The sequence below is a fragment of the Mixophyes fleayi genome, chromosome 1 (genome assembly GCF_038048845.1).
Source record: "Mixophyes fleayi isolate aMixFle1 chromosome 1, aMixFle1.hap1, whole genome shotgun sequence".
Classification (NCBI taxonomy): Eukaryota; Metazoa; Chordata; class Amphibia; order Anura; family Limnodynastidae; genus Mixophyes; species Mixophyes fleayi.
In genome coordinates this window covers 457500035-457572123 of record NC_134402.1, presented here as the reverse complement: position 1 = coordinate 457572123, position 72089 = coordinate 457500035, and positions in this window count along the sequence as shown.

Below are 72089 nucleotides of genomic sequence, written 5' to 3'. Positions count from 1 at the left end.
CAGGGTATAACAGTACAGAACCATAAACAAATATATAGAGAACAATTTGTCATAGAGAACAATATGTCCTCTGTTCTAGATATGAGCCACAATTTGCACATTTCACCGGCAAAATGTCTGCCTTGCTCCCAATCCTACGCCAACCACGCCGCGCAGCAGAATGAATTCACCATAGTCATCCCAGATCTATTGTGAGACTATAAATTCAAGGAAATGTGAATCTGCAAATAGAATGTGGAGAATTCCATTCCTCAAAGCAAAAGATTGAGATGTCCATTATCTCATCCCAACGGTGTCCTAGTGTAAGTGACCTACAGCTCCCTCTACTGGCACACTGTGGTATAACGCTTTTCCTATATGCAGCATCTGTGCTTTTTCTTGTACAAGTGCATCTTAGTTGCCGGGGATCTGGCAGTTCTATTATTTTCCTGCTTTATGAGACATGTTGGTCATTAACACTACACACTTCGCTAAAGTCTATCCTATTGATATGGAGTTAATGATGTGAAGATGTATAATTACAATGCTCCTTCAAACTACAATATGTACCGGAGCATATTCATAAATCACCCTCCTCTGATGAACGTCCCCCACATTTAATTTCTGACAAGGGTCTTATTCAGTCTCTAGAAGAGCGATTACCACCATAATTCTGCTCCGTAATACAGCACATTAACTGCACTACAGAGAGGCAGAGAAAATCAAAATACTTTATTTCCAAAGTCGCCAACATTCTAAAAACGTTCGCAGTTACAGCGCGGCCGAGCTGGGACAACTGAGCGCACCATACGTGATTCTGTATGTACAGCACTACTATCCCCATCATGTCATGTTTAAGAAATGTAATTAAAATTGTATTAAATGTATTTATTACATTTTGTTTAAATGCTCATTCACAATAAATAAAGAGCCCAGAGAAGAAGAACAGATGGTAAATATTGCATCTAAATGACAGAGGTTCTATTGTGCAATCGGACAGGGATGAACAATAAGTTTATAATACTTGGGACATTCTCTGGTAAATAGGGACAATGTCCATTATTGATTTATTATTAGGGAATGGAAGTCTGTGCTATAAAACAGACCCCATAATGGATATTAAACTCAGAAAGTGACACGTGACAGTCCCCTAAGCTAGCCATCCTATGTCTCTCGAGTTTTTGTGGAAGCAGGGCCGGATTAAGGGAATGGAGGCCCCTGGGCTAAGGGGGACTCCATTCCCCCGTGAGGCCCCCCCCCTCGGAGAGGCCCCCCCGTGATAAGGGGTGTATCTGTGATCTCTTTGTGTGTGTAACACCCCCTTACTCCAGCTAAGGGGTGTATCTGTGACCTCTTTGTGTGTGTAACACCCCCTTACTCCAGCTAAGGGGTGTATCTGTGATCTCTTTGTGTGTGTAACACCCCCTTACTCCAGCTAAGCGGCGTATCTGTGATCTCTTTGTGTGTGTAACACCCCCTTACTCCAGCTAAGGGGTGTATCTGTGATCTCTTCATCTGTGCAACACCCCCTTACTCCAGCTAAGGGGTGTATCTGTAATCTCTTCATCTGTGCAACACCCCCTTACTCCAGCTAAGGGGTGTATCTGTGAGATCTTTGTGTGTGTAACACCCCCTTACTCCAGCTAAGGGGTGTATCTGTGAGATCTTTGTGTGTGCAACACCCCCTTACTCCAGCTAAGGGGTGTATCTGTGAGATCTTTGTGTGTGTAACACCCCCTTACTCCAGCTAAGGGGTGTATCTGTGAGATCTTTGTGTCTGCAACACCCCCTTACTCCAGCTAAGGGGTGTATCTGTGAGATCTTTGTGTGTGTAACACCCCCTTACTCCAGCTAAGGGGTGTATCTGTGAGATCTTTGTGTGTGTAACACCCCCTTTGCTTTGCTCAGTTCCTTCACCAGCCTTCTTAGTTTGGGTATATATGGATGTGGATGTAATGACCACCTTGGGGACCCTCTGGAACCACACACACACTTCCCACAACTCTGACACACAATAAGATTATTATTTTATAGAAAAATATTTAGTTTGAAAATATATATATGTTAAATCAGTGGTTCCCAAACTTTTGCAGTTCGCTGCACCCTTAGAGTCTCCAAATTTTTTCAAGGCACCCCTCCAAAATAATTACTGAACAGTCCTGTTTTAGAGGTAGTTGGGTCAAAAAGTTTTAATAAGTATTTAGGTCACGACAGAAATACTTATTTAGTTGTATGCAAAAATGCCCCTCTGCATCCAGGCACACTGCCCCCTCTGCATCCAGGCACACTGCCCTCTCTCACGTTGCCCCCTCTGTCACGCTGGCCCCCTCCTCTGCCCTCTGTCACGCTGGCCCCCTCCTCTGCCCTTTGTCACGCTGTCCCCCTCCTCTGCCCTCTCTCCCCCTCCTGCCCCCCTCCTCTGCCCTCTGTCCCCCTCCTCTGCTCTCTGCCCCCTCCTGCCCCCCTCCTCTGCCCTCTGTCCCCCTCCTCTGTCCTCCTGGTCTGCCCTCTGTCCCCCTCCTCTGCCCTCCTGGTCTGCCCTCTGTCCCCCTCCTCTGCCCTCCTCCTCCTCTGCCCTCTGCCTCCCTCCCCCTCTGCCCCCCTCCCCCTTTGCCCTCTGTCCCCCTTCTCCTCTGCCCTCTGTCCCCCTCCTCCTCTGCCCTCTGTCCTCCTGGTCTGCCCTCTGTCCTCCTCCTCTGCCCTCTGTCCCCCTCCTCCTCTACCCTCTGTCCCCCTCCTCCTCTGCCATCTGTCCTCCTCCTTTGCCATCTGTCCTTCTCCTCCTCTGCCCTCGGTCTGCTCTCTGTCCCCCTCCTCCTCTGCCCTCTGTCCTCCTCCTTTGCCATCTGTCCTCCTTCTCCTCTGCCCTCGGTCTGCTCTCTGTCCCCCTCCTCCTCTGCCATCTGTGCTCCTGGTCTGCCCTCTGTCCCCCTCCTCCTATGCCCTCTGTCCTCCTCCTCCTCTGCCATCTGTGCTCCTCCTCCTCTGCCCTCGGTCTGCTCTCTGTCCCCCTCCTCCTCTGCCATCTGTGCTCCTGGTCTGCCCTCTGTCCCCCTCCTCCTATGCCTTCTGTCCTCCTCCTTTGCCATCTGTCCTCCTCCTCCTCTGCCCTCGGTCTGCTCTCTGTCCCCCTCCTCCTCTGCCATCTGTGCTCCTGGTTTGCCCTCTGTCCCCCTCCTCCTATGCCCTCTGTCCTCCTCCTTTGCCATCTGTCCTCCTCCTCCTCTGCCCTCGGTCTGCTCTCTGTCCCTCTCCTCCTCTGCCCTCTGTGCTCCTGGTCTGCCCTCTGTCCCCCTCCTTCTCTGCCCTCTGTCCTCCTCCTTTGCCATCTGTCCTCCTCCTCCTCTGCCCTTGGTCTGCCCTCTATCCCCCTCCTGCTCTGCCATCTGTACTCCTGGTCTGCCCTCTGTCCCCCTCCTCCTATGCCCTCTGTCCTCCTCCTCCTCTGCCATCTGTGCTCCTGGTCTGCCCTCTGTCCCCCTCCCTCTGCCCCGCGCCAGGCAAAAAAAAAAGAAAGAAAACAGAAACTTACCAATCCGTCGGGCGCCGGGACCCAGCAGCCTCCTCTCCTGCAGCTGTCACTGAATATCGACGTCAGTAACAAGCTGCTGCGGGAGAGAGGAGGCTGCTGGGTCCCGGCACCGCGCGGATTGGTAAGTTTCTGTTTCTTTCTTTTTTTTTTGCCTGGCCCACGGCACCCCAGTGACAGCGCCGCGGCACCCCTGGGAGCCGCGGCGCACACTTTGGGAACCGCCGTGTTAAATAGATGTACAATTTTGAATAAATAATAATTAAAATCCAAACACTTTTATGAAGTAGAGTATTAGATTCAGTATAGAGATACTAGTACATTTAGATATTATACTATTTCTAATAGACTACAAAATTCTCTTTATAAACTAATCCTAACTCACTCTAAAGTAATACTATTACTAACAACTGTCACGGTTTCACACAAGAGGCAGGTCTTTACGATGCGAATCCTACGGTTCATTATTATTATTATTATTAATTTTTATTTATAGGGCGCCACAAAGTATCCGTAGCGCCGTACAAGGACAAACAATGGCACAGTACAAGGTGAAACAGCACAGTACAAGTAACAGTAAGCACTATAACTCTGGGGGCTCAGTCACAGCAAGAAAGAGAGGGAGGGAGGGGAAAAGTGAGTACAGGCAGCTAACTATGGCCCAAGAGGGTGGGCACGGATGACAGGTTGAGAGTCACTGAGGGGAGCGGAGAGAAGCGAGAGGAGACAGAGGGCAGAGGGACTGAGAGGAGGTGAACTGAGTAGCTGGAGAGCGCAGTGAAAAGTGATGGAAACAGGAGGTAGGAGGGCCCTGCTCAAAGGAGCGAACAATCTAAAGGGAGGTTCATACAGTTTAGCACTACTCCAGCAGGGTGCAGAATCTAACGAGTAGACGGTGTTCACCAGGAACCGCCACAAAGCAGTATGGTCTTAGCTGCGTCTGCTCGCAGGTCGCGGCCCCTGCTAGAGTACTGAGCGAGACCCTTTTGGGAAGTCAGGAGACAAGGGACAGTCACTAGCGATGAAGGGTAGATGAAATACCAGAACAGCTGATGGAACGTCAGCCCAGTAGACAAAGTGGATAGGACTGCAGGTATCTGGATGGAGCGTCAGCTCTGTAGACAAGTGAATGGATCTGCAGGTACTTGGTCGGAGCGTCAGCTCTGTAGACAAGTGAATAGATCTGCAGTTACTTGGTTGGAGCATCAGCTCTGTAGACAAGTGAATAGATCTGCAGGTACTTGGTTGGAGCGTCAGCTCTGTAGACAAGTGAATAGATCTGCAGGTACTTGGTTGGAACGTCAGCTCTGTAGACAAGTAGACAGGATAGCGTGTACTTGGTTGGAGCGTCAGCTCTGTAGGCAAGTAGACAGGATAGGATGTAGCAACGTCTAGCACCAAAGGTAACTAAAGGAACAGGCACTGAGTGTATAGAGGAGGTGCCTTTTGTATTTGGTGCCAAAATTGCCTGGCCAATGCAAATACGGCCAGAGATTTAATAAATCGCGGATCTGCGCATGCGCAGACCCGAATCCAAGATGGCGGCACCTTGGACGGAGCGGACTGCCGGAGGAAGGTAAGTTTGATGGGGGTTGGATGAGCTGCCCGATACCCCGGCGAGTGACAACAACTGTATATAAAACATATCACACCAAATAACTGAATGCTATTCTAAAAGCACTATTAAATTACACTCCTCACTTAGAATAAATATTAACTATTATTATAACACATTTGAAACTTCCCAGTATTGATTCTGATGCACTTATCATACAGTTGGTAGTTACTTGTCACTTAGTTATATGTATATTTTATTTTCTGATTTTCTTTATCTGAATTCCATATCACTAAAGATGCAGATAATATAATTAATTGATATAACTCAGTCTCTGAAATAAGTATTTCTAATGATGCAAGTATTACATTTATATCTCCCTTTCACTTCAGGTTTATATAATATAAGGTTACGATCGTTTGTCAGGTTTACTCACAGTAACCAGGGCTTAATTATATAAATACAGATTTTTTCACTGTTTCTTTTACCAGATGTTTTTTTCTTCAAATTGATGTTTCTCCTCACAGACACTTTGGCTTATAATTGTTCTCTTTACGTATATTTCTATTATCAGATGATTTTTCTCATAAATGCTGAACTCCACAAATACAGACATGTACATATACATCTCGTAATAAATCAGTCTTATTAATATATATCTGTCTTCTCACAGATCTGTCTCAATCAGTTTTCTCCTGTCTGTCTCCTCACCCTGGTGTCCAGTAAAACTGTTCTTCCTCCTCTCACCTCTGTAACATACACCCTCCTCAGTTTGTTCTGGTGCGATTGCGCAATATTTTTCCGGCCACCAAGGACTCTGGGAAATGTAGTCTTATCCTGCGTCTGCTTCTATAATTGTTTTTATTCTTCACTCAGTGGCGGATGTTACATATACAAAGCAGAGTCCACTGTGTGGAGTTTGTATGTTCTCCCCGTGTTTGTGTGGGTTTCCTCCGGGTGCTCCGGTTTCCTCCCACACTCCAAAAACATACTGGTAGGTTAAGTGGCTGCTATTAAATTGCCCTTAGTCTCTCTTGGTCTGTGTGTGTGTGTAAGTTGGGGGATTTAGATTGTAAACTCTAATGGGGCAGGGACTGATGTGAATGAGTTCTCTGTACAGCGCTGTGGAATTAGTATCATTATATAAATAGATGATGATGGTGACTAATATACAAAGCAGAGGACATTCTGATGTCAAATATACAAAGAAGAGCTCTATATGGTTGCAGAAGAACAATGTATGTTGATAACAGACCTCAATCTAGTATCTGGTTTATAGAGCCCTATAATCTAGAGGATTATATAAAACAGACTTCCTCTGGAGGTTTAAAACAGTACTATAATCAATGATCATGTTTTGCAGCAGGTAAATGACCCCAGTTACCCCGGGCACAGTGACCTGACCATTGTCATCCCAGCTCAGCCCATAGACTAGAAATCCAGCAAAATGCGGAATTTATAAATTCAGCGTAAAACAAAGAAGCAAAACCGTAACTCCCAGATTGTGTCTCCGGAGCTTCGCAAGACTCATTTATCTGAAACCTGGGGCAATGCCCGGTAGGACCGCATGGTCATCGGCTGTTAGACGATGAATGGTGGTAAGTATCGTTGTGGCATAAATGCTAGAATACTATCTAAGAAATCACTGAATAGGTGTGAGGAGAGTTTGAGCGTGGTCTGTGTGTAGCCGACATACATATGTGATTATCGGTATAACAAGGAATCGTGTGGGTTCTTATAACCCTGGATGGAATAAAGCCCATGATCTAACGCTGTGAGTCAGCAATACTAACCACTGTGCGACTGTGCTGCCCATTTTGGTTGTTAGTGTATGGATGGAAAACATGTTGCGTACAACAGTCCTTAGGTAAACTAACATGGAGACTAAGGGGCACATTTATCAAACTCCGGTTTTGTCAAATCACTGATTTTGGGTGATTTTGTCAGCAGTCTTTAAAACTCCAGTTTTATTAAAGACAAATGCTGCCAGGTCTGCCTTTATTTTCATTGCCAAAAAGCCAGCAAAAAGTCAAAATGTCAGCAAAAGTATCTTTCACCGCTGTGAAGATAAATATTTCCCAAATCACTCAGACACGGTATTAGGGGAAAAATAGAAGGATGATTTATTCTGCAGAACAGGATTAAACACCGCACGACCCCGTAATGATACCAGGTCTAACAAATGAGGAAATCAGTTCAAATAAATCCAGAGATATGTTCCACAGCGCATCTCTGGCAGAGCCTCACCTCTTGGCCAAAAGTTAGTCACACACATGCAGCTCCCAGGGTAGCCTCTTTTATCACCTTCTAATCCCACCTTGAGATCTGCCTGTCCAGGGGAGTCTCAAAAGGTCTTGATTGGTGGGCTGCTTACGCTATCCAGCCCCCTCCCCTACCTCCCCAGGTGTCTTCCCTCAGGTGACCCCTGCTGGGTCCGGCTCCTGACTGTCTGTAGACAATAGGGAGCAAACAGAAATAACAATGATAGCGTAATTCACTTAACTCCTGAGTGTTCCTTGTGGAGGTGGAATTTAACCCCTGAAGTACTTTTCCAAGGAGATGTTATATCTGATACTTCCTGATAGCAACAGGGCTATAAAGTGCAGTTCGGCTATGGATTAGATTAAGGGGTTGTAACACAATACACCGTGCCCGTTGCTTTACCACTGCTTTTTCAACAAAGGATTAACACCAGAAAAATCAGAGATTTCTTTGCACCTAATTACCAGTACTTACTGCATCCCCATAGACCTTTGTGGGGATTATAGTGTTGGGCAATTTAGTAAGCTGCAAAATGCAAAGCTTCTCGCAGCAAAGTAACAACTTGATTTGTCCAATGGGATCCAGCTGATGCATCTCCGGCCTCATGGGTCAAAGAGCTGTGCTCCGGCGTTAGCTGTGCTCTGGCGTTAGCTGTGCTCCGGCGTTAGCTGTGCTCTGGCGTTAGCTGTGCTCTGGCGTTAGCTGTGCTCCGGCGTTAGCTGTGCTCGGCGTTAGCTGTGCTCGGCGTTAGCTGTGCTCCGGCGTTAGCTGTGCTCCGGCATTAGCTGGGCATGCCCATAGCACTGCCTGAGGCAGCCGGTGAAGAGGAGGGTGGTCTTCATGGGGTTACCAGAGCAGCCCGAGCGATTTACATGTTAACAATCATAAATAGATCCATAAATCAATCATCACTCTATTTATAAAATGGAGAAAAGCCAGAAGGTAGCGTACAATCCTTCTGTCATCTCCATCTCAGGATGCCGATAGCAGAAGATAATCAATGACAAAATGCTTTACTATTGGAATGAAGCATGTTTTGATTCAGCAATAGTTTTAAAATATTTGCTTATTTTTTAAAAAAAAACATTTTTATCTATTTGCTGACTATTTTATTATTATCATTATTTTTATTTGCGGAACGGGCTGGGCTGTCAGCTCCTCTGCACAGGTGCGGGCCAGACAGGCAGCTTGCGCCAGCTCACTTCCCCAGAGACTGGGCCGGCAAAGAGATACGTCTTACAATTCCCTGGCAGTATCGCCAAAATAGCTCAGTCTCGCTCAGCGGCCTTGACGAGATTTTAATGATAACGCTGTAGTAAGGGGTGATAGAAAACCAGCTTCATCGCCATGTTTTAATAAGTCAGACCGTGTGGCCCAACCAGTCAGCCCTGACGCAGGGGCGAGAGTGATGTTACTCTCTGTAGCCTTAAGCAGTCCCTGATGTAATGTAATTTCTATAGAGATCCTAAGACATGTGGGAGTCAGGTATATCACTGATTATATTGTTGTACAACACTCCACTATCTGAAGGTGCCACTTCCTGCGCTCACGTTCAGCTCCTGAGACAATCCTGATACTTCTGCTTTGTTGTTACAAATTGTTACAGTGTGTAAGTCTTAAATATGACATAAATAGGTTTAATGATGATTCCAGACAGCTACATGTGACTGTCCCTTAAACAGCGTGTGTCTGCTTTTACTAGCGGCTGTTTCTGTCCCAATTAGTTACCCTGTGGTTGCATGCTCTGAATAGCACATGAAAGCTCAGTCCTCGACGACTCTCTCTGCAAAGCATTACATCTACCCCAATAATCAACCGCAGGGAAGGAGAAAAGAGGAATCATTTCATCCAGAAATATTGTCAAGTTGAATCCTGAGAGCAGCTGGTTGGAATTAAAGTCACCAGGGATTAGAAAAGGCATTTTATGTGATTACATCCAATTCTGCAGCCCTCATTTTCCTATTAGTGAAGCTGACTCACTAGCTCGACTTATACATATAGAGAAAACACTTTCTCCCATTATTATATATTGAGATGACGCAATGAATTCACAGACCGCGCGGCCTTTTGAGAAATTAAAGATCATTTCCTGCCAAGGTTAGAAGGAAAATGGAAAGAAAGCCATTACTTTGTTCATTACATTGTGAAATAAAGGAAATTGGTTCACATGAAGTTGTTTAATATTCTGGTATGAGAAGTATTCTACGCTGCACTGATAATGATGTGTGGGGTCTATGGCTGGTAAGGTGATGAAAGTTTGAACATAACTGTTCCCTCTAGAAACTCTAATTGGTAACGAGCTGAGAGACATTTGGCTGTGATACTAATACAAAGTAAAGGGTTATATTTTATATATAACCATTGCTATTTAGAAAGACCCCCTTCCTAGTCGCCCTTTGGAGGGATTAAAACCATTACCTGTAGGTTAGATCCATACTGGTGACATTCAGCTCTGCTACACTAAACCCAATCTAACTGTTCAAGCAGTGGCCTGGGAGTGAGCACTGTATGGGGCATCATCATCATCATCATCTATTTATATAGCGCCACTAATTCCGTAGCGCTGTACAGAGAACTCATTCACATCAGTCCCTGCCCCATTAGCTTACAATCTAAATCCCCTAGCACACACACAGAGACCGAGAGAGACTAAGGGCAATTTAAAAGCAGCCAATTAACCTACTAGTATGTTTTTGGAGTGTGGGAGGAAACCGGAGCACCAGGAGGAAACCCACGCAAACACGAGGAGAACATACAAACTCCACACAGATAAGGCCATGGTCAAGAATTGAACTCATGACCCCAGTGCTGTGAGGCAGAAGTGCTAACCACTATGCCACCGTGCTGCCCTGAGTGGATTGGATGCTGCTCCTCTCTGTCTAACTTCTGCATAAAGTACATATCCTGAGAGCTGGGAGACTTAACAGCTGTAGAGGCGAAGTCTAAAGTACAATAGTCTAAAAGTAGACAACACCTTTGATAGAAGCGACTCTCTATACGATTCTCCTTTGTAGAGATGATGCAGTGCATTGTACACATGTATGAGGTTGACCTGTGTGCTACAGGAAAAGTGTCTACTGAAGATGGACTTTAAGTCATCTCTCCAGGCCCGGCGCTCCCATTAGGCAACCTTAGGCAGTTGCCTAGGGCGCCGGGACCTGCAGGGCGCCGCTGACTAGATTTTGTAATCTAGTCAGCGGTGTTTGGGACATAGTACAGTGGCGGAATGGCGCCTGCTGTTTCCGTTTTTTTTATTAATGGATGCCTCCGTCCGCGCAGCACTCACACATGACCACTGACATCAGTCAGTGATCATGTGATATCAGTCTTCTTCGGCGGCGTCTTCAAGGTCCAGAGAAATCCAGAGAGTGCCCTCCCCTCCCAGCATGCACCGCTCCCCTCCACCCCCCTCCTCTGTGTTTTTGGCAGCCAGTAGAGAGAACAGAAGAAGTGTGAAGAGCCCCCTGCATCTGCTGACAAGAGAAAAAAAGTAAGTAAATTGAATATTATTATTTTTTTAAAATTTATTTATTTTTATTTAATTGTCAAAGTGTTCCTGCGGCGCGGGGGTGGGGGGGGGTGGGGTTCGCCAACTTTGAGAAAGTGTCTAGGGCGCCATGGACCCTAGCACCGGCCCTGCATCTCTCTACTCCATTGGCACACTTCTTGAGGGACTTGCGTACACTCGCCTCACACTCTTTCCTCACACAATCTATTGGACCCTCTCAGTCAAGTTTTCCTTCCCAACACTCCACAGAGAGTGTCGTGTCTAAGGTAGTCGGTCATTTTATAAATGGTGAATCCAAAGGTCATTATGCGCGTCTAATTGTCACAGATCTCTCTGCTGCATTTGACACTTTTGACCACTTTCTTCTCATACAAAATTACATTAATTTGGTCTTCAGGACACTGTACTATCCTGGGCCTCATCCTACCTATCTAATCACTCTTTCAGAGTTCATTTTTCTGTGTCCGCTTCCTTTATCAGTTGGAGACCACAAGGCTCAGTCCTTGGTCCTCTGCTGTTCTCTATCTAAACCACGTCTCTGGGAAAACTAATAAGCCCCTGTGGATTTCATTATCACCTTTTCGGATCATACCCAAAAATCCTCTCTGAACTTCTCACCATCTGTGTTGGCACTTAACCTCATGTGTCTAATTATAGGTGTTCATCATACACACTCCTTAAATGAAATCCTTAATATAGCTTGTTATATTTGTACATTACATTACAATGCTGTTTAGATACTTTATAAACACTTTCATCCCTCTCAGGATGTTGAACCGATTTGAGCAAGATAAACTTTATTGCATAATATTGTGTGCAATGAATTGAATAGGACTTTGCTCACCTACCCTTCAATAGGGAATATAGGCAATAAAGCGCCTTCTTTCAGTTGTGACAGTGTGATCAGGTGAGGAACTGAAAGGTGTGAAGCTAAACATTTAGTGCGTTTTCGAGCTCAAGGGGTAAATTTACTAAACTGTCATTTTTTGGGGGCGGTTGCAAATCATCACAAATCGTCGGAAATTTTCATCTCTAAAACAGCAGGATTTATAACCTAGGGACTTGGAGGGTGAAATATCAAACAGTCAGCGATGTGTGGTGGGTTCAAAACCCCCCAAACCACTGGCGGTTTAGGCAAAACTGCCAGAGAAACCACTGCAAGACAACAGCCAAAGTGTTTAGTGATTAAAGAGACAAAAATAATCAATAACTATCAAATTAGGACAAAAGTATTTTCTGAATTTATGAAGCTGGGTAAATTAATGTATGGTTGTATTAAGAGGTCAGTATTATTTTATCATTATATTAAGGGGCAACGCTATTTTATAATATCATGGGGGTAATATATGATTGCTAACTGGGGGCCTTCTCTTATTATGTACCCAAGAAATCAATAAAAACCAACAAGGAAAAAGCAAAAGTAAATGTTCCTGATACTGGTCCAACTGTTCTCCCAGCCCATGTAGATTGCAGAAGGCCGTAGTTCCCGGGACTATGTTATCATGCAGAGATGAATACATGGCGCACAGTATATGTTACCCCAATACTTCATCCCCCGATTTATGTCTGTAGCTCACTGGTCCTTCCGATGTAGAACAAAGCTAATGAATCCTCTGGCTCCATTACAATGTTAGACCTTGCATAAATAAGAATATATCATTGATATCCCTGTAATGAGGAGAACTAGCTCATTACAGTAAAGTAAGGATAGGAAATTATATTTTATTCCTGCATTAGCCTTGGTAATAATTAAACAAAACAAAATAAACACTTGTCACAGCTTACAAATGTTCCTTACCTAACCCTCTCCCCCAAAAATAATATAAATCCCATTTGGGTGGAAGAATAAAGAAGTTATTACAATATTAAAATAAAGCCTCCCAAAAAGTGAAATTGGTCTGGTCATGAAGTGGTTAAACTACCCAGTGTTTGTTTTTGGGGTACCGCACCTCATTGTCAGAATTCACGTTTCAGTAGGAGAATCTCTACCTGCATGTATTTTACCAAAATCTCCTGTCACTCTTCCCAAATGGTTTCTCTTTAGAGCCCGGTATATAGATGTACAGTACAGGTATGTGCCTGGCTGTATGTTACTATATCTCTTGTTAAGTAATGTTTAGGAGTGTGTATAGTTGTGTGATGATTTGTGTGTGACAGTCCGCTGAGGTGTACTGTGTCTTGGTGCACAGAGTTTTAGAGAGTGGATGACAGAGGCTGGCAATTCATAACCAGGGGCGGCAAGACTCGGCTCGGTAGCCTATTATGCACATTTTAAAGGAAAATAAATGCATTTGGCCCAGTGATCCAGCCCATGGTAGCCCACTATTAGACTGGCCTGTGGGGCAAATGCCCCCCCGCCCCCCAGCGACCGAAGAACGGAAGGTTGGATACCAAATGTGTGTGGGATTAACTAGGAAATGACTGGATCTGAGCCTGCCCGAGGAGATCATTCGTGTGTTTGTAACTTTCTCTGAGTCCCTCACAACACCCATCTTCAGAAACAATAACGCTGCCATGCGGGGCTGGGTTTTCCGTAAGTCGTGTTTATCCTGCACACCAAGAAGACCATCTGGAACCAGTTTGCCGCTCACAGCTGCTATTTGATGTGGAAATATCCCTATGTGTCAGATCCTGTGGTCTGGGATCAGGACAGCTTCACCTAATTGAACTTTTGAGGGTCTCCGCATCTTCTTCTCCTGGAACTCTCGAAAGAAAAACATCTCACTTGGTCCTACCTGCTTCTGGTGAGGTGTGGATTCCCTGAATGTCTCCTGACGTTACAAACTAATACACATCTCACATCCAGCTTTCTCCTCTGTCAGCATACGGAGATGGACTGATGCTGTGTAACTTGGACAATTCCCACCGGTTCCCGGTAATGTATAACCACCCACTGTGCCTCATGAAATACCAGAACACTCCACCCACTCACTATGCAGCCAGCACATTCTAAGAGTCCAAGGGGCCTATATATACGATACGGAAACAGCTTTATCCACAAGGCTTAGATATTTTTAAGTAAAATGTTAATTTAAGAAAAGTTAATTATTATCTGTAATTTCAACAATGGCAGATGACATCTCGGAGCAATTTAATAAACAAGTCAAGTCGTCCGATAGGAGGCTGTCCCAGCGATGACTTTCTTCTACAGATGACTCTGGGTTCTGCCCGACCTAGAATAAGCATTTGCGGAAAACAGCGCAGGGGATCCGAAGATCCCACTCCTGCCATGCTCTCCTCATAGAATTGAATAGCTAACTCCATCAGGGTTAAGCTCAGAAAAGATTAGCTTGAAAAAATTGCCCAGACCGCAGTCTCCATTGATTATTATGGGGACTGTGGTTTAATGCGGTTTTTGCCTAATATCGGAGATATCTCCTGCTTTAATTAACTGGGCAAAAACACAATAATTATTAAATAGGCCCCCAAGAATGAACAATAAACCATACCCTACTCACCAATGTACATTGTAGACATCTTTAGTTATATTTAGAATTAAAGTCAGCCCAACACATTTTCCTTTTTTTAAACAAGGCATTTGTACCTCATTCCTAGACTATTTGTCCCTACTTCTTAGGCTTCTAGCTGATCATCTAATCCTCTCATGAACACTGGTCCTTAGGAGACCGTGTAACGTCACAGGAGGTGAGAGAGAGCTCCGCGTGGACGGCCTTCTCCACCGTGCACTTCGATAATATATTATACAAGGACATTGTTTGTTTTAGTATGATAATATGTTTAATATGAAATAAAATTTAATATGACAAAGACATTTACGTGTTGCTTGCTCTGTCTTATCTAATGAGCCTTCTGAGATACAATCTGCATATGGATAGTCAGCAATTGTCCCAATTTTTCTTAACCTCTAATGAAAGATACTGGTGATTGGACCCATCTTACTGAGTGTGCAGTGAGAGTGTAATATACAGCATGTTATATTGTTATTTTGTCGTTGGTGGCGGGGCCAAAATGACATGATTCACCACGAATTGGGCTGGATTTAGGAGAAGTCCCTGCTCTTTGGGGTCTGGAAGAACTACACAAAATTCGTGAATCTCTTGGACATTCCAAGTATGCACAGAGGAGACCTCAGATCTCTCCATATATCTGTGATACAGACTGAACGTAACCAACCCCCCCGCCTCATATTTGTAGTGGGTTTCGGTGCTTCATGATTTTTTTGCAGGTTATGGAAACCTCAGGAGACATCACAATATTTGCAGTGGTCGGCTGGGGATGTAGCTTTTCGGAGAGTACCCAGGATAGGCTGACAATGTCACGTGATCAGCTGCTTTGGCAAGGTGCGCACTCCTGCGCTGAGTCCCCCAGCCAAACACTATAAATATTACACTGGGGACAAGGGTTTCCGTCCCTTCAAATAATTTTCAGATATGTATATAGTCATTTTCAGTGTAAGACACAACTATACACCAAATTTTCTACTTAATGCACAGAAAATCCAGATTTTTAGTAAACATATTAATAGAGATTAATAGATCCTCAGCTACATTGAATGTGAGGCAATCCCCAATATGTGACTGTGAGCCAGGGCCACAGGTGTTAATATAACAGGTTTTTCTGTACAGATTAAATATCGTGCCTAGAGATGAGCTAAATTCTCTACAAATTGAGTTTCACTGTGGAAAAAGCCGAGTCTCAGAAGCACAAGTTCCAGTGATACAATTCTCAAGTTTCGCTTTGGCTTCATTTTTCCGCGCTGTATTTGCAGTTTGCAGGATTTATAGTCGATGAAAAGAGCTGGAACGACGATGGTCAGTTCATTCTGCTGTGTGGTGGGATGGGGGGAAAGGACGATGAACACATAAGGAAACAACATGTGGAATCCATTCACTCTCTGAGCTTTATAACTACATATTTATTGATTGACAGCTTTGATAATGTAAATAAATGACATTATTACCTAGTGCAGCCACCATACTCTAATAAGGACTGTGGTCATCATACTTAGTCCGTATCGTACATGATGTGCTGAGATTCACCTGCACCAAAGCGTCCTTGAAAATTAAACATTTTGCTAACTATGCCTTGTGAATATATAAATCATAACTGTAGTAATTATAATAGCACCAGTATTATTCTGTTGCTGGTTTATAATGAAAGCCAGCTCCCACTGTACTCTGACGGTTATACCCTGTCAGTGAAAGGGTTAATCTCGGGCAGGCAGCTTTACCAACACATGAGTACAGACGTTTTGGAGGGATTTATGGAATCTTTGCACGACCAACAAGAAACGCAGCCAAAATTGTCAATGTTTTTGCTGAAGTACTCTTTTTAATCCAGAGAAATTTACAGCTGATCTGAGGCTTAACCACAGGAAGCTACAAAGTCCTTTCTCCCAAAACTAAAGCCGTGTTAAGGGATAAACACTGTGGGGGGGCTTCTGAGCGTGTGTCTACCAGCTTGAAGCATGTATGACACAGAACAGGAATTCAATCCATCGTGATAAGAGGAATTTTTATCTCACATGAAAATAAAGCACCTTTTAGAGATCAACATTCCACTTGTCGCACCTGAGGTTTCACCCAATACAATGACCTTCTGCATTTGGTGAACAGGAACGTTGGACTAAAAGTTTTGCATCCAACTTTGAGCAATGCTGATTCCCCGGCTGTTTTTTCCCTAAACTATTGGGAAACTTCTGACAGCTGTTGTGGAACTACATATCCCAGCATGCTCTGTAGGCCATTACTGGAAAGGCACGCTGTCGCTTGTTGAACCACAGAAACCAGCATGCCGTCCAGTTGATGGCTGCCAGTGCAATGCTCTTCACTATTTTAATAATAGAATAAAATCTTCTCTTTTCGCTCTACATCTAATGGAATTTTCCTGTCGTTGTTATCAGATGTTAGAAATACCCTTATGTAAGAGCTGACGCGGCTGCTCGTTACAACGCCGAATGTCTGTGACTTTGATTAACCAGGGTTTCTTTTATCTGGTAGCCAGTCACAGGCGTCCAGCAGAAAACACGTGTGATTGGCTGAGCGGCTAATGGGTCTCTCACTCATTGCAGCCAGTCTCCAGCATGCCTTCATACTGAGCATTACATCGGCTTTCATGTCCTCGTAGCGAGCGTTACATCGGCTTTCATGCCCTTGTAGGGAGCGTTACATCGGCTTTCATGTCCTCGTAGTGAGCGTTACATCGGCTTTCATGCCCTCGTAGTGAGCGTTACATCGGCTTTCATGCACTCGTAGAGAGCGTTACATCGGCTTTCATGTCCTCGTAGCGAGCGTTACATCAGCTTTCATGACCTCGTAGCGAGCCTTACATCGGCTTTCATGTCCTCGTAGCGAGCCTTACATCGGCTTTCATGTCCTCGTAGCGAGCGTTACATCGGCTTTCATGCACTCGTAGCGAGCGTTACATCGGCTTTCATGCACTCGTAGCGAGCGTTACATCGGCTTTCATGCCCTCGTAGCGAGCGTTACATCGGCTTTCATGCCCTCGTAGCGAGCGTTACATCGGCTTTCATGCCCTCGTAGCGAGCGTTACATCGGCTTTCATGCACTCATAGTGAGCGCTACATCGGCTTTCATGCCCTCGTAGCAAGCGTTACATCGGCTTTCATGCACTCGTAGTGAGCGTTACATCGGCTTTCTTGTCCTCGTAGCGAGCGTTACATCGGCTTTCATGCCCTCGTAACGAGCCTTACATCGGCTTTCATGCACTCGTAGTGAGCGTTACATCGGCTTTCATGCACTCGTAGTGAGCGTTACATCGGCTTTCATGTCCTCGTAGCGAGCGTTACATCGGCTTTCATGCCCTCGTAGCGAGCGTTACATCGGCTTTCATCTCCTCGTAGCGAGCGTTACATCGGCTTTCATCTCGTCGTAGCGAGTGTTACATCGGCTTTCATCTCCTCGTAGCGAGCGTTACATCGGCTTTCATGTCCTCGTAGCGAGCGTTACATCGGCTTTCATGCCCTCGTAGCGAGCGTTACATCGGCTTTCATGCCCTCGTAGCGAGCGTTACATCGGCTTTCATGCCCTCGTAGCGAGCGTTACATCGGCTTTCATGTCCTCGTAGCGAGCGTTACATCGGCTTTCATGCCCTCGTAGCGAGCGTTACATTGGCTTTCATGCCCTCGTAGAGAGCGTTACATCGGCTTTCATGCCTATCTCCTATTGGATTAGAAAGACAGAAGAATTTCCCTTTGGATTACGATGGATCAAGAACAAAGAATGATGATTTTATAATAAAGTGGAGTCTGGGGGGTGTTTTATTAAAATAAACATATTTTGAAAGCTAGTATTATTATTTTTTTAAATTTTCACTTTGTGATCTCGGTTTATTACCCTGGCCCTACAGTTCAGGAGGGCTGGGAAGAGCCCCAACCAGCGTCGGACTGGCCCACCGGGGTACCGGAAAAACCACCGGTGGGCCCCACTGCCTGAGAGTCCCTCATCTACCCTAGGAGGGCAGGACGCAGACAATGCACCGCTCCCTGCACATGAATGAATGAATAATAACCGCGACGGCGCGGCAGTGTGAATCAGTAGGTCACATGTGTGTCAGCTGACAGGAGCAGGGGAAGAGAGAAGAGAAGACGCTGACAGGTAAGTAAACTTATTCAGAGGTTAGAGAGTCACTGTTGGTAGTATAGGGGCAGTGAGACAGGTGGGTGCCATTACATATGTGCTTTACTAGATGGAAAAAAAACTAGGATTGTTTTGTAGTGCAATATACCCTATTGTGTTCTAATACTGATGAATTAAGCTGACACAAATGAATGATAAATGCTACATACAGGCAATCAGAGGCTGTGCTGATGGGCTCTGTAGGCATAGTACTATTCAAATTTATAGTTCAATAGAAGCAGGTTAGAGATTACAGCTGACTTACTGAACTGCATTAACTCTCTTTGGATATAGTATGATGTTACCTATATAAAGCTACATTTTGTGAAGTACAGCAGAAAAAATTATATTTTAGCTGCCCTCAAAAAGGCTGTAATTGCAAAAATTTTGGGATTGACAATCGCCAGGGCCTACATTCTGCCGTGCACTGTCAAATGTGTGTCCATTTTTTGAGGGATTTATCTATTTTTAAGGACACTACTTCTATACAATGTTTGTATTAAGATAGACACATGTGAATTAGTGCATGTCTAAAAGTGTTATATATACTATAGTGTTGTTTTTAATTCATAACATATTTTGTGCTTATAATAATGCAAATCAAAGTACATTTGAGGGTTTGACTTTTAGTCATTCACTCTGTAGTATTTGAGCCACTAACATAGTAACTTAAAGAAACAGGCAATTTTTTTTAAATCTCACTGAAAATTCTGTACCCCACCCACTCTTTTGGGGATTCGTGTCCCCGTCTCTTTCTTTTGCTTTCTGAAAAACCTTTAATAAAGACTATTGTTGTGAAAAATAAATCTCCCTGAAAGATTGTGACGCTGGGTGATATTACTATTTTTAATATCAGCCGAGCTCGGTACCATATTTCTTCTTCAGTGTGTTAGATGTAGTTGTTGTGTGCATGTGATGTACATATGGAGTGCTAAGTATCATTTGCCTTATTCTGAATCCTTGCTATAAATCTCAGTAGATGAACTGTATTATACTCCCAGGCTGTGTATAGGTTGAGAGAACCAACGTGGGGGTGGGTAGTGAAGAAGGTAAGTGTGGTGGGAAGGAGGACTCTTTATGTGCTATGGCAGGGGCTGCTTTGCCTATTAATATAGTGTGAGGGCCAGTCCTTAGACAGTATGGGATATTCATTTATTGGTGGGAGCTATTTAATTTAAATGGGGGTAATGATAGTACCTACTAATTTAATGCTGCGATAGTTTGGGGGCTAATAATTGAATGTTGACCTGATTTTAAGGAAAAAGAGGGCTATTTATTAAATGTGTACTAAATTATTTAAATTCAAGGCTACTTGGGGGGGTGGCTTTATTTATTAGATGTGAATACTTCTTATTTAATATCAGGCAGGTTGGAGAGAAATAGGTATATTTATTAAATGTGAATGCTATTAATTTAATGTTGGGGCTGAGGCCTATTTATTAAACTTGGCTGCTTTTCATTTAATGTTTAGGCTAGTTGGGGGAGGGAGGCCTAGTGGGTTCACTCATTGCTCGGCTTTCCATATTTCATGTACCTATCCCTTTTTCCAAACAGGGCCCCAACATTCCAGGATCCAGACAAGCAGCAACTGAGCTTAAGACACCAGCACCAGGAAGTGAAAGCTGCAAGAACAGGTAGGAGAGAGCAGGATAGTCTGCCATATGTCCTGATTCTGATGGGGCAGTCCAAATTTTGGATGATTCTACTGGTCAGTAAGGACTTTGTCCCCACCGCAAGGACTGTTTGGAGATATGTCCTGCTTCACACTACTTTGCTTGTGAAAGATGAGCTGCGTGCACCTAGCAGTAGTGCATGCAGCATTGCCGGTGTATTTGAATTGTATAGGAAGGGATTGGACAGGCAATGATGGTAGGTCATGTCAGCTCTGGTAGCATGGAATGGAAACCCCCTGTAGAAATCTTGCGTTTGCCACCGCCTACCTCCAACTCGCAATGCTTTGTAAGTAAATAAGAATCACTGCCCCAGTCACCTGAGTGATGATCCTTGCCTCCTGACACTGTGCCAGAAAGATAAATTAAACAGTTAGGCAAGGTGACTGGGGCAGTTATTTTACTTTCCTTCCACTCCTCTGGTGGCTGACCACACCGCTTCTGGTTTTGTGTCGGTGCACACACTATTTCATGGGCCCCTATCATTGCATTCCCCCGGTGGGCCCTTCACGCCCCAGTCCGACACTGGCCCCAACACTTTTTTGGCACAGGGATTGTAGTCTGTGAGAGCGGGGAGCATGCTGCACCTCTCCTCCCCATCATAGGGACTCAAGGCTAGTTCTGGTCCCCACTAGTTTGTCTAACATGGGACTGTTTCTTTAAAAAAAATAGATTATTAGGGGATCTTCTCTAACATATTTCATTGGGATTTCTACGTGCAGACCTCTTTGTATGCGTTTACACAAGTGCTTTGTACTTGTGTTTTCTGATGTAATCACATAGCTATTGATTGAGTGACCTAAGACGCCTGTACTGAATGTTTTTTTTAATTTATTGTGAGACGTGTAAAAGCTGCACCGTGATCGGACACTAAATTTACTGACCGACTGATAGGACCCATGATGAAAGCGGTTTCTGTATGTTTGAAACAATTATCATCATCAACATTTATTATATAGCGCCAGCAGATTCTGTAGCGCTTTACAATAGAGAACAAACACTGGGTAATACATACAGAGAGGTAAGAGGTCCCTGCTCACAAGCTTACAATCTATGGGATAATGCTTTGATACACAAGGGCATGTGCTACATCATGTTGAATATTTGTCCAGCTAGGATGCAAAGGTTACAAAGTATTGGGCTGTGTGATCAGTCACACATGTTGGTCAGAAAGTTGTCGTCTTGTGTTAGCTTTGTAGAGAATGGTAATAGGGTAACCTAGGGAGATTAAGATGGTGGTTGAGGAATATTATAAGCTTGTCTGAAGAGGTGGGTTTTCAGTGAACGCTTGAAGGTTTGGAGACTAGAGGAAAGTCTTATTGTGCAAGGGAGGGAATTCCACAAAGTGGGTGCAGCCCGAAAAAAGTCCTGTAACCGAGAATGGGAGGATGTGATGAGAGTGGAAGAGAGACGCAGATCTTGTGCAGAACGGAGGTGTCGAGTTGGGAGATATTTTGAGACAAGTGAGGAGATGTATGTCGGTGCAATTTTGTTGATGGCCTTGTATGTTAAATGAAGAATTCTATACTGGATTCGTTGAAAAACAGGCAGCCAATGTAGAAACTGACAGAGTGACTCAGCAGAGGAAGAACGGTTTGCAGGGAAAATCAATCTATCCGCTGTGTGCAAAATAGATTGTGTTGGTTACACCTTCTGATGTTAATAGAGGTCTTCAGCGGTGTTAATGTGGATATTAAGCCACAACGCTTTTGTTTCTTAAACAGGTTTCTGTTTATTAAAGATGATAACAAAAGATGCAGCTACTCACAGTCGGTAACTTGGTACAGAAGACAATAACAGTTGAATGGAGCACAGGTCCCTGTATGCAGCAATATACATATATATATATATATATATATATATATATATATATATATATATATATATATGGAGGTGCACACTGTCTCATATAGTATAGATGCAGACAGGGCCATCTTTTCCATTGGGCACGATGGGCAGGTGTCCGGGGGCCCAACGGGCAAGGGGGCCCCATAGGCAGGGCTCTTAATTAGAATAAATAATCCTGAAAAAGAAAAAACCTGCAAAAAAAACCTTCAAGGGTCACTGAGCAAGTACATCTATCTATCTCTATCTCTATATATCTATATCTGTATCTCTCTACATCTATATCTATATCTATATCTATATATATATGTAGGGGCCCCAGTGCAGTGCTTTGTCCGGGGGCCCATAATGTTGTTAAGATGGCCCTGGATGCAGATGCTTTAATATACTGCACGTCTATGCAGGAACTTATTTGTGGGTACAGACTCTCCTATAAGATGTTAGGGAGCCTCCAGTCACCTTCTATTATCCATTTTGGCACCTTTGTATACTGTGGTACACAACTACTAATGTTGTCACTGTCTCCATCTATGACTGGCCGGAAGAAGCGTCGCCTAAAGCCGAACTACCGTTTTGTAGGGTCTGCTCATGTGTCAGTAGCGCAAAACGGACATAGACGTCCTGCCCCACTTCCTCCTGGACCACCGGGGATTCCGGTCACTATTGAAACAAGGAGACGGAGCAAAGCGCTCCTATACTAACACATTGTAGGGGCTCGAGTCTGATTTTGGGAAGACCAGTAAGGAGGGAATTACAATAGTCAATATAAGAACTTTATCACCCTTTTATGATATATGATACGTATGATACATAACATACATTATATTTTAGACCACAGTAAGTCTTATAAACTGCTGTTTCCAGCACACCTCAGTCCAACACCTGTGAATATAGTTATATGAAGTTCTATTTATTCACATTTAAGTGGCCCATAAAATCACAAGTCTGATTTACTAGCGGAAAACCCGTCTTCTTCCAACCAAAATCCAACAGAATCTGGACGGCGGAGGCTGCATTCTGTGATGGTTTTGGCTCAGTTACTGTTAGTGGCTCCTTCAGGTCTTGAGTCCACAAACCTGACACAGCGTTTCTCTGTCCCCGATTATACGATGGTAGATACACTCAGAAGCCTCCCAAATGTTGTCTTGTTGATGACTGAATGTCCACTACGTGCCGTGTTCTTTACTCTGTGTGTTCTTGATTCTGTTATTATTGCACCACTGTAGTCTTACATGTTATAGCAATTATGAAAATCAATAAAAAACATGTTTAAGAAGCCGTAGGGACCAGTTCAGGCGCCCACAAGTGTCATCCAGATTAATGTTAGTTACGTTTGTAAAGCAGTAGTGTCCGCAATTCATATTAAGAAAATAAATGTTAAAATTCTTTTTTATTATTTAAAACAGAGTTTAAAAATATTTAAAAACCAAAAACCCTAATGTTACTGTGGACGGTAACCCTTAAAGCAAACAGCGAATCTTCAACATGACCAATCGGGGGTTTGTGGAAACTATTATCAAACTGGGGAAATTCAATTGCATTTCGAACAGGTTCAATATTTTCCTGTATCTCTAGTTAGGAACCTATTGCATCCCTGATATACCCCTAAATTTTACAGAAGGGTTAAAGACACTTGAGCTTCCTAATAAAATTGCACTATATTTATTGTACATATAGACATGTGCTCATAGCTTAGCAGACAATAGGAATAATATACTACCTTCTTTTAGAAGATATACTGTACATATAAATTATATATATATATATATATATATATATATATATATATATATTTGCCATCAACATTGAAGACCAGATTGGGGGGGGGGGGCAAGTAACAAATCTGGGGTGGGGGTGGGGGTTATACAATCCCTCCACCATGGCCCCGTCCCTTGCTGTCGAATGCTACGATTTGCGAATTGCATCCTCAAGCCTTGACTCCATGGGGTATATTTACTAAATTGTGGGTTTGAAAAAGTGGAGATGTTGCCTATAGCAGCCAATGAGATTCTAGCTGTCATTTATTTAGTACATTCTACAAAATAACAACTGGAATCTGATTGACTGCTATAGGCAACATCTCCACTTTTTCAAACCCACAGTTTAGTAAATATACCCCCATGACTCTGAATCGGGATGGAGGCCTGCTATTCCGGGATATTCCCTGAAATTCGAAAATCTCCAACACATTCCGGGAGAGGTAGACAAGTGTGTTATATAACGCATGACAATAAGATGAATATTGGGCTGTCTCTAATTCAGGCTCACTGTGCACATTAATGGTTCCTCGCTATAAGCACCTTGAGCGTGAAGAGTACTTCTGCTGCCAGAGCCCAAACACTGATACTGTCCCCTCTGCGGTAACGTACATGGGGCAGTTGTGCTCAGTATAAAAACTCTAATCCCGTATCTCTAAGAAACCACAGATAAACGGGCATATAAATTATTACACATATAAATGTACACACATATAAATTATTACACATATAAATGTACACACATATAAATGATCACACATATAAATTATTACACATATAAATGTACACACATATAAATGTACACACATATAAATTATTACACATATAAATGATCACACATATAAATTATTACACATATAAATGATCACACATATAAATAGTATAGAGTGACAATGGGGGGAGATTGAATGCAATGTGTGGGGTGACGTATGCCGCTGTTTGTGTGTACACAGCTCTCCCCGCGTGTCCTGCGCTTTCATGTCACGTTGGACAGTGTCGGGGAACAGAGAAATCTGTGGAAAATACGCAGTGAAAGTTCCAGCAGGAGAAGAGGATGAAAGGAAAAGCTGCAGCTATAAATATTCAGTAACTGTGTTTTATATGGAGCTTGTGTACTCTCAGCTTCTCCCATTGTTAGGGAAGGACAATTAGAGGTGCAGCATATGTCAGGCAGCGCTTTGTATTCATGCCATGTAAATTTATACGCCAGCGTTACTTTGTGTCTTCTGTGGTATTTACAGCCTTCCCTTCATCCAGACGGCGAGGCCTCTATTAGCATTGTATGATCAGGACAGAAAGTGGCGACGTCTTCTGGGTAGAAAGCAGCTCAGACACTATTTATCACTTATCAAATAACAATTGTTTTACCCATTTTTCTATCCTAATGTTTGGAGCAATTTATCAATCTTTGGTACCCGGGACAGTGCTGTCCCGGCAAAGAAGTGTTCTGTGTGTGGGCTGCGGCAATCCACTTGTTTAGCCGTTCCTCTCCTAAGCTTATGCTGTCCACGTGCGATGATTTCACGGTTTTCTCCGGCAGGTAATATCTGCTTGATGCCATCCTGAGAATTTCACGTTAAGCGGCAAAAAGCTAAACTGTTCGTCGCTATGCTGTTCGTTGATGATATTCGGCGTTAACTCTGTTAACGTCAGAGAAATCAGTGATTTCTCCAGCGTCGGGGCTTTCATAAATTGGGCAGGACGATAAGTGACACGTTTTGTGGCGAAAACAGCCATTTTTGCCGGAGTTAGGGCTTGTTAAATAGGCCCCTTGTATATCTTACGTTTGCTAGTATGCATATTCCTATCACACTCCACAATGACGCAGAAGGTCACGCAAAGCGTCTGTGTGGATGAATATCGTTTATCAATGAATGTTTGTGCCAAATAAGATGCTCAGGTCCTAAATGGTCCAAAAAAAACGACTTTCCCCCAATACCGAGCACTCCTGTGATCTGGGCTTTAGTGGAGGGTGGATAAAGCAACGCACATGAAATCTCAGCCAGTCAGGAAGCACCTGTAAGAGTCTGGGGGGAACAGGATTGGACTCTTTGGGGCCTCAATACTCGGTGTCTACTGGGAGGTGGAAGTGGCACAAGGCTCTGCTTCAAGGACTGTTAAACTAGTGCAAATTGGGGCAAATGGAGGGAGCCGGATAACCTGCTGCCGCTAAAGAGATTTAGTAAAGTCCACATTAAAGAGGCTTAATTATAAAATAATCAGTGACCCAACTTCAGTCCAATTGAATATCTGTAGAGTGATTTCAAAATCGCTGCTCCCCAACCAACCTGATGGAACTTGAGGAATATTACAAAGAAAATTGCAGCGTCCAGATGTACGACCTCTAATTCCAGCTAAAGGTTCTTCTGTATTAAACAAGGGGGTGGGTAATTATGGAATAAATTAGTGTCTGCTTTTTAAATTAAATAAGAAAAAGCCTTAAGGGTATAGTTACTAAGGCTGTAGCTGTCATTTTGTAGAATGTACTAAATAATTGAACACTAGAATCTGATTGGTTGCTATAGGCAACATCTTCACTTTTTCAAACCCGCAGTTTAGTGAATATACCCTTTTATACTTTCATTTTACATTTGACATAAGAAAGTTTTGTATTTTGATTTCCTGCATAAATCCATTTTCATTCCTCGATGGAAGAAAATAAAATCTGTAAAACATCAGGGGGGGAAGGGTATGCTGTCTATAAGGGCTGTACAGATGGAGGACAAGTCATTGCCCCCTCCTGATCTCACCCACTCTAATGGGCTACGAAGGTAGTGTGGCATTGCTAGTTGTGTGTGTGTGTGTGTGTGTGTTTGTGTGTGGGACCATTCACAAACAGGTGCTCTATGGTGCTGGAAAGGAAAAATAATTAGGGTCTGTCTGGCAATCCTCTGCAGGATAAAATGACCCAGATTGGACAAGATGTGTTCCAGTAAAAGTAATGGTTGGTGTCCAATCATCTCAAGCATCAGCAGTCACAGTGGGTCCTGACGATGTCACGATAGAGGTGTGACCACGTCACGATGGGGGGCGTGATGATGTCACGATAGAGATGTGACCACATCACGATGGGGGGCGTGACAATGTCCCCAGAGGGCTCCCTAGCTCTGTAAAGCACTAGACTGCCTATCAGAATTTCTCCAAATGTTCCCGTCCGCAGGACAATGAGAGCCCCAAAATCCGTACTGACCCACTGAGATCGGGACAATTAGGAGGCCTGTAATTAGAAAAGACACAGTACGTGCAGCATATGACAACATGCCAGCATAAGCTCTATAAGCATCGTCCTGACAATACTGTGTAACCAGCGATCTCGCTGAGGGTGCAGGAACAAGTACAGACACCAGCAACCTGTCTGCTGATTCCTGTATCCGAATTTCTGGGAGGATTCAAATAATTGGTATTTTGTAATTCCCACTTTTCCTGGAACCCTCCACAAAGGAGATCTTTCGATTTAAACAATGTGCAGCAAATATTATGTGGGACTTAACAAAATATCTGATATACTCGGACACGTATTTCATAGTGTTATAAATCTGTAATAAGTAAGATCTGACTGACAAATGCATATATATGTCCTCATATATGAATATCTGTTCTCTATCTCTACTGCTCATTACTTGTGATAAGAATTTCATGTGTCCGGCACTGATCCCGCGGAGTTGACAGATCTGGACGTCACGGTGCTAAAAATAACCTTACTATGAACAATCCTGCAGATTGTGAACGGAGCCTTTCAGGGAGCCTTCCTCATTATTACATTATTATCTTTTATTCATAAAATGACAATATATTATGCTGCGCTGTACATTGAAGATATATGACATCCAATCTACTCACTAAATTAAGTGTTTAAAAAAATTATTTTACAGATTGCACAGCTAAGAGGGAACAAAGGTACTGGGAGATAGTGGGAGGTACTGGGAGATACTATGACATACTGGAAGATTCTGGGAGGTACTGAGTGGTACTGGGAGATACTGGAAGATACTATGAGATCCTGGAAGATTCTGGGAGGTACTGGGTGGTGCTGGGAGATACTATGAAATCCTGGAAGATTCTGGGAGATACTGGGAGGTACTGGGAGATACTATGAGCTACTGGAAGATTCTGAGAGGTACTGGGAGGTACTGGGGGATATTTAGTTATCAGTTTCCCTTTGCTGGCTGGAAAAGTGGGGCTGGAATGTAAAGGTGCCCGCGGAGAAGACCCCTGCCATGGCTGTGCCCCTGTTGGGGCTGAAGACTCCTCTGGTGGCGGTGCCCAGCAAGAGGGTGAAGAAAGAAGAAAGAACTTACTTACCCGTCCGGTGATCCAGCGGCAGTAAGTATTCATTCTTTCTTGCAGGTTCTGGCAGCGGAGGAAGGATGAGCCAATCAGGGCTTATCTTTCCCCGCTGGCCAATCAGCGGCCGGATACGCGAGCCAATCTCGTCTCGCGCTCGGCCGTTTGAAAGATTGGCGCCGCGGCGAGCCAATCAGCGCTCGCGGCGGCGGCGCCTGCTGATGACGTCGCACCGGCGACTATATAAGTCGCCGCCATTTTCTCAGAAGTCCGTCGGCGGAGAAGAAGTAGGACGTCTCTTCAAGACATCCAGCAACAGAAGACTCCAATCAAGCCGCCGGAGCAGTGATCGTCGGCGGGGAGCCCTTGTCAGGGCTGGGAGTGCCCCCGCCTTAGAAGTAGCAGCAGAGGAGTCAGCGCCGAACCGGAGAAGAGGCGCCGCCGGCTGGAAGGTCTGGAAGACCCGGAAAAGGAGAAGCATAAGACGACGTGGCAAGTTGAGTATCCTGCGCAGAGCAGGTAAGTACACTCAACATTAGGTCGGGCACTAGGCCCGTGGCCACGGTCGGGCACAAGGCCCGTGGGACAGAGTATTAGGGGAACAAGGCCCAGGGAATTGGGCACTAGGCCCCGATAAAGTAGTGGGCCAGTAGGCCATATTGATAAAGGGCACAAGGCCCGGTTAATTAGCTAGTTAGGCAGGGGAGGCTCAGAGCCCCCTGTTGTGCAAAGGCACAAGGACCTTAGGTAGTTAGTGGCCTAGAGGCCATAGGAAAGGCCACAGGTCCTTGGCAGGGGCTGATAGCCCATAGGCTGAGAAGGGCACAAGGCCCTAGTAGTTAGAGAAGGAGGCCTCAAGGCCCGAGTAAGTAGGGGCTAGTACCCCTAGGTAGAAGGGCACAAGGCCCTAGTTAGTGGGCTCAGAGCCCTGAGTTAGAGACTCAGGGCTCTGAGACCCATAGTCAGAGCACAAGGCTCTGTAGGCCGCTGTGCACGAGGCACATGGTGTGAAGGGCAGACGGTCCTGGTGGTGTGATAGAGGCGTGAGAGCCTCGTGAGTGTAGGCGCGGTCCTGTGTGAGGTGAGCACACGTAGTTAGGAGGTACAGTAGAGCGGAGGCTCCTGTGGTGCTGTAGCAACCGGCTGGTTGGCTAGCAGCGGTGTGCTCTGGTGAGTAGCGTACAAAGTACCGTATTACTGTATTGTCTGTATTACTGTAACTTTGGTTGTGCTACATAATTGTGTCCAGGGGCAAGACGTCAGGAACCCATTAAAGGTAGGCTCTTGTTCCCTGTGTTTTCCTGTACTAACCCGTGCTGTGGGGACAAGTGTAGTTACCAGCTTACACATAGTCAAGGGAAGAACATACAAGGTTTCCCCTTCCCTTAGGTCCCTGGGGTCACACTGGTTTCCAGAGGGGGTGACTAAGTGAGTCAGTGGCAGTGCAGCACAGCTCAACGCAGTTCCAGGGGGCGTCCCGTGGTTCAGGTTGAGTGTCCCAGTCCTCAGTTCCGTGCAGGTTCCCTGGCGGTTCCGGAGTGGGATACGTGTTCGATATCTGGGTGCAGGCAGTCGGGCGGTTCAGTTTTGATCGGCTGTTCCGGGCGGCAGTCTGTACGCAGGTTAGTGTGCTGTTCCAGTAAGCATCAGTCGGGCCTGGTGCAGCCAGTCCTTAGGATCCGTGGGTGACCCCATAGCAAGAAGGCAGCTTCTTGGTACGACCTGGGTGAGGGGGTTAGGAACCGCCCTCCGGTTTAGTCCGTGAACACCAGCCGGTGTTCCCCGTAGTGTGTAGTGAGCAGTTCTGTTAGTGCACCACACCTAGTTAGTCATAGTTGTTTGACTTAGTTGCGTTGCCGACCATTAGAGCGTTGTTAGGGTCGGGTCGCTGTTGTAGTCAGTTTAGTTTTGTGGGTGCCCATCTTAATCTCACTGAGAGTGCAGAGGGAGGCTGTGTGTTCCTTGTCATCCGCAGGTGTCGGGGAGGTGCAGGAGAACCGGATCGGAAGTGGGAGTGTCCTGGTGAGTATCACGCTCGATTCCCCCTTTCGGTTAGGCCCTCACGGCAGGTGTGCGAGGTTCTTGAGGCGGGACTAGTCCTGGTCTCAAGTGCCTGTAGTCCCCCGTGCCTTGGCAAGAGCAAAGTAAGGAGGCGGCAAGGGAGCTTGGACTGAGAGTGTCCTTGTTCATTGCCGTATTCTCGGACAGCCCTTACCTGGTAGGCACGGCCGTAATCTCTGTCTCTTTCTTAGAGGGACGTGGTTGGAGGTGACAAGGGTTGCGGCTGCGAATCTGCTGGGATTGGATCGCAGCTGGGATATCGGAGGCGGACTGGAGGTGACCATCGTTTACAAGGTAAGTTCTTTTGTGTTGCGTCTGTCCTGTTCCCCGCAGGCGCTACAGGAATCCTCATAGAAGATAAGTGTGGACCCAGTTACATTTTACTACCATGAAATGTCCATTATCTCACCATGGAGGGGACGACTGAGGAAATGTGTATTTTGGATTCAGTGAGACTGTCACCCAATCACTACTCACAGTACAGTCTCTATTTGTCTGGTGATAGCTGGTGGCACATATACGTCTCATATTTTAAAAAAAGACTATGCTGGGTCAGTCAACACTATTAGTCGACATTTACACCTGCCCTGTAGTGGGTGCAGGAGATATGGGTATAAACTAACGTACTTACGACACGCACAGTACTTGAATGATCCACATCTGCGTTGCCACTCCATTACTGTACATAACCCACGTTAGACCGCTCCTTGGCTCCCCCTTTATGCCTCTCAAGAAGCGTCATTTGCGTTCAGACATGAATTGCATGCAATTGAGTTCCCTGGCATATGGTCTGCTTCTGGGCATGTGCAGAGCTATTTCATGTAAAATATGGCACGTAGTCAGACTTACATCCAAACATGAATCTGGCTCCATGTCTCCGCTGTGTGGGTGTGTAGCCAAGAGCTCATAGCTTAATATGGCCATTATTCTAGGTATGGCCACAGTTTAACATGTAGAAGAGCACACATGTTGATCCCACATATATGAGGCTCTGATAGAAACTTTCAAATTATTCAAATAAAATCCCCTTATAATTTTCTCACCACCAATTCATTGTGGCCTCTATATGATTTGTCTTTGAATATTATTATTTTTGAGGAGTCTTCTACAGGATGAACATTTACATCTCAAGGTGTTCGGATGAGGATGTAATGTTACTACCCAGTAATAACCCAAACCCTAAATCTGTCACAGCCAAAAAAGGAAAATATGTTCAGACTATCCCAGATTGCTAAGTAAATTATACAAGAAAAGAAGCAATGCTAGTGTCAGTGGTAATGAAGCAAAGAAAAGTTTTACTGATGCTTCTCCAACTTCATCCAACTTATTTAGAGTTAAAAAAAATAATGCAAAGCAACCTGTGCTGCAAATTTTGGTGACATAACCTCAGAAAATAAAATGATATTAGACAACGTACTTAAAAAGCGGATTGTGAAGTTGTACCTAACTATGATGATGTAGAGGGAGCAGTGACACAATTAGATCCAGCTGCCATTCATCACGCAACTAAAGTGTAAAGAAAAGTCTGCCTCAACAACTGCATCTAAGACACACAACTCCCCCCAACCTTCTGTCAAGAAAATAAATTATACTGTGAAGCAAAATGTAATTTACTATAAGTTAAATGAAACTGATAATGCAACACCAGACAGTGCCATAACTACTAGTACTTCAGTGCCTACAGCCTTACAAACAAGTGTCAAGAAAGTTCCTAAATGCAGGAAATAAAACCCTATATAATGTAAGAAGCCATTGCAACACAAAAAGGATAATTTTTAAATAGCGTGTCATGGACAACAAATGCAATGGTCAAGTGCAAAGTATGTGTCCAAAGGGTCAATGGAGCTCGGACTGACAAATTAGGTGGCAGTTAAAAAAATGAACATGTTGGGTGTGTATCTGCCATTGTTGTCCTTGCAGATGATGATGACAATGTACATGTTACTGATGATGATGTACATGTTACTAATGGTGATGAGGATGATGATGTACATGTTACTAATGGTGATGAGGGTGATGATGATGTACATGTTACTGATGGTGATGATGTACATGTTGCTGATGGTGATGATGTACATGTTACTGATGGTGATGAGGGTGATGATGATGTACGTTATTGATGGTGATGAGGGTGATGATGATGTACATGTTACTGATGATGATGATGATGTAGTACATGTTACTGATGGTGATGATGTACATGTTACTGATGATGATGATGATGTAGTACATGTTACTGATGGTGATGATGTACATGATACTGATGGTGATGATGATGATGTACATGTTACTGATGGTGATGAGGGTGATGATGATATACATGTTACTGATGATGATGATGATGATGTACATGTTATTGATGGTGATGATGATGTACATGTTATTGATGGTGATGAGGGTGATGATGATGTACATGTTACCGATGATGATGATGATTTACATGTTACTGAAGATGATGATGTACATGTTAATGATGGTGATGAAGGTGATGGTGATGTACATGTTACTGATGATGATGATGATGATGATGATTTACATGTTACTGATGGTGATGAGGGTGATGATGATGTACATGTTACTGATGATGATGATGATTTACATGTTACTGATGATGATGATGATGATGTACATGTTTCTGATGGTGATGAGGGTGATGATGATGTACATGTTACTGATGATGATGATAATGATGATGTACATGTTACTGATGGTGATGAGGGTGATGATGATGTACATGTTACTGATGAGGATGATGATGATTTACATGTTACTGATGATGATGATGATGTACATGTTATTGATGGTGATGAAGGTGATGATGATGTACATGTTACTGATGATGATGATGATGATGTACATGTTACTGATGGTGATGAGGGTGATGATGATGTACATGTTACTGATGGTGATGAGGTGATGATGATGTACATGATACTGATGATGATGATAATGTACGTGTTACTGAGAGTGATGATGATGTACATGTTACTGATGATGATGATGATGTACATGTTACTGATGGTGATGGGGTGATGATGATGTACATGTTACTGATGATGATGATGATGATGTACATGTTACTGATGATGATGGTGATGATGTACATGTTACTGATGGTGATGAGGGTGATGATGATGTACATGTTATTGATGGTGATGAAGGTGATGATGATGTACATGTTACTGATGATGATGATGATGATGATGATGATGTACATGTTACTGATGGTGATGAGGGTGATGATGATGTACATGTTATTGATGGTGATGAAGGTGATGATGATGTACATGTTACTGATGATGATGATGATGATGTACATGTTACTGATGATGATGATGATGATGATGATGATGATGTACATGTTACTGATGGTGATGAGGGTGATGATGATGTACATGTTATTGATGGTGATGAAGGTGATGATGATGTACATGTTACTGATGATGGTGATGAGGGTGATGATGATGTACGTTATTGATGGTGATGAGGGTGATGATAATGTACATGATACTGATGATGATGATAATGTACGTGTTACTGAGAGTGATGATGATGTACATGTTACTGATGACTGATGGTGATGAGGGTGATGATGATGTACATGTTACTGATGGTGATGATGTACATGTTACAGATGGTGATGAGGGTGATGATAATGTACATGATACTGATGATGATGATGTACGTGTTACTGAGAGTGATGATGATGTACATGTTACTGATGACTGATGGTGATGCGGGTGATGATGATATACATGTTACTAATGGTGATGAGGGTGATGAGGGTACATTTTCAACATTCTGGGACTTGAGCTTCACATGACGATAAATGAGATATGAAAACTGTAAATTCTCAGTCTTCATCATGTAATGCTTGTAATAATTCCACAGGAAGAATGCAAACCACCCACAGCTATGACAGCCAGCCATCATCGCTGGAAGTGGGCAGAGTGTATAAGTACAGCAGGATACATCCTAGAGCACTCACTAAACTATAGCTTTAGATATTGTGCCTTTTTATTTTGTTAAACCTGCAAAAGTACCTGGTCACTACTATTTACACGTAATGCTATGCTGACTTTATACATGACAATGTTACCAACATAGAGTAACCACTCTCTAAATCTGTCTGTACTCAGGTAAATGGCCAGGGGTACCAGGAGGGGATCAATGCTGCTTAGTATAGTATTGTTCTTTTTAACATGCTGACAGGTTAGATAGCAGTATCTCTCAGCCCTTCCACAGTTTTTCCTGTAGCTTTTCCAGCTGGTTTCAATCCTGCTGTTTGATACGTTTTCTGATTGCTTTTTTTGATGGCAAGAAATTGAAACAGCATTTTTAGCGTGGTGGCTTTATAAATGGTGGGTCTTTAGCTGTTTACAGTCAAATAGCGCTGTTTAACATCTGAGGTTTGAAAATTGCTTAAAAATCCCTGAAAATGAACAATGTTTGCAAACCACAGCTTGATATATTTCCCCTGCAGTATTCACAAGATGTGTGATTAAATATAGCAAATGTGTTTGCCGTGCCTATTACCAGTGCATTTTGTTCATATTTAAAACACATATGTCTCAGGCTTATGATGCTGCCTCCTTCTTCAGCTGTAATTTAGCCCCTATACTTGTTTATCGCTATGTCCGTATTAACAGATCTGAGCCTGACCCAATACATCAACATCACCTATACTGTATGTACCCCGTGATAATACGAGTAGATGTGTACCAGCAAAAGGGGTGCACTAATCTTGGCACTGGTAACGGCTATAGCCAGCCCCAGGGAGATGGTACTTTGGTGGCTGATGCCAAGAGGTAGGGTATACTCATTCCTAAAAACTAAAGATGCTCAGGCTCGGTTCCCCGAGAACCAAACACACCCAAACTTAGCAGATCCGAGTACCGAGCTGAGCCGGCTCGGTACTTTCGCGCGCCCTCGGGTTTGAAAACGAGACAAAACGTCATTGTTACGTCGTCGGATCGCGGATCTGCCGAGTTTTGGATTACATTTTAAGATCCAACATCACGGTGGGTGGAAGGGAGGGCGGTCCCAAGGACAATTCCATCTTGGGAGGGAGGACGATCCCAAGGACAATTCCATCTTGGGAGGGAGGACGATCCCAAGGACAATTCCATCTTGCATCGTTTTTCTTTTCTGCCACTGCCGTGTGCCAATGTGTCCTAGATGTGGTAGGAACTGCCGTGTGTTTGTGTCATTGCTCTGTCGCTTACCATCCAGCCAGGTGACTGCAGTATTTGTCCGAAAGTGTATGAAAATAATATTGTGACCTGTGAGGTGGTCAAAATTGACTGCAAATGACTTGAAATTAGTGTTATTGAGGTTAATAATAATGTAGGAACAAATAAAAGAGCAAAATTATGTGATTTTAGCATATTTTAGGATTTTTTCTAAAAAATACAAACCCAAAATCAAAACCAAAACACATGAGGGCGGTTTTGCCAAAACCAAAACACAAAGCTAATCCAGATCTAAAACCAAAACCAGTTCACGGGGGTCAGTGAGCATCTCCACTAAAAACACCATTTGTTTTTCTATCCACCACCCATAAATACTTACCGACACATCTGCTTTTTACTTTGCTGTGTGTTACACAGACCATGAGGGTGTGCGTGTTACTGTGTATACCAGCAATGTACAGATCTTATCTGTATATAACAGCACACACTGTCTGTACACGACCATCTCTAAATAGAATCACCTATTTCTGTTGCCTTGGTTTCCTCTCAATAACTACCATGTGAAGTCTCTCTCATCCACATGAACATACTGCTCGCAGCGCCATCTGTTCCATCCTGCTGCCAGACACAAGCAGGGAAAGACGTCTCCTCTGTTTATGCACAATGCCACATGCAGGCGTTTAAATCTACTGCCCAGAAGTTGTCTGTGAGCGCTTTATGACTAAAGGACTCCGTGAGCTGGCACGGACATAAAACATGTACTGTTCAGTTGGGCAAATGCAGAGTCCCAGGACTGGGACCTCCTCGGGTGTGAGCCTTCTGTATGTGACAGATTGTATCACTCTCACCCGCAGGTAGAAAACACGGCCAGGAGCTTTGATTGTACAACTTGTTTCCTAGCAGTCAGCAGGACGATCTGTGAGCACTTTGCTGTCATCCGTTCATTATATACATATTAATATTACTTGAATAAATCACAAAGTGAAACTACTTCTAGCAGTATCATGCACGGGTTTATTCCTAACCTTGTAAAGTCTCTGCAGATGGTCAACTTTATTTCCTGTACTTATTATTGCAGATTGTTAAGTTAATAACTCCTTTACAGATTTACATAATAATGCTTTGCTCCAACTCTATTTTGTACATACATTTTCATATATTTTAAAGAGATTCTTCAATAAGACCTTGAGAATACCTCCAAAAAGAGTTTCCATTTCAGCTCATCATGTATATTTTAAAAATCTTTTTATCAATCTATGTCATCAGTACACAAATTTCAGAGACAGAAGGCGCAGATTACAGGTGCTGGCGAGGGTGACTGGGGTGATAAGAGGGTGTAACCCCCCTCCCCATTTTCCTGGCTCATCTGGGAATTGATGTACTTGGAGCCCCAACGCGTTTCGTCCTCCCTTGAGAAAGTCTTCTAAGACGAAACGCGTTGGGACTCCGCCTTCATCCGTCTATTGGCCAATAGCAACCCGACCGGAAGTGACTTCAGACGCGGAAGTTAGAACCGGAAGCGCGCCGCACGCTGCCCGTGGACCGCTGCTCCATCTCCACATCAGCGGGACTGATCACCCGCTTATGTGGATTCTACTTGGACACTGACACAAGCTCACTCACGCCCACTCCAGAGCGGGACATCCAAGCCTGGCAATACATCTCCAATCGCAAGTATAGCCCTAATTGTATGGGGAACCTTAATATTGAACACAAGATGATCTGTTCACCATTCCTAATCATTTAGTACCCAGCAATATTAAAGCAATAATCCAGCCAAGACTTTATTCATCATAATAAATCATCCACGATAAATACTGCAGTGACCTTGGGGTCCGGATTGCTACATTCCTGCAACAACTGATACCACTGCTTCATCCATTTATATGTGATCACTCATCATAATCTGAACTTTCATTTAATGGACATAACTATCACTGCATGATTGTATTGAGATATCTGGTTACACTATATTATCAACATCATATCATCCCAGCCTGGGGATTTCAGGCAACATCATTATAGATGTCTCAATTGTTTTGAACTCCGTTTGTCCAGCACTGTACACCTAAGATATCTATAGATTTTTTTCTTTTTATTTCTATTTTAATTTCTATATATAGGCAATCGAAAGGTCACATTTTATCAAAATAGCTTGTCCATTAGTGGACTCGCTATATGTTATACCAGGCCTAGTACTGTTTATTTATCTGCTCTATCTTGAATTGCATTTTTAACATAGCATAACTACATGTAATATTATGATCCACATTTGTTTTATTAAATGCTTCTTTGCCTGTTCTTAGCTAATATATGGATAGGGATCAATAAAGAGACCTTATAAACTATCGAGTAGTATTCAATCATTAGAGGTTACCAACCAATTAATATATACCTGACACACTATACAATATATATTGGTATCATAATTATTTAGCCAGTGAGCTCACAGGAAATTATTGTTTGCCATTGTATCACTAGGGAGGGATCCCTGGTCCTGTTTGCAGCTCCTGCATCCATTAGGAGGTGAGCGCAAATCTCCACCCCTTTATCAGCAGAACGAGCGTCACATGTGTAAGTTAGATGTGGATATGTGGAAGGAACTTATAAAGCTGTATTTATCGCCTCCTCTCCTATATCTCCAAACTTGTCAAGAAATACCCCCTACTATGATGTCAATGACCTTTGTCTCCCCTCATCACTTATGACTACCTCACGCTCACACCTTCAGGACTTTGCCTTGCCCAATCAGACTCCTCCCCAACCTCGAATCTTTCAAACACTCTCAAAACTCATCTTTTCACACTTGCCTACCCGGCACCATCGTAAGACAACTCTATGTTCACGCTTCACCTGCTCGTTTCACACCTTACTACCCTAATACTCTTACCTCTCACAAATTTGGCCTCTCTGCCTCCTATCTCATACTTGCCCACTCTCCTGGAATGTCCGGGAGACTCCTGACTTCCGAGTAGGTCTCCCAGACTCCTGGGAGAGTACTCGAATGCCGCTTTTGTTGCAGAGGAGGGGCCCTAAATGATGCAATTCATAGTGCCCGACCACTTCCTTCCTGAGGCCACCCCCCCCACTCTAGAGAAAGTTGGCAAGTACTGTATGTCCTATCTCTTCATTCTCTTTGCAATGGTTCCTTTGTTCTAGTTGTGTCTTCTCATGTAGTTGCTTCCTCTGTAGTCTCTTGCATTGATAGTTTTCTGCAGCTTCCACTTGGCAACCTGCTGAAGTTCCCCACTCAAAAATAGAGAGATAAATAAAATAGGGAAGCGCTGAAAAAATAGCAAATATAAAATTTATTAAGATCTATTCACATCATAAAACTCATGTAAAACTATAAACAATATAGCATACAGGCATACATTAATTCATAATCAATTGACCCACAGCTCAAAATATCCAGCTAAAACAGGATCTATATAAGCTTATCAGCGCCCAAAGCATCAACTGGTAGCGATAACGATATAAATCCTTATAGAGATATTGATAGGAAACAGTATTCTGAATACCATTCATACTCCCGATCGCTCCCTGCGCTCAGCAAACGACCGTCGCCTCTCCTCCACTCTCATTACCTCTTCCCACTCCTGATTCCAAGACTTTCCCCGAGCTGCCCCCCTGCACTGGAACGACCTCCCTCCTCCATCCGTCTCGCTCCCAATCTGTGCTCCTTCAAACGTGCACTCAAAACTCACCTGTTCCTGAAAGCCTACCAACCATCCACTTAACCCCTCACCTACTCTGCTTGTTCTCCCTCCTCTCCCCTGGTCCCTTTTTCTCCATTGCATCACTGCCTCCCTTCGTGCCTGTTTTGTCCTCCCTCCCTTAGGATGTAAGCTCGTATGAGCAGGGCCCCTCTCCCCTCCTGTCTCCATACCTACTCTTCTGCTTCGCCCTCACTCCATATGTCTGCCCGGAGTTTCCGAAGCATTGGTACTTAGTGTTTATTGTTCTGTGATGTTTACCCTGTATGGTCTACTGTTCGTATTATGTAAGGTGCTGCAGAAAACCCTGTGGCGTCCAACAAATAAATGATGATAATAATAATAATAATAGTTGGTTATGCGCATAACCTTATTGGTTCCACCTATGATTGTGTTAATATGCTGTAACATAGACCTTGGGTGTCACTAACCTCTAAGACTTTACAGGATGTTTACACGAGTCTTTGTAATAACAGTTTAAAATAAAAATAGAACCTTTTACCTCTATAGTATATCAAGTAACACATGAAAAGTTAACTTCCCGCACAGGAAATGGATATACAGGCTTCATTATGTTGAAATTAGGACCTAATTTAGAGCTGCACGCCAATACTTTTGCGAGATACAAGGACGCACCTTGGTGCAAAATGAATGAATAGCGCTTCTGTACTACTTGCATGCGGCCCCTTTGCGTTTGGAGAGACATATTTTGGGCATTAATAAGAAAGTGTAGTATAATGAGCAGACGCACGTAAAGCACGCCCCTTTGAAATACGTCTCATTCTGAGTTAATTGGTTCTTGAAATATGCTAACAATGAGAATTTTGCACCTACATAAAGCAGGTATTAGAGCCGATGATGATGACCATCCCATAGATTGTAAGCTTGTGAGCAGGGCCCTCTTACCTCTCTGTCTGTATTACTGAATATTATTACTGTTTGTTCCCAATTGTAAATCTCTATGGAAGCTGCTGGTGCTATATAAATAAATGTAGATGATGATGATGATCGTATCTTGGCTCCGGATGTATTGATACACTAGATTGCAACACAACATACAGTCGTAGAGGAGGTCAGATGCATCTATGCTCATACTCAGAGTGTCTTATGTACATAAACCTGCAACAAAGTGTATAATTAGTGTAACGTGTGGGGTCCAGTGTGTAATTATTGGGATGTATGGAAAGTAGTATTTTTTTTATATTCTTTTTGCCTCTTTTCCTTAGATAATCCCCATAAATGAAAACAATACCAACGGAAGAACCCTGTCCACCCTGAAAAAAACAATTAATTTGATTTGCTTAGTTCAACTAAGAAACTGAATCTCAGTTGAAATTGGCATTTTGCAGAAATGTGAAACACGCTGTAGTAACTTGAGGTGAAAACTTGGCAAACACCTCTGGCAGTTAAAGGGTTAAGGCACCTCCGTCCCTGCATATAAATATTTGCTGAAACTCTGTTTCTTCCTTATTTGAAACACATTATTTTCTTTTTCTTTCTCTTTGATAGACTGTAGTTCAAATCGATACAAAGCAAACCTGGAAAAGTATTTGTCATATAAAACCCTTCATAAGATGAAGTAACGTAATGAGTAGAACAAGGAGGTTGTTTTATTACCTGATGAAGGTTTATGTCAGGTTTTCAGTAGTGAGTAATATAATAACTCACTACAGCTATGTATGGACTTTATATATGGGCTCTGTGTGGTTTAATAGAAGATGTGTATCTGCTGTGTTGATGAAACGACCTTCAGTATTTTACAGTTAATTATTTGAGATCACCCGTCACTCACTATTACTCCTGACGTCCGAGTGTCTTCAGTGTGACCGAGATTCCAGATCCTCCTGTTTTAATTAAAATGATTAATGGTTCCCGGATTCTTTCCCACGTCCTTAATGACAATTTTCCAGCATTATTTCTGAGCTCTATGACCTTGTTATAAACACTGCAATGCATTTTATGTCTTACCCCAGTTATATAAATGGTGCCGGGTTACCCTTTCTCTGGATTGTGGCTGTAACTAAGTCTAGTAATATAGAGAACTACATGGACAAAAGCTCCCGGGACCATTCCCTATCAGGAAGGGGTGTTCCATACCTGGTGTCACCATGGTCTGTAGATAGCTCAGATAGTTACGGTTTATGGCTGGAAGCTGGTGGACCCCTGGGTGTCTGGCCCCTTGTGGTTCTCGCACAGTACAACTGAACAAGGAAATTTTGCATATAGTTCTCTGTTTATATATTTATTAGATGCTATGAATGCTATCATACCAATGTAATTAGTGTAAATATTTTATATTACAGCCACCAACGGCTCACACCTGGGACACAATTTGCCGTAATGCATACTCACTAAAATGACCTTGTAGATTGGGGCAGAGTCTGGTTAAGTTGGTACCCATTGTTTAACATCTAGTCCAGGTAGACTACCTGGAGCCAAACACAGCAGGGTGCCTGCTTCTACATTAGGAATGGTGGGAGAATAGGTGACAGCCTCCTCCCATAAACAGGTACCAAACCAATGAAAAAAAGTCATGGAAGCCCAGCACCTACACTGTGGAGTTTCGTCCCTCGTACAACAAAACTTTCCTCTAACCTCCAAAACTTCCAGCATTCCCTGAAAACCAAACTCTTTAATAAAGCTTAGCAAATTCTTGTACCATCTTCTTAACCTCCTATTCTATTACCACCTCTCCACACAGTTCACTTAAGTTTACATTTAGCCTGGGTACACACTACAGTGTTTTCAGATGATTATCAGGACAATCAGATGATAAACGACTGATTGACCTGATATCACAGTCGTGTGTACCCTGCAATATCTTTCCAAAGCCCATTGTATAGTTGATTGAGATTTTTAAACTGAGCTAAAAATCTCATTTGACAATGTTGTTCCAATTCTGCAGTGTGTATGCACAGTTGAACCTCTCCACTAACCTTTTGTTCTTTCTTGGATTGTGATACAGCTGGTGCTTCGTGCCGGAACCTCTCCAGGGTGCATGTATTACACTGGTGCCTTCTTCTGGACCCTGGTGGCGAACCGGAAAGTTGTCTGCTTTAATGCCTGTCTGCCATAAGTAGGGTGAGCGATGGAGCCCAATGAGGAGCCCTGAGGCCTCAATTATACATTTAACCCTTTCAGCGTGAATGAATGGGTTGTTGGACATTCGCCATTCTCTCAGATCTCAGAGGGCACTGAAAGGTACAGCACAAAGTGATCTCCTATTATTTTAATTATTTACTGCACATATTCTCATCCAACATGCCGTGCTGTAAGATTCTCCCCCGTACACCCTACAGGTTCTCTGGTGTACAGTGGGAGGTGTTGGCGTCTTGGTGTTACAATGTCACAACACACTGTAAACTCAATTAGGACCACTGATGTTCAGAAGAATGTTGCCTGTTAAGATGTTGGCATTGCCATGGACTGCAGCTGACATCACTGTCATGAAGTAGTTAAGACGAATATGTGGCACTGAATTTTTTTTTTGCCTAAAGACCATTCATCTGCAGCGCATCAACAAGCAGCAAACTCTTTTGTCAAAAGTTTGCAGATCTGTGTGTGTGAGTTTCACCTTCTGATCTGACATAATGAACTAATCAAACTGACATTATTGTGTTTGGGTCTGGTTGTCACTTTTCCCGATGTACTTGTAGGTAGTGTTCCTGGAACAATGCACTTTATACCCACCCTGTGGGATCCACTGGAATCCTCTGTGACCTGCCTGATCCTAATCCCCCCAGCACACTTTCTGCAGGGAAGGGGGGGGGGGGGGGGTTAGTTATAATTACCCCCTGCAGATGAAGAGCACAGATCTGACGTGAGTCGATGTGCTGATTGGGACTTTTTCTGGTAAAATCGCTAAAACTATCGCATCTTTAGAATTTTCGTGTAGTGTATACCCAGCCTTATTTTCCTTCCATACTCAAAAAACCCCTCTGACCCCCAGAACAACATTGCTGTGTGACTGGGTTATATAGACCCTCTACACAGTTTTCCCTATTGTATCCTGGCCAGACCAATAAGTAATATGTAACACTTATCCTTGTTTATCTAACTCCTCTTGTCCTATAGAGTGTAAGCTCGTTAGCGGCACCATCGTACTGCTTTGTCTGCCTGTTAATACCCAGTCTTTTTATATTAATGTGTTTCTTCCTACTTGTAAAGAGCTGTGGAGTATGCTACATAATATAAATGAATGTTCATAAATATAAAAAATATAAATAAATCTTATTTGAAATTTGTATGTGTGGGAATAATGGGTCCATGATACTGGGGTCACTCCGTGGGCAAAGTTGCCTCTCCAGGGGTCCCTAGACATTACATTGACCCCCCCCCCCATAGGCCCAGGCGCGGCCTTGACGCCCTACTTGAGGTTCTGCCACCATAGAAACACAAACCTTGCACTGACCAGATTGTGACCATTATACACTATAGCAGGGGGCTTGTCCTTTGCCTGTTACATGTGGTGGGCAGCATGGTGGCTCAGTGGTTAGCACTTCTGCCTCACACTACTGGGTCATGAGTTCGATTCTCAACCATGGCCTTATATGTGTGGACTTTGCATGTACTCCCTGTATTTCCGTTGGCATCCTCTGGGTGCTCCGGTTTCCCACACACTCCAAAAACATACTAGTAGGTTAATTGGCTGCTATCAAATTGACCCTAGTCTCTGTCTGTGTGTTAGGGAATTTATTCTATTGGGGCAGGGACTGATGTGTGTGAGTTCTCTGTACAGCGCTGCGGAATTAGTGGCGCTATATAAATTCTGCTACTGCTGCCTCAGCAGGGGTGTTACTACCAGTAGGTGGGAAATCGCTTGTGGGTCATTTTATATTTTATGTATGGGGGATTTTTCTGTTTGTTTTGTTGTAGGATTGGAAATTCCACATTCATAGTTATGCCTGCAAAATGTCACCACCAAAGGCAGAATTAGATAAATATCCTAAAATTCTTAGCATCTCAAACACAGCATAATCTGTCCCACTGAAGACACAGGGAAAAATAATATATTGTATCTGACTGACAGTGGGACACTACATTTGGGACACAGGTGCCTTAAGCTGGCCCTAAATACGTTTTGCGAATGGAAGCACCAAAATGTTATCAGTGAGGGTGAATTTATATTACAATGACGATAATAATCCCGTTAGATTGTAAACTCTCCAGAACAAGTCCCTATTTATCCATTGTTACAGTCCCTGCCATTATGTATCGTTTTTTTAATTTATATAACTCCCTGAGATTAGGACATTGAGTATGTGCTCATCCTGGCTGAAATTAATACCACTTTACATGTATTCAATCATGTAATTCTGGTAGAGAAATGATTGTGGTTCTTTATTCCACTGCCAGACAGAATTATGGTTGAAGGGCACCTGAACTATGTTCCAGAGCAATGGTTTACCTGGGAGTACCATTGCTGTATTTTATATATGTCTAGATGGTACCAGAACCCTGGAAGCTTGGACAACAGTTCACTGCTAGATATGGAACCAAAGAAAAGGCTTCTGGGAAATGCCTGCTAAACATCACGGTGGGGTTATCTGGTTCATCTCTTTAGTGCAGTTTAGTACTATGAGAAGTAAATAGATCTGCCTGAAATCTTCTGGGATTTATCAGAACACGTTGGACAGGAAATGACTCTATAATTCCTACGTGTTGCCCATGTTCCAATCCCAGCTCTTAAGCGCTTTATTACCTTGGTTTGACTTCTGTCTGGGGAAGCGATTACCTTGTAACAATGTATCACTTGTATTCCATTTGTCTTCCTATCGCCATTGTCACTTGGGAAGTGTAAATCCGCTCACTGTTAACGAGTCTCTGCTGTGGTTCTCATCAGACAAAAACGTTTTCCAATGTCACTTTTTATCCATTATCACAACTTCAATTAGATGATCTGTGACATCAGGTAATGATATTCCACAATGGAAACCCAGATATTTCTGTAACCCTGAGCTGCAATGTTGAGTAAAATTGGAAATAGTTCAGATTTTCTTCTTTTTTTATTACATCTTGTCTTCTGAAAGATAAAATTCCTCCTCCTGATCATTACTTTGTAGCTGTTCCCTAATACAATATAGCTAATCTAACTGAGCGTGCTTTCAAATTATTTCTTCACCGCTGAAACTCGTCCTTGTTAAATTTAGTGGTTTTTTTTGTCATCCGGCAGTTCCTATCTCTTAGCATTTTAATTAAATGAGTAAAAAGTACCAGTGTTTGGTTTGAGCAAAATAAAAGAAGGTGCTGACACTGTAATTGTACTTTAAATGTAATCTACAATAAATTTAACTCTCTTTTATGAGGCAGATAATTCTATTCTTATAATAGAAGCGATAAAAAGTATAAAAATTGTTGTTTTTGCCTGGGCAGTAATTAAATGTGGTGTAAAGAACAGTATAACATTGTATAAATAAACATAATGATGAAACAAAGTAACAATGGGTCAAAAGGGAAGAGTGATTAGAAAAATATCTGGCTGTCTGATTGGCTGTTCTCCAGAACTGATAATCTATCTCATTGTAGCATTTATGTCTGTTTCTAACCAGTCATTGCTTCGTCCTGTGCCTGCAAGGTACCAGAAACCACCAGAGCCCAGGCTGGAGAGGAAGCTTATTGTTCCACAGTCAAAGTCCACCAGGCTTGTTCCACCGAACCAAGTCTGGGACCCAGGCTCTCGTAACTTATTACTGGAGGTGAGCCAACAAAGATTGCTCCCACACCAGACACCCAAATAGATTGCTGTGAGGAAATGAGCAACTCAGCGTAAAGGGTCACTTGTGTGGTGAAGTGGCTACCCCAACAAGCACTGAGTTTGGTCCAAGCTGGACTCCAGTGGGGAGAAGAACTGATGGACTGAAAGACTGTGTGACCCTGCTGCTTTATTTCAAGGTCGCACAGCCAAGGTTACCAAACCCCAACAGGAAGCACCCGTAACTAAGATGTTTCTGAACTGGGATGTCGACAAGGTCAGGCATGTGGGATTGCTTCCCAATAGATCTAGTTCTGAAAAATCATCTTGGATAAGAGTTGCAGATAAATTTTGCTGTGCCTCCCAGGGAATACTTACCAGTACTTGGAGAACCTTATCAGCAAGTTGCTATGGAAATGGTGGCTTAGTGGTTAGCACTTCTGCCTCACAGCACTGGGGTCATGACTTCAATTTATGACCATGGCCTCATCTGTGTGGAGTTTGTATGTTCTCCCCGTGTTTGCGTGGGTTTCCTCTGGGTGCTCCAGGTTTCCTCCCACACTCGAAAAACTTACTGGTAGGTTAATTGGCTGCTATCAAATTGACTGTAGTGTGTTAGGGAGGTTAGACTGTAAGCTCCAATGGGACGGGGACTGATGTGAGTGAGTTCTCTGTACAACGCTGCGGAATTAGTGGCGCATTGTAGATAGATGATGATGATGACAGTACATCCTCTGTCAGCTCCTAGTAGATTGGAGCAGAGTTTCATCATGGTGGATTATGTCACCCATTACCATGTGACTGTGGCTCAGTCCTTGATGAAAAGGTAGCGGATGCCCTGTTGTGAGTGTTCAGGAGAATAGGATTCCTCACTGAGAGCCTAACTGGTCCAATGTCTCAGTGCAAAGTGTGGAGTACAGCAATTCTGTACTGATCCATACCATCCATAGACAGATCATGCGAATGGTTCAATGGGGCTCTGAACCAGTCTCCTCACACATTTGTGCATTACCTACCACACTGATTGGAGGTGCTGCCATGGGGGTATCTCAGCCTTTGAATTGCTATAAGGCCACAGAGTTCGGGATCTCTCAGATTGTTCCAGGTGTTTTGGGAGGGAAAGTTGGCTACATCGGATGCTTCCATAGTGGATTTAATGCTGCTCAGTGACTGGCTCAGGATAACCTTTTATATAAGAGTAGACCAAGCAGACGACTGACCAGTCATGTGGAACATGCTACAGACACTAAACGCTCCTCCTGCTATTATCTGTATTAGTAAGAAGTAAAAACAAACAGTCCCACAATGAGCAGAGTAGAAAACGTCACTCTAGGAAGGAGTTAAACTATTAATCCACCCACAAAGGTGACCCGGACATTGCCTGGAGTGAGGATGCGTTCAATGGGTTTTGAGGGGTCTTTTTATCACTCGCAGCCTAACGCTGCTGGCGAATGGAGGAACTGACCCCTGAGAGGCTACTGTGCCTGCTCAGCTAACCACACACGTGATTATATGGATGGTACCCAGCGATGGATACAGTGACATCTCCGGTGGTGATGGACAGCGATGGCGGTGGTAGTCATATATCCGACAGTAGAAAAACAGACACTTATTCTGCCGACAGGCTAAATGCTGGTATTTCAATTTCCCAGGCACTGACAAAATACCGACATTGTGATTGCCGACAGTGAAAATGCCAACATTCACAATGCCAACATTAAATTGGCAATACTAGCAAATCCAGTGACTATACGGCCGTTGGAGCCGCCATCAATAAACAGTCTTAAAAATAAATGTTGAAAATAAAAACGCGTTTCTTTCCGCAAGCATGTTCTGGATGGATTATTTTGGGGATCAAACTGCCAGACAAGATTTTTTTTTTATGTGTAAATGCACTTGGAATATTTTTGGGGGTTTTTGTTTCTTGACGTCGTAAATTGTATTAAAAGCTTAGAAGATTGGATCATAGAAGAAGAAAGAAGAACAGAGTTGGTAAGTCAAGGTTTCCCTGGAGTGAATGGAGAGAGAGGGAGGGCCTCCATCCATTAGGCTTATTTCTGGTCTTCTGACCGGCCAGTCAGACAGCGCTTGTAATCAGTGGACTGCGGCAGTACCCATATGGGGAAACTATCGCAGGAGGCGGCTAATACAGGCAAACGTTATTCCCGGCTTCAGGCTTTGGTGATAAATAGTGAGAAGGCCTTTCTTGGATTTAGGGCTCTTTTCCCGGTGATAAATAGACCACAAAATTGTATACAATAGTACAAAAACAATTCATGCACAATCTTGCAATAAATTCACAAAAAGCAGGAACAAATTGTCTCTAGCATAAGGAGGTAATAGGGCAGCACATCTTAATAAGTATTTGAGCACGGATTGCGTTCCTAATACTCCTGTATAACGCCAATGTCCTGTTAGCGAGGTACCTCGAGAAATTAAAGCAATAACCCTCTGCAGTCCTTTAAGTGTGATAATAAGTGAGGTTACTAGCACAGAAAGTTTCCTCACATTGACCTAGATAAAATAACCTACCACATATATCACCCTGCACACCCATGTAATCTACACCGTTTAAACACAATGCAGTGGTAAGAACCAGTCTATCTTACGTTGGATCTCTTTGGAACCTAAGCACACTGTAAACAAGGTTTTGTCATTGTGCCATTGATGCAAATAATTTTGTGAGCCTGAGATTGGAGTAAGGTGCACACACAATTCTCTTAAAGGGCTCACCGTGTATGTTTCGTAAACCTTACATCAACCTTATAATTCTAAAAACCTTTGCATGCAAATAAAGACACGGAGACTTGAATAAGTTATTAAAAAATTGCCAGAACTTTTGTTATGATTTTAGTTTTAACTAGACCTATGGTGGCAGAGAAAGGGCCCTGCGAAACAACTCTCAAGCTGGCAAACACTATCACGAGTGGACTGGCGCAAACCGCCGTACGTCCACCACCACGGGGAACAAATCCCAACATAACTTTTTCGCTGAGTTGGCGTCAGAGTGACTGCCCCTTTTAAAACTCACTCTGCCCTCCCTCACCGAGCCGGACAGGGACCCTCCTCACCGAAGGGCCAAAAAGGGAGTTACTGGTGCCTCAACGGGGGGCAGTGACCTACGACAACTACCAATGCGCCCACAAATTAGCCGCTGAACGCAGTGCCAGCCTACCGCAACATAACCGGACATACCCTACCAAAGGAGTGGGTGGGTAGGATCTCGTGCTGTGGAATGAACCAGAACAGGAAGTGCAGCCTCCTATAACAATCAAGGTCCCTCCCACTGGATTACACATTGGTCGGGCCAACCCATGTTAACACCTTCAGGTCAGTGTTCAGCTTACTACAAACCCTGTCGCCCTTTAAGTGCATTCGTCCTATTCAGCCTCATTTGTCAATAACTCCAATAAACAGAAAGCAGATCCCAAATAATTAACCCTGAACACAGAGGCGGAACTAGCGAGCTGTGGGCCCCAGTGCAGGGAGGAGGGAACAGGGGCCCCCGACCCTCTGCATCTGCCATGCAGCGGGCACCATTATCTCCATGGGCCTCGGTGTATGGCACCTAACACACCGATGGTAGATCCACTGCTGTAACACACAACTAATCCTGTTGATCACAGATACTTGTGACTGGTAACTTCCTGAACTCTCTGAACTGTGCAGTGGATTTGAATTAACTAAATGTCTGTCTACAAATAATACATGAAGTTGTCTCAAAAGTTGCTGGGAGTTGTAGTGCCACAAACTCAACAGCAGGATTGCAATCTGCACTTTGTCTCCTGTGCCCTGAGCTCGATACAATCTCCCTGCCCCCAGCTGCCTTTCTCCTCCTGTGGACTTCTGGGAGCTGTAGTTTTCAGTGGTTCCATTGTGCACTCACAGCACAATGTTGGGGTTCTATATACAACTAAAGAAACCTTAGTATGTTCACCAGAAGTACGTAAGGTGTACAAGTGTGTATCATACTTGCCAACTCTCCCGGAATCTCCGGGAGACTCCTGCATTTTGCGAGAGTCTCCCGGACTCCCGGGCGAGTGTGGCAATCTCCCAAATTCTGCCCACTTCACTAGGAAGTGCCCCACTTAATTGTGAAGTGGGCAGAATTAGATCCCAAACGCCGCGATTCCCGGTGAATGACGCGATTTTGGCCGTCCCGCCCCCTCACGCCCCCCTCCACTGGCTGGCTCCCGGAGGGGAGCTGAAGAAAGTCGGCAAGTATGGTATGTATACTTACAGTTAACAATAGTGTAGAGATGTGACTTCACAGTGTTAGTAGCAAAGATCATATTATCCTATTTGTACACAATATAATACTGTAACTAAGCATCATAGAGAGAATGGTGTCTTTATGGTTATTCATAAATGCGAAAGTCACATTTTCCATATAAAATGTAATTAAACACAAACACCCTCACATCCACTGTTTACCACTTTAAAGAACGACTTGCATTCTTCTCCCCTGGAACCCACTGTGTCAGGCGCCGTCCCCGCTGTTCTTCCACAAAGCGGGGATGGTCGCCTGATGTTTCTGTCCGGGGGCGTCCTGTTGCTAGGCAACAGGCACGCAGCGTCCCTGGCCGGCTTCCTGCTGTTGGGCGCTTGCGCACCTCGTCCCATTGCCTATGTTCTTCCCGCTCCTGCAGGTCCATCCTATCAGCGGCAACCAGTCTCTATATTATCCTTACTCTGGCACCATTAGGAAGCCGGAGTACCAGGTCTCCATTTTGGTCTCCCTGTTTCTCCAGCGTTCCTTGTTACCTATCCTATTGGTTTTGACCCAGCTTCCCTGACCATTCTCCTGGTTTCTGCGTTCTGGTTTTTAACCCTGGCTTGCTGACCATTCTCTGGATTCTCGTGGCCCCTGACCTCGGCCTGGTTGACTTAGTTTCTGGATCTCCTTGTTGCACCGCCTGTCTCCGCTGGTTTGACCCGGACCGTCTTGACCCTTCTTCACCCCGCTGGTAACTGTTTAGGTGGACTGAGACCTGCGTACCCCTTGCAGCAAAGCCCAAACCTGCTTGCCGGGGTCCCTGGTGAAAACCAGGGGTATGTTAGACTCCGCACCTCCTAGTTCAGTGGTGCAAATACCAGTTGGTGTTCTCAGTGCATTCAGCGGCTTCTCGGCCTGACAAACTGTGAATGGCAATTAGTAATGCGAGTAGACGATTGCGACTTACTATATAATATGCCTGGAGATGCATCCACGGCTAATTATGTTGCACTTACAAGTACACTCACTTTGTTTTTAAACATTTTTTTGACAAATGGAACTGAAATCTGAAGACTTTTCTCTTCACTCAGCTGCTCCGGCGATATGTAAAGTAATCCATTGCGTTAATAACTGATTTTATATTGCTGCGATAAGCACGCTGATAGAAAGTCTGTGTTATTGCCACATAATAGTAAATAGGGGCCAACGTTTTAAACTTTAAACTTGCTTTTACTGATTTAAATATTTTCAGTTAGATATCATCGTAAGCATCAAGGTGACGTTAAGAGTTTCTTCATCTGAGCTTCATCCAGTGCCACAAGGGACCTGATACACAATGTGAACACAGCTCACGTTTAGCGCACGCATCTCGTACACACGTACAGGGCCGCCGAGGGGAGGGGGCGGCGGGTACATTTTACCCGGGCCCGGCCAGGCCAGGGGGCCTGGGCTGGGCCCTCGCTTCTATTTTTTTCATTTTCTTTTTTTTTCCTTTTTTTTATCTTGCGTTTTTTATATTTATTTTTTTATTTATTTATTTTGGTGGCGCGTTGGTGGGGAAAGCTGTAAGAAATAAAAAAAAAAAATCAATACTCATGTGATCTCGGCGCCGCGTCCCTCCTCTCCTCTCTTCTCCATTCACACTGACTGTCGGGTGTGACGTCATCAAGTCACGCCCGACAGTCAGTCTGTGAGGAGCGCCGCAGCATGAAGAAAGAAGAGAAGGCAGAAGAGAAGAAGAGAAAAGAAAAAAAACAACCTAACAAAAGGTAAGTAAAGAAACGGAGAGTCAAGGGGAGGAAAACAGAAAGGGACAGTACTATAAAGAAGGGGCAGAGAGGCACAGAGGAAAAAAAGGGGCAAAGATTATTATCATTTATTTGTTGGGCGCCACAAGGTTTCCGCAGCGCCTTACATAGTACAAACAGTAGACCATACAGGGTGAAACATTACAGAACAATAAACACAAAGTACCAATGCTTCAGAAACTCCGGGCAGACATATGGAGTAAATACGGAGCAGAAGAGTCGGTATGGAGACAGGAGGGGAGAGGGCACAGAGTTTAAAAAAAGGGGGCAAAGAGGCACATAATAAAAAAAAGGGGCAGAGAGGCACAGAGTTAAAAAAGGGCAAAGAGGCACAGAATAAAAAAAAAGGGGGAGAGAGGCACAGAGTTAAAAAAAATAAGGAGAGAGGCACAGAGTGAATAAAAAGAGGGGAAAGCAGCATGGAGGGTGCAGTGTGAGCATAAGGGGGCACAGTGTAGTTGTGATGAAGGGGCACAGTATTGTGTGTGTAATGGCACAGGGGGCTTGTTGCAATGTAGTGTGTATGAGGTAGGTGGTGGCTAATTAATGGGTGCTATTTTGTTTGTAGGGGGATGGTGAGGCAATTTAATAGTGGGGATTATTAATTTAAGATGGGGTGGTTTGGGGGCTTTTAAATGTGGGGGTGAGTTTGGGGAGAATGAGGTCTATTCATTAAATGACTATGAATTATTTAATGGCAGTGATGGTTGCGGGAAATAGGTATTGCTGGGGCTGATTGCATGAAGGGAAATAGGTTTATTTATTAATTGTCAATACTATTATTTTAATATTGGGGCTGCAGGAAGGCCTAATTATTAATCGTGGGTGCTATTGATTTAGCGCTGGGTCTGGCTGTAATTTTCTAAATGTACCCATTTTTTTTCCCAAATAGGTCCTCCAACATTCCAGGATCCAGACAAGCCGCAACTAAAGAAACCAGCATCCACAGGTGGTGAAAGTGAAAAGAACAGGTAGGAGAGAGCAGCAGATTGTGTTAAATGTTGTGATTCTAGTAGGGACAATGGCAATTTTTGGTGAGTGTTCTGCCCAATGTAAGGTGCAGGCCAAGACTGAACTCTTTCTGTACACACTGCATTCTTTCGATACTACACTGTGGTGCTAGATGTCCTGAAAGTCAGGAGTGCTGGGACACATGTCACGCTCTGGTGAATTTAGGACCTAGTGATTTTGATGTGCTAGCCACGCCCCAACGGCACATTGCCACGCCCCCAAATGTATGACCACACCCCTAACAGCGCCGCAATTTTTTTTAAGCTTACTCGACTATGAGGGGGGGCCCATGAATTTGTTGTACCGGGGCCCTGAATTCCTCTTGGCAGCCCTGCACACGTACACCCGTATTCAGTATTCAAATACAATCGGATCTCAAAATACGTTTCCATTTGAATATGGCTCTACGTGACTTGCTGTATGCAGACAGACAGATCAGACTGCAGGATAAGCACATGTATATGTACCAAATATAACGTCCCAACAGAACGTATGCAAAAAATGTTTTGTACAGCATTAATTTACAGCTATTAATGCTATAGTCAGTAATAACAATTAGAGATGTTCACTGACCCCTGTGTTTTGTTTTTGGATCTGGATGAACTTCGTTTTTTAGTTTTGGCAAAACTGTCCTTGTATGTTTTGGTTTAGGATTCCGATTTTTTTTCTAAAATCCATTTATTTTTTTTCTAAAATCACATAATTTGGCTCTTTTTTTTATCCTTACATTATTATTAACCTCAATAACATTAATTTCCAATCATTTCCAGTCAATATTTGTCAAGTGACAAGAACACTGCTACCCCTGTTTCTGTATGAGCAATGGCACTGAGCAATGTCACTGGAGACTGGAGAGTGACAAGAACACTGCTACCCCTCCTGTTTCTGTATGAGCAATGGCACTGAGCAATAGCACTGGAGACTGGAGAGTGACAAGAACACTGCTACCCCTGTTTCTGTATGAGCAATGGCACTGAGCAATGTCACTGGAGACTGGAGAGTGACAAGAACACTGCTACCCCTCCTGTTTCTGTATGAGCAATGGCACTGAGCAATAGCACTGGAGACTGGGGAGTGACAAGAACACTGCTAAGCCTCCTGTTTCTGTGTGAGGAATGGCGCTGGATCTCCTGGGGAGGGAGGTACTTATGGAATCCAAATCCCACGAGATCCGACAACGCACTGATGACGTTTTGCCTCGATTCAGATCCAAGGACGCTAGAAAGTAACGAGCCGGCTTGCGAGCCTACTCGGATCCCCTAAGTAATTGTGAGCTCGGTTTTCAGAAAACCGAGCCTGAGCATCTCTAATAAAAATATGTGAAAAAATATTTTTTTACATGAAATACATAAATGCATTTTATAGTCTCTCTTACTTGCAAACACATGATCTTGCATACATACGTGTAGTCATCACTATCAGTCAGTGCTTACACCTTCCCTGGTACGGCTAAAAGAATCACATACCTAAAGATCTGCAGAGCTTGAATTGGACAAATGTGCGTGCGCTCCACCTGGGCAGCCCTTACTGTACATTGCCAGCGCACTTCTGCCCCTTCCTGCCCCCATTCCACTCTTCAAGACGTTGGAAGTGTCGTTTGCATTTGGAAATGTATTGGATGCAATTGTGTTCAGTGGCTTAACGTCTGTTTCTGAGCATCCACACAAGATACAACACGTAAAGTTACTGACGTCTGTAGATGGATTAGGCCCAAGGTGGACTATTTAGAATAAAGTTGTCCACAGACATCAAAATTCCACGAAAGAAAATACATTTAATGTGGTAACATAAACTTACTGCTTTTTTTTATCATGTATAGCGACAAAGTCCAGATTTTACTTTTCACATTTTAAACCTCATTAAGAAGAAATACTGTATAATAACGGGATATGGTACTAGCTCACCTCCAATATTTCTCTGTTCAGTCTCTTAGAAGCCGCAAGCTGAACAAGTACATGGCTGAGAAGCAATAAGAGACCACCTTGTGTTATGCTAATTGTACTGTCAATGGCTCAGTAATAGGTCTGCATTGTGTGATGTGAAGCTGCAGCAGATGGATGTGATATGTGAGAATACGTATAACACACCTGAGAAAAACTATATAACTGCAATTATATTATAATCATTACCCAGCTAATACCATCCAGGCATCTGCTCAGAGAGATGGTCGTACAGCACAAGCACTCACGCCTCTGTTTCCATCATCTGGATGAGCCTTAATAAGATCATTACATGGAATAAAGTGGAGTGAGAATGATTAATACAGAAACAAGACTTTCCATACAGAAGTTATGGTTATTATCTTATGATAATGGTCCACGCTGATCGCTTTATACATGTAAATACGACAGAAGGTGGCACATTGCTGATCTCGCCGTCCTCTCTGTTTACAGTGTAGGTGGGAAATCATTTCCAAAGATGAAGGGGTTAAAACACATATAAACACATAGGGGGGTGGGGGGGGGGGGGGGGTTATTAGGAGACTGGGCCCACAGTAAAGATGGTGTTGATATAGCATCCAATCAGAGCTTTTCTCAACTGCACTGGAAAAGGGATGGATAGAATTTGGTTGCTATGGGCGACATCAGCTTTTTTGCTTGCACCAATTTTTATTTCAGTTTTTTCTTGAGGCTATTGATGACTAATCCTAAGTGGAAGCATCTACTGTAGTATTATCCTCTAAGTACTCTCCATATTAGGGAGCACATGCATCTGGCCTCATCGGCACAGCACGAAATGCTGGTTGCTACAATGTATAAAGGCAGGGCCACCAAGAAGAATTTCTGGCCCGGTACAGGAACTTCTTGGGACCCCTTCCATAGCCGGTTCCTCCCATTACATAGACAGACCAGGTCCCAAAAGCATGCGTAGGCCCCAGTATTTTATCCTGTTCTCTCCCCTCTTGGGGCCCCTGGTTGTAGGGGGGTGCTGTGGGTATCATGCTCGGCAGAGAGCGGGGTCCGGCTACTTTGTTCCATCCAGTCCGTCCTCCCCATAATTTCCTCCTTATCTGCCTTCAGCTGAATGCTCTATACTTCCCCTTCCATTGGGAGGGTGTGTCTAGAGGAGGAGTTATTACAATAATGGTAATTACCATACGGTACCCTCCTCCCTGCACCAATATCCTCAGTGACCTCTGCGGTGGGGAAGGTCAGCTCTGCAGTACCTAAATATATGCTAAAAGCAGAACGGCAGGTACTCAGAGCCTTTCAATTTCTAATGAAAACATTAAGTAGATGCATCATTTGCAATGTCCCTTCTGAAGACATTGCCGTACTTGGCCAAAATAGAAGCTCCTGAACAAAAAGGACACTTCAGAATCATTTGTCTTCCTGGTAAATCTTTCCCGTGGACACAATTACTAATGTCTTGTTACTTTGGTCCTTTTATTAGACAGCGGGAGATTTATGGCATTATGGAAAATAAAAGAGACTACGAGGAGAGCATTCAGCGTCGGCTGGATGTTGTTGTTATAAATTGCTGCTGGAACTTCGCGTTCCCCACCGGCTCGTTCAGACAATGTGAATAAATGCTCTATACTTCCCCGTCCCCCCAGGCCCAGCACTTTATGAGAACTTAAACTTGCTCTTAACTGGGGCCGAGCCCCGGGGACCTCTCCAGATGATTAAAGTAGCTGGTTGAGGACTTTGATATTCAGAAATTTGTGCTCCTCATTCTGGAGAGTGTGTATTTGACAGCAGACATTACATATCTGGATGTGCAGTCCGTGTGATGCAAGGAGCTATATTCAATAGTTATTCATCTCTGCCGTGTTGGGACGCACACACTGCAAAGCTGGAATAACTACTTAGAGAATGCAGCACTTTATATTTACAGTTAATGGCCATTGTGTACTGTCCCTGCACAAATACGCAGCTATACTGTGTATAGTGACTCCAGTAGGTCACCTACCTTAGTCAGGATAGTTATCATGGCCTTTAACCACTTTCCCTGAGAACATGTGTATACACTGGCATTCTGTTGCCTCCAAGTCTTAAACATGCATCTACAGTCGCTGACTAATATGACGTCAGCTAGTGCGCAAAACAAAGCTGAGAGCGGTCAGACAGTTTATGTCAGATCTATAAGTCAAAAGAGTTCAAGTTCAGCAAGTAGAGGCAGAACACAGTAAACAGGCGGCTAGGCTCCATGGACAGGGAGAAAGCAGGGCTCGGAACCAGGTCAATATATAGAACCTTTAATGGGCTCTTAAATGATACCTAGATTTATATAAGGGCAGAGTGCCAATTAAGTCAGGCTTCACGTCAGTGCACGCAACGCAAAAGATGGAGACCTAGCAGCGGCATGTTTATCTGTGATTGGTTGGTTATTGTTAAGTATTTATCTACTTTGCATTCTGCTTGTTACTCAGACCTGCAATGCTGTTCAGGTGTATCTCCTTCAGAGTGATGATTGAAGGACTGTACTTTATAAGCTCACCCGTACTGCACTCATTACCAGTGATAGCGTTACACTCTAGCTTCCTGGTTCCTGTATCTGTGTTCTGGAAGCTTCTGACCTTGCATCAGTAGTTCCTAGCTCTGCATTCAGTAGTCTCCTGGTTGCTGATACCTGGTTTTGCAACTTATTTTCCCCTAGTTCCTGCATCTGCATGCTATTCATATAGCTCTACACAGGCGGTATCCTCAGGCACAGACTGCAGTAATTATCATTGCTCACTCTGCAGGGCATTCGCAGTAAATATTCTAATTCCCACATTGTCACAATGACTTGACTGTTGTATTCCTGCATTACCCCAGAGCCTGTGTTTTCATCTGCTTTCTTTTAATTACTACATTATCCAGTGTGTTGCGCTCAGACCATCATTGTATGCAGTGAATTGCAATAAACTCCATAATGATTTGTATACCATTCATTTACAACTATTAATACTATAATCATTAATAAAAACTTGTTAAAAAATGTTTTTTTTATATGAAATTCATTAATCCGGATATTCTTTGTCCATACTATACAAAAAAAACACATTTTTATAGTTTCTCTTCCGTGCAAACACATGTTCTGGCATAAATACGTGTGGGCATCACTACCTGTCGGTCCTTACACCTGCACTGGTGCCGCTAAAAAAAATCCCATACCTAACGATGCCCAGAGCTTGAATTGGGTGAATGTGCGTGTGCTCAACCTGGGCACATTGTCTACACACGGCTGCCCCTTCCGGCCCTACTCTTCAACATGTTGGAAGTCGGAAGTGTTGTTTGCATTTGCAAATGTATTGGATGTAATTGTGTTCAATGTCGTAAAGTCTGTTTCTAAGCATCTGCAGAGAAATTTCACACAAGATGCAGCGCGCAAAGGGGCTTACGTCTGTAGATGAAACAGGCCCAAGTACTTTCTTGAATAAACTTGTCCACAAGCATCATATTCAAATGAAAAAAAATACATACATAGCAACAAAGTCCAGATTTTACTGTTTGTGGTCAGTAGAAACTTTCTGTTTGTTAACAGCAGAGTTTTCTTAAAATCATATTTTAAACCTCATTTAGAAGTAATACCATGTTCAGCAGCTCAGTGGATCTTTGTAGGCAGCAGAAATTTCTTTCAAAGACCCCAATGGTGCACTCTATATTTCCTCTGCTAGTGATGTGTCTTTGTCCTACTGCAGTATCGGGATTTAGCAGCCCGGACTGGTTTCCATGTTCTGCATCTCCTACAGAAGCAAAACCCCCCAAACTAAATAGGTAATAAGATATTTAGACTTTTTTGGTGCAAGAAAATTCTCACTATGTGGAAGATTCCAGTCCTGATAGCAGCAGGATGTAGGAATCCGGACACAACATGGAGCATCTTCAGTTGGCATCACACGCAGCCTGTATGGAAGGGAAGTTCTGATGGCTATTAAGAGATTGTTCCGTTCCCCATCAATAGCCCCCAGGGTATTTGGTATTCCTACTAGGGGATACAAAGCCTCTTTAAGTTCCCATTGCTCAATCTTCAATCTCTCTCTGCAGAAAATGAATAAATAGAGAGGGAGGTTATATTAGTGGACTGGACCAGGTTGGCTGAGCCACCATTGGCTGAAATATACCCATCTTTAATACAAACTCTGTTACATTGTGAGCTAAATTGCTGTTTTACTAAACAGTGAAATATTGTTGTTTTCAGAATAAGTTATCTGTGTTTAAAACAAAGGGCTCTATTTATCACAGGGAGATATCCTGGACCTGATGCATGAAGGCATCCATACTGAGCGCAACCTGCGTTTGGGTTAAAGCTGGAAGTGTTTCAGCTTTGCACACGCCCAGATTCATCAAGGCACGGATCTCAAAACTTGTGCCCTATGGATTTCGGGGGTAGGTCTGCTGTGCTCTAGAGAAGACACTGCACAATACGCCCAAAGCCTACAAGACTATGTGGATTACAAATTCTCACTGAAAAAAACCCCCAAAAAATAATATTTATATATATAGAGAGATATATATAATGTCAGTACAAATAAAGGCATTAATAATCTAGCAGTTAAAGAAAAAAAAAATTACTACAAAATAAATTTTTTGACGTATTCTTTATACATTGTAAAAAATAATCAACAGCAAATAACAATAATAGTTCACATACAACATACATAACGAGGCAGCAATATAAGAAAGTTTTCAGTGTGTATAAGAGCATAAACAATCATTGGGGAAAAACAGACAGACAAGGGAGAGAAGGGGGGGGGGGCTGCGGAGGAAGAGGGGTAGATAGGTGCTCCCAAAAAAATAAACAATTGAAGGGTGACATCTCGCATCATCAACAAAGGTAGAGCTCTAGGAAGTGGCTAATAGGGCCATAGGAGAACGGTACCATTTAAAAAGGGCAATGGAAAGGGAACACAACAATGTCCTCTCAGAAGCTACGCTATCAGCGTGGAGGACATGGGGGAAGCGGGGTAGATAGGTGCTCCCAAAAAAATAAACAATTGAAGGGTGACATCTCGCATCATCAACAAAGGTAGAGCTCTAGGAAGTGGCTAATAGGGCCATAGGAGAACGGTACCATTTAAAAAGGGCAATGGAAAGGGAACACAACAATGTCCTCTCAGAAGCTACGCTATCAGCGTGGAGGACATGGGGGAAGCGATCTTTTACGAAATTCATCTGTTTCTTTAAATTCCAGCCAACTAAACCAAGCAGCAATACACTCAGAATTAGGATGCTGTTAATATCTACTGAACATAAAATACATTTTTACAGTTGCTCCTGATTACAAACACATGTTATGGCAGCACGGTGGCTTAGTGGTTAGCACTTCTGGCTCACAGCACTGGGGTCATAACCTTATCTGTGTGGAGTTTGTATGTACTCCGTGGGTTTGCTCCGGTTTCCTCCCACACTCCAAAAACATACTGGTAGCTTAATTGGCTGCTATTAAGTTGCCCTTAGTCTCTCTCTCTGTATGTGTCTTAAGGGATTTAGACTGTAAGCTCCAATGGGGCAGGGACTGATGAGTTCTCTGTGCAGCTCTGTGGAATAAGTGGCCCTATTTAAATAGATGATGATGATGATAGCATGCACACAACCATAATCCTTACTGATCAGGACTTAGACTAGCCCTGTAGCTGGAGCAAGAGATACAGCAAAAAAACAAATACTTCTGAGATGCCCAAAACTTTAATTGGACATGGCTGTGTGAGCTTGAGTTCAGCACGCCCTTACTGTACATTGACTACGGACGAGTGCCCCTTCGCGCCCCGCTAACTTCCCGAAATCATAGGCTAAAGTGAGTGTCCTTTGCGTTCGAAGACACAGTGGACAGGGCTGCGTTTACTGGCGTATTTCCTGGTTCTGGCCATGCGCAAAGTTATTTTGCGCAGGATGTTCTCAAAATCAGGAGATACTTGATCATCATCATCATCATCATCATTTATTTATATAGCGTCACTAATTCCGCAGCGCTGTACAGAGAACTCACTCACATCAGTCCCTGCCCCATTGGAGCTTACAGTCTAAATTCCCTAATATAGACACACACTCACACACAGACACAGACAGACAGAGAGGGAGAGACTAGGGTCAATTTTGATATCATCCAATTAACCTACTTGATGAATCAGGCCCTTTGAGTTGGGAATTGTTTTGAGAGAATTTATCACCAACTCACACGTGATAACGCACGATACCTTCACCGGTATCAATCTAAATTGGGGTCTGTGTGTTTATAACATTATTCTACTTATTTGTTCTGTTGTTTTTTTCATCTAGGCTTCAACCACTTATCTTGCAGTGGAACTGCTGTCGGGGCATGCTGAGAGTTGTAGTTCCACAGCAGCTGGTGAGCTACAAGTGGCTTAAGCGCCCCCCAAAGTCTTAGTGGACAGGCAGAGCTCTGCAGGTGGTGTTCAACGCCATATATTGGGTTGATAATTTCAGCCCCGAATTTGCACAAAAGAGTTGTCAGGTTTCATTCAATAATATTGGGCTGCGGTGACCCAGCGATAGTGATTATTGCAGATTGGGAGATTAGACGCTTATTGTGCTCAGTTAGCAGAGGAGCACAACACATTGACTGTCTGTATCTCATCTTAGAGGAAAGCTGAGCAGGAAACCAATGACTTGAGCAGGTTCCCACTGAACGTATTGATCATTCCTGCCCATGGACAGACCAATAGTGAGGACATGACGAACAGCTAGCGATCAAATGCAAGAGGCCCTGACCTGCCTAATAATACATAATAGACGTATACTAGAAAAACACAGATACTATGGGGCATATTTAACAAATCACGGTAGTGCACTATTGTGCACTTACCGTGGAATTAAAGTCCCGATGTGCCCTCCACAAATTTATTAAAGGTGCATCGCAGCAGATATCATGGATATCTGCTGCTTTGCACTCCTGATCGTTTTTGCGAGCAGTCACCATTCAACAGAATGGTGACTGCTCCTGGCCGCAATCTAACAAGTCCCGAATTTTTTTTTTTTTCGGGAACTTGTCTTGATAATGTACCAGCTGAAGCTGGCGTACATCATCCGAATTGAAGACATCCACTGCTGTCAGCTCTGCTACGAAGAGCAGAGCTGGACAGCTCATGTGTGGAGGGATCACATGATCCCTCCCTGTCACTCAGCGCGCTCTCTCTGCAACGATAGTTGCAGAGACAGAGTGGGGACTTTGTGCGCATGTGCACTGCACATGCGCAATTGAAGAAAGAAGAGGAACGAAGAGGAGATCCCGAGACAGCGCATCCGAAGAGGGGGGTAAGTGTGATTTTTTTCTATCACAGAAACAGCAGTTTTTCGGAACTGATGTTTCTGTGTTCCCTTTTTGATAAATTTGAGAAATAGTTCAATCCTTATCCTTGCCATAAGGATTGATAACTATTTCTCACTTTTGCCGATTAATGATAAATGTGCCCCTATGTTACATATACTGTATCAAGCTGGATAAAATGAGTTTCGCACTAAGCTCTCACACATGAGCACACTTTGGGGCACATTTATAATTAATCGGCAAAAGTGAGAAATAGTTATCAATCCTTATCGCAAGGATAAGGATTGAACTATTTCTCAAATTTATCAAAAAGGGAACACAGAAACATCAGTTCCGAAAAACTGCTGTTTCTGTGATAGAAAAAAATCACACTTACCCCCCTCTTCGGATGCGCTGTCTCGGGATCTCCTCTTCGTTCCTCTTCTTCCTTCAATTGCGCATGTGCAGTGCACATGCGCACAAAGTCCCCACTCTGTCTCTACAACTATCGTTGCAGAGAGAGCGCGCTGAGTGACAGGGAGGGATCATGTGATCCCTCCACACTTCTGCTGTTCAGCTCTGCTCTTCGGAGCAGAGCTGACAGCAGTGGATTTCTTCAATTCTGATAGTGTACGCCAGCTTCAGCTGGTACATTATCAAGACAAGTTCCCGAAAAAATAATAATTTCGGGACTTGTTAGATTGCGGCCAGGAGCAGTCACCATTCTGTTGAATGGTGACTGCTCGCAAAAACGATCAGGAGTGCAAAGCAGCAGATATCCATGATATCTGCTGCGATGCACCTTTAATAAATTTGCGGAGGGCACATCGGGACTTTAATTCCACGGTAAGTGCACAATAGTGCACTACTGTGATTTGTTAAATATGCCCCTTTATATTTATATTTTTTTCTTTATATATCTTTACACTTACACTTGCCAGAGTCACTTTCTAACGGACGTTTTCAAATACTACTTTTTTCATCTGTGTCTTGTGAAACAAAATATTTCGGTAAGAGATTCTGGGGATATTTGTATTTATTGGTATTATGTATAGAGTGATAGAATGTAGGATATTTCAGGAATGTGAGGTTGAATGTTTTAATAAAGACATATCACTGATTGTATATTTATATTGGAAGTATAAACATTAATGTCAATGAGCAGCCCATGCCGATACAATTATATTCTAGATTTTCTTGTTTCTTTTCTCACCCTCCACAGGTCTACGTCTGGTTTTGATATCAGCTGGTGGTAAATTGGTTCACATTGCAGTAATACCCCCCTTGGTTTCATACAGTGACTGAGGGTGAGAACCAAGGGTGATATAACAGATACATCAGACACCATCCTATTGTCTCAGACCTGGAAGGGTCATTTCACTCTATGGTAACATTTCTACACCAATAAAAATACACGAATTCTGTTGAAAATGTAAATATTTCTGCATTCTTCTGCTAATCACCCCCCTGGTGGTTGTGTGCTCAGCGCAGATTCCTGTCCCTTCTAATAACTCTAGGTTATAGCTCCTTACAGAGTCCTGTGTTATAGGTCTATGTCCCAGAGCCAACGTTCCTCAACTCTGGAAGGGAACGTGTGGTTCTATCCTGGCTGATTCAGATGCAAAAAAAAATAAAAATGAAAGTACGTAACATAAATGCAGGATCTTATTAGAGCCAGGTGTCGTTGCTTTGTATCACGTAACGGTATATAGAGAGACAGAATTTATGTTACACAATCTCAGGAGGACGAGGGGGGTTATTAAACTAGTTCTATCCTAAGACCTCAGTCCTGGTTTGATGGAGGAGAAACATATGTGTGGAGCTGTTAGGAGTTTTGTAGACAAAAAGTTTTGCATTTAACATTTTTATGCAGGTTATGTAGGTTCATTTCTGAAAGTGCAAACGTGGAAACCACTCTTCATTCGTCTGGTTATGCTGATACTTTTGCGCAAACTAACCTAATTTTTGGGGATAAGCACGTGGGTTTGCGTGTTGAGGTGTCAACAACTGTGGTGGTAAAAATGGCAGATTGGGACCTAGGACTGAGCCTTGTGGTCTCCAACTGATAAAGGAAGCGGAGCAGAAGTGGAGCAAGAGAAATTAAGACTGAAAGAGCGATTAGATAGGTAGGATGAGAACCAGGATAGGACAGTGCCTTCAAGTCCTAGGGATTGTAGTGTTTCTAGACGACTGCGACCAAAGCCATAAAAACACATGAAACACACAAATGTAGCAACACTCCCAATGTCCCCTCACTCTCATGATTAATTCAGAAAAACCGCCGATACTGTTTCAATCATCAGGTGTATGCGCAAATCTGCAAAGATATACACAGTCTGCTATCCTGGGGGTGTGAAGTTAGCGCATGTGAGGCCACTTAAAGCAGGTGGATCCGGAGGGGGTCTCCCCTCACAGTGAACAATGCGACTGCCTATCGCAGTTAGTTTTTTTTTATTAAAGCGCAAGTAACGTTTTTATTTGTACAGCAAATAAATATATTCACGAAGGGTTAATGTTTGGCTGTCTAGATCAGTTCCTTTTGGCAGCAGAGCACATATTTGTTTACACAAGCCGAGAAAAATACAAAACTGCTCTGTCAGTTATTATAGCCTGAACATATCAGCATGGTGGCTCAGTGGTTAGCACTTCTGCCTCACAGCACTGAGGTCATGAGTTCAATTCCCCACCATGGCCTTATCTGTGTTGAATTTTTATGTTCTCCCCGGGATTCCTCCGGGTACTCTAGTTTCCTCTCACATTCCACAAAAAAACATACTAGTAGGTTAATTTGTTGTCTGTGTTAGGGGAATTTAGACTGTAAGCTCCAATGGGGCAGGGACTGATGGGAGTGAGTTCTCTGTACAGCGCTGCGGAATTAGTGGCGCTATATAAATAGCTGCTGATGATGATATAGACGCAAAGTGGGAGTAAATTACTCTTTAAAAAAAGCATTAAAAATTAGTGTATTTCCACCCATCTCGGATGAGTCCATCTCTGTGCCTGGTTTACTCTAAATCATGACCATTAGCGTGTATCGTACCTGTCCTTTAGCAAGTTGCCTATCACTAAGCTGTGGTCATTGGGGGAGGGGGGGCAGGTTTATTGAACTGAGCTGTTGCCCACTGAATGTCAGCTCTGATTTAATGACGATAAAGAACAGCAGTAACCTAATCATTACCTGATTCAGCTCAGTAAGAAATGTATTATTCAGTCCCCCACATAGGTTATATATAAGGGAAGATTCTCCGGAGAGGAGCTGATTGTGCCCTGTGTGAAAACACTGTAATGGTGCACTAGATCCGTACTGCGGGCAAGGCGCCAATCTCATGTTATTTGTGGTTTAGACTTCAACCTGGAAACAATAACATGCACAAACTTCCCTAATCCTTTAATTCCTCTTTCACAAGAGCTGCCAAAGTCTGTCCGTTACTCTTTCACCACATCGGAGACTGTCAGACATCCCCTTAATATAAACCTGCTACAATACAGGCTTGAAGTTATTTATTAGTAGAATGTGTTTCAGATAAATCTCGTGTGCTCAACGTTTCTTTCTATAAGGTCTTTTACTTTCCTGTGTTTATAAAACGCGACATAAAGGACTGAACTGTGTTTAGAATAATCCCATTATGTGGGCTAAATCCCACCGACACATAACCTGCATCCTACCTGTGATCCACCATAAGGACGGCTGTTGGGCATGTGGTCTAACATGGGCTTGTGCAGAAGACCCTCATGGGAATATAGGTGGAGCAGTTTCATTTATTATTCTAAATATTATACAGTGATCTCTGTACAAGGTTAGGTATTTGAAGAAAAACATATGAAGTAGAGATCTTCACTGACCCCCGTGTTTTGGTTTTGGTTTTGGATCTGGATTAAGTTCGTATTTTGGTTTTGGTTTTTGGCAAAAGCGCCCTCACGTGTTTTGGTTTGGGATCTGTATTTTTTTAAAAAATTGCTAAAATATGCTAAAATCACAAAATTTGGCTATGTTGTCTTTCCTACATTATTATTAACCTCAATAACACTATTTTCCAGTAATTTCCAGTCAATTTTGATCGTCTCACAGGTCATAATGTTATTTTCATCCACTTTCAGACAAATACTGCAGCGAGCTGGCTGGATGCTAAGTGACAGAGCAATGGCACAAACACACGACAGTACATAGCACATCTAGGACACATTTCCACACAGCAGTGGCAGAAAAGAAAAGTAGTGCAAGATGGAATTGTCCTTGGCCCAACCCACCCTCATGTAAGATATAGAAAAGGACATGAACATCAACGGCTACACTAAGAGGCATACTGCTGACAACCTGTTTGAAAAAGTAAGGAATCACATTGCAACATGGCTTATCCCGCTTGGACTGTCCTGAGGATATGTCATTTGTGGTAATGCCACCAATGTTGTGAAAGCATTACAGCGGAGAGAATTCCACAGGAAGAATAGAAATTGAGGGGAAATGTACTTTAGTCCAGTGCAGTGGAGAGTACTTTTACGTGTTGTGCAAGGTGCTGAAACCACTCTAGTCACCTGTGAAGTGAGTTCAGACATTATTAGCTTGAGTCAAATGAGTCCCCTAATGAGAACTTTTGGAAAAGTAGGCAGAGAAATTAAAGGAGGAGATGAAACTAAGCAATTCCACTAACTATGTAGTACTTGTAGATCAAGTACTTTATTTACTTCGCCAGGATCTGAGAGTTATCAACATCTTGAAATCGGATCACTACATTTTGGCAACTGTGCATGATCCTAGGTTTAAGAGCTATGTCTCCTCTTACTTTCCATCTCAAGAGATGCAATGAGCTCCTGGAGCTGACAGCTCAAGTGGTACATGATACGACGACTCATCCTCCCTCAGTTTTTTTGGCAACTGCTGCTAGGAAAAACTTAGCTTTTCCCAAGACACCCAGTGGTGATGCAGATGAATCAGCACAACATTTTAACATTTGGTCTTGTCTAAAGAATTTCCCAAAAATCGTGACAGCTCTGTTGTAAGATGAACTACAAATTCCATGAGGAAGGCCCTTACTGGCTATTACATCAAAGTACAGAGACTTCTGTAATGGTGGATCCCAGTAGGGACGAATTAGTATTGTGTGGGGATGATGTATACACTGATGAGTCTGAGGATGATGTAGACACTGATGAGGGTGAGGATGATGTACACACTGACGAGGGTGAGGATGATGTACACTGATGAGGGTGAGGATGATGTACACACTGATGAGGGTGAGGATGATGAGCACACTGACGAGGGTGAGGATGATGTACACACTGATGAGTCTGAGGATGATGTAGACACTGATGAGGGTGAGGATGATGTAGACAATGATGAGGGTGAGGATGATGTACACACTGACGAGGGTGAGGATGATGTAGACATTGATGAGGGTGAGGATGATGTACACACTGATGAGGGTGAGGATGATGTACACACTGACGAGGGTGAGGATGATGTACACACTGATGAGGGTGAGGATGATGTACACACTGATGAGGGTGAGGATGATGTACACACTGATGAGGGTGAGGATGATGTACACACTGATGAGGGTGAGGATGATGTAGACACTGATGAGGGTGAGGATGATGTAGACACTGATGAGGGTGAGGATGATGTACACACTGACGAGGGTGAGGATGATGTACACACTGATGAGTCTGAGGATGATGTAGACACTGATGAGGGTGAGGATGATGTACACACTGATGAGGGTGAGGATGATGTACACACTGATGAGGGTGAGGATGATGTACACACTGATGAGGGTGAGGATGATGTACACACTGATGAGTTTGAGGATGATGTACACACTGATGAGGGTGAGGATGATGTACACTGATGAGGGTGAGGATGATGTACACACTGATGAGGGTGAGGCTGAGGATGATGTACACACTGATGAGGGTGAGGATGATGTACACACTGATGAGGGTGAGGATGATGTACACACTGATGAGGGTGAGGATGATGTAGACACTGATGAGGGTGAGGATGATGTGCACACTGATGAGGATGAGGATGATGTACACACTGATGAGGGTGAGGATGATGTACACACTGATGAGGGTGAGGATGATGTACACACTGATGAGGGTGAGGATGATGTACACACTGATGAGGGTGAGGATGATGTACACACTGATGAGGGTGAGGATGGTGTGCACACTGATGAGTGTGAGGATGATGTACACACTGACGAGGGTGAGGATGATGTACACACTGATGAGGGTGAGGATGATGTACACACTGATGAGGGTGAGGATGATGTACACACTGATGAGGGTGAGGATGATGTACACACTGATGAGGGTGAGGATGATGTAGACACTGATGAGGGTGAGGATGATGTACACACTGACGAGGGTGAGGATGATGTACACACTGATGAGGGTGAGGATGATGTACACACTGATGAGGGTGAGGATGATGTACACACTGATGAGGGTGAGGATGATGTACACACTGATGAGGGTGAGGATGATGTACACACTGATGAGGGTGAGGATGATGTACACACTGATGAGGGTGAGGATGATGTACACACTGATGAGGGTGAGGATGATATACACACTGATGAGGGTGAGGATGATGTACACTGATGAGGGTGAGGATGATGTACACACTGATGAGGGTGAGGATGATGTACACACTGATGAGGGTGAGGATGATGTACACACTGATGAGGATGAGGATGATGTACACACTGATGAGGGTGAGGATGATGTACACACTGATGAGGGTGAGGATGATGTACACACTGATGAGGGTGAGGATGGTGTGCACACTGATGAGTGTGAGGATGATGTACACACTGACGAGGGTGAGGATGATGTACACACTGATGAGGGTGAGGATGATGTACACACTGATGAGGGTGAGGATGATGTACACACTGATGAGGGTGAGGATGATGTACACACTGATGAGGGTGAGGATGATGTAGACACTGATGAGGGTGAGGATGATGTACACACTGACGAGGGTGAGGATGATGTACACACTGATGAGGGTGAGGATGATGTACACACTGATGAGGGTGAGGATGATGTACACACTGATGAGGGTGAGGATGATGTACACACTGATGAGGGTGAGGATGATGTACACACTGATGAGGGTGAGGATGATGTACACACTGATGAGGGTGAGGATGATGTACACACTGATGAGGGTGAGGATGATGTACACTGATGAGGGTGAGGATGATGTACACACTGACGAGGGTGAGGATGATGTACACACTGATGAGGGTGAGGATGATGTACACTGACGAGGGTGAGGATGATGTACACACTGACGAGGGTGAGGATGATGTACACACTGACGAGGGTGAGGATGATGTACACACTGATGAGGGTGAGGATGATGTACACACTGATGAGGGTGAGGATGATGTACACACTGATGAGGGTGAGGATGATGTACACACTGATGAGGGTGAGGATGATGTAGACACTGACGAGGGTGAGGATGGTGTGCACACTGATGAGGGTGAGGATGATGTACACACTGATGAGGGTGAGGATGGTGTACACACTGATGAGGGTGAGGATGATGTACACACTGATGAGGGTGAGGATGATGTACACACTGATGAGGGTGAGGATGATGTACACACTGATGAGGGTGAGGATGATGTACACACTGATGAGGATGAGGATGATGTACACACTGATGAGGGTGAGGATGATGTACACACTGATGAGGGTGAGGATGATGTAGACACTGATGAGGGTGAGGATGATGTACACACTGATGAGGGTGAGGATGATGTACACACTGATGAGGGTGAGGATGATGTACACACTGATGAGGGTGAGGATGATGTACACACTGACGAGGGTGAGGATGATGTACACACTGATGAGGGTGAGGATGATGTAGACACTGATGAGGGTGAGGATGATGTACACTGATGAGGGTGAGGATGATGTACACACTGATGAGGGTGAGGATGATGTAGACACTGATGAGGGTGAGGATGATGTACACTGATGAGGGTGAGGATGATGTACACACTGATGAGGGTGAGGATGATGTACACACTGATGAGGGTGAGGATGATGTACACACTGATGAGGGTGAGGATGATGTACACACTGATGAGGGTGAGGATGATGTACACACTGATGAGTCTGAGGATGATGTACACACTGATGAGGGTGAGGATGATGTAGACACTGACGAGGGTGAGGATAATGTACACACTGATGAGGATGAGGATGATGTACACACTGATGAGGGTGAGGATGATGTACACACTGATGAGGGTGAGGATGATGTACACACTGATGAGGGTGAGGATGATGTACACACTGATGAGGGTGAGGATGATGTACACACTGATGAGGGTGAGGATGATGTACACACTGATGAGGGTGAGGATGATGTAGACACTGATGAGGGTGAGGATGATGTAGACACTGATGAGGGTGAGGATGATGTAGACACTGATGAGGGTGAGGATGATGTACACTGATGAGGGTGAGGATGATGTACACACTGATGAGGGTGAGGATGATGTACACTGACGAGGGTGAGGATGATGTACACACTGACGAGGGTGAGGATGATGTACACACTGATGAGGGTGAGGATGATGTAGACACTGACGAGGGTGAGGATGATGTACACACTGATGAGGGTGAGGATGATGTACACACTGATGAGGGTGAGGATGATGTACACACTGATGAGGGTGAGGATGATGTACACACTGATGAGGGTGAGGATGATGTACACACTGATGAGGGTGAGGATGATGTAGACACTGATGAGGGTGAGGATGATGTAGACACTGATGAGGGTGAGGATGATGTACACACTGATGAGGGTGAGGATGATGTACACACTGATGAGGGTGAGGATGATGTACACACTGATGAAGGTGAGGATGATGTACACACTGATGAGGGTGAGGATGATGTACACACTGATGAAGGTGAGGATGATGTACACACTGATGAGGGTGAGGATGGTGTGCACACTGATGAGGGTGAGGATGATGTACACACTGACGAGGGTGAGGATGATGTACACACTGACGAGGGTGAGGATGATGTACACACTGATGAGGGTGAGGATGATGTAGACACTGACGAGGGTGAGGATGATGTACACACTGATGAGGGTGAGGATGATGTACACACTGATGAGGGTGAGGATGATGTACACACTGATGAGGGTGAGGATGATGTACACACTGATGAGGGTGAGGATGATGTACACACTGATGAGGGTGAGGATGATGTAGACACTGATGAGGGTGAGGATGATGTAGACACTGATGAGGGTGAGGATGATGTACACACTGATGAGGGTGAGGATGATGTACACACTGATGAGGGTGAGGATGATGTACACACTGATGAAGGTGAGGATGATGTACACACTGATGAGGGTGAGGATGATGTACACACTGATGAAGGTGAGGATGATGTACACACTGATGAGGGTGAGGATGGTGTGCACACTGATGAGGGTGAGGATGATGTACACACTGACGAGGGTGAGGATGATGTACACACTGACGAGGGTGAGGATGATGTACACACTGACGAGGGTGAGGATGATGTACACACTGACGAAGGTGAGGATGATGTACACACTGATGAGGGTGAGGATGATGTACACACTGATGAGGGTGAGGATGATGTACACACTGATGAGGGTGAGGATGATGTACACACTGATGAGGGTGAGGATGATGTACACACTGATGAGGGTGAGGATGATGTACACACTGATGAGGGTGAGGATGATGTACACACTGATGAGGGTGAGGATGATGTACACACTGATGAGGGTGAGGATGATGTACACACTGACGAGGGTGAGGATGATGTACACACTGACGAGGGTGAGGATGATGTACACACTGACGAGGGTGAGGATGATGTACACACTGACGAGGGTGAGGATGATGTACACACTGATGAGTCTGAGGATGATGTACACACTGATGAGGGTGAGGATGATGTACACACTGATGAGGGTGAGGATGATGTACACACTGATGAGGGTGAGGATGATGTACACACTGATGAGGGTGAGGATGATGTAGACACTGATGAGGGTGAGGATGATGTACACACTGACGAGGGTGAGGATGATGTAGACATTGATGAGGGTGAGGATGATGTACACACTGATGAAGGTGAGGATGATGTACACACTGATGAGGGTGAGGATGATGTACACACTGATGA